Source organism: Anoplopoma fimbria, chromosome 18, assembly GCF_027596085.1.
Source record: "Anoplopoma fimbria isolate UVic2021 breed Golden Eagle Sablefish chromosome 18, Afim_UVic_2022, whole genome shotgun sequence".
Lineage (NCBI taxonomy): Eukaryota > Metazoa > Chordata > Actinopteri > Perciformes > Anoplopomatidae > Anoplopoma > Anoplopoma fimbria.
Window position 1 is genome coordinate 5,699,680 of NC_072466.1, and position 64,488 is coordinate 5,764,167.

Consider the following 64,488-nt stretch of genomic DNA (forward strand, 5'->3'; position numbering starts at 1 on the left):
TTAAACCCCTGCCCCTGATGACCATGATGGAAAATTATGTTTTTTGTTTTTTTTGTTGTTGTTGTACGTGTTTTAATATATTTAATCTAGAGGTGTAAAGAAATGACTATATGATAGGTTACTTTTACATTTGTGTTTGTTTTCGGGTCATTGATTTGGCTGAAACTCTCAGTCTTTACATAACAAACTCTACACTAAAGAACATGTGAGCCATGTGATGTTTTACAAGCAGGTTAGCAATAACAGACCTGTCCCCTCTTGTCACACAAATAACTGTTAATATATAACCGTAACCCAGAAAAGACCCCACAGCTGGAACATGACAATCCGTACCAGAAAACACAACAATACTTACAAAGCGAGCATACAAAGCTCTGCAAAGCCAGGAATAATATCTCTGTTGGTTTTGTTGCTTGACTCAAGTCTGTAGCTAAAAACATACAGTATGATCTGAAACTAGGCCAATATAAATAGATATTGGGTGTGGGGGTTGTCACCGATTTTAAGACACAGAGCACAATGCAAACTGTTCCATGTAGTTAAGTAAAATTTGGCACAGTAGGGAACCAACTGCTCTTCACGATCATCACGCTGGATTCTAATCGCGTTAAAAACCTTCTTTGGGTAACTTAAACTAATTGGGGCAAGTAAGGTAAATACACTGTCAAGTTTAATATAAAACAGTCAGCAACTGTAAGCCTGATCAAGGCATTAGAAATAGCTAATGACAATCCTGCCCTCCTACCTGTTCCCTGCTATAAATACGTAATGCTGCCAGGATTAGCACCTTAAATACAGAAGGACAGTGATCAAAAGGTCTCATCTGTTACCATCATTCTCTGAATAAAGAGGCTACGTTTCCTCCTAAATGAAAGGGGACTGACCTACTGACACCAGGTGGCCTGGATGAATATTTTAGGAGGATATTTTGGGGCCTCACATGTGTTCGTTGTCCTCGCAGGTCCCAGTTTTGATGGAAAGAATCTCAGAGTGGCCTTCAGGCGGGAGTGATAGTCACTTCTAAGAATGGTTGCAACTTTCCATTCTCTCTTGTGCAAGGCTATCTTCACCTGATTACAAACTCCAAATATAGTCGGCCAGACAGAAAGCTGACTGTAAAAACGTAGAAGTGGCCGTAGATGGCCTCTCTAATCTTCATATTGAGAAGGTGACGATCCAGTGTGTTTGTCAGCGAGGACAATAGAGCAGGGTGTGACGGATGATTCATGCTTTAAGAAACGGTCAACGAAGACATCTGGAAGATAGCTAGTTAACCCTTTGCTGTGTAAAATCAAACCGGTGTGATTCAAACCTCACATTGGAAGGCACAAACAATGAAACAATTTTAATGGGATAAAAAAAAAAAGCTAGATGCTATACTGCTTCTGCTACACGTCAAATTTGGTAAAATATGGGCTGACAGAAAGCGAAGAAATATATAAATAAGTAAATAGCATTAACCATTCTCAAGGTCTCACCTCATTAAAACTCACCATTTATCAAATTTATTCACAAAAAACGTCAAAATGATCTGACCTTTGGCGCTTCCAATTTTCGGTTTTGACAAGATGGTCGAAATTCAAAAAGAATATTTAAAATAATCTCTCATTATAATCTCCTCAAACAGAACGTATGACTAGTTACCAGTAACCTAGCTGGGGTACAATTACACTAACATAAAGATGTCATGTTTTAGTTATCACATCAAGTTTTCTTTTTTAATTGTAAGGTGGACTGTAAATATTGTGTATCAAGTACATATTTTTCATTCAATGATTTAAATGTACTCAAACCAAAAATCAACCTGTTTAAGTGCATGATTAAATCAAAAACACTTGATTAAAACATATCTATTTCTTTCCGTACTGCAGAGTTCACCTTTTATGCATCTAATGATTGAATCATTGTTGAGAACACCAAAACATGGAAAAGCTTAACATTCAGTCCAATGTCTCGTGCCATGGACTTAGAATGATTGCTTCTTGCAAGTTCCTCCAGCTAATCAAACAAAAAGCAACATAATATTTGATGGTTTATGATCAGGGTGTGTTTTTATTCTTTTCCTGACTTTTGGACATTTGCCAATCATTTGCCTGCCTGTCTGACTCATCATTCATTTCCAGATCTTAGTGAACAAAAAAGCTCGTAAACCTGAAAGGAGTTCACGTAAATGAATCTGTGCTAGTGTCTAGTGTCTATCGTAGGCACGCAATAGTGACTGTGAAAAAACACTACAGCCCACTTTAATTAGCACTGTCTGATGACACATACGCATGTCAGACATAATGAAGTTAACGATGTAAAAATCAGATGGGTGCATTTCAGAGGATGTGGCAATACCTAATTCATTCGAGGGGAATCTTTTTTTCTCAAGGGCGTAGTGAAAGCAGTTTGCCTCTTTAGTGCCCTGGATTTCCCTTTTGAAATGCTGCCAACCTGTGTGTGCCATGATATGCGACATGACCTGGAATTTATCTGTTTGTGCGTGTGTGTGTGTGTGTGTGTGTGTGTGTGTGTGTGTGTGTGTGCTTTTCTAACACAAACAGCTGCTGCAAGTGTTTTTATTCATCCCTGTGCGTAAGTGACCATCATTTCCTGATTCTCCTGATTATTTCACTTTCAAGATCATTCAGTGTGTGTGTGTGTGTGTGTGTGTGTGTGTGTGTGTGTGTGTGTGTGTGTGTGTGCGTGTGTGTGTTTCTGTGCATGTTTGTGCCTGTGCTCTGTTGTCCCCAGCTGAACTTCTACCCTATCAACAACCCTCGGCGAGTACACTGTGTGTTTGTCGACGTGCCTTACGCAACCTTTATCAACCAGTAATCCAAAGCAATCTGAAGTAGCTCCCGTCACTATCTGCGTAGCGTGTCAGCTGAGTGTCCCAGAGGTTGATTGGAAATGCTGTCTGATAGGGAGAGCAGAACTTCTTTCAAGTCTCTCCGCAAACATCAGAGTCATTAGTGCAACATTATGAGAGCAGATGAAAAGTGTGAGGAGTCTGATGTAACATGTTTTCAGGCTTTTTTAACAATTTTTGTACAGCTTCTTTTTTGATTTTTTTTGTAATTTTGACCTGCTACATGTTTGTCTTTCATATCATCCATGTTTAGTATTTCTCTATTTTTTTTATTGTTACTCACCTCTCGTTTCAGAACACCTCACTTCCTGTCTTTGTGGGTTTCCCCTCCTGTTCTGATGGTCTGCCCCGCCCTGATTAGTTTCCCTGCACTCACCAGAGCTCCTGCTCACCTGTCCCCACTTCCCCTCAATCAATCATTCACTACGTGTTCAAACCTGGTTCCTTTGTTCTTTGTCAGTGTGCCGTCGTAAAACATGTGCTAAGTAATCCCTGTGTCTCCTTAACTCTCTTCATTGGGATCCGGTCCCTGCTTGTGTATTCCCTGCACTGTAACAATTTTTCCTCGATCCTCACCTGACCTTAAAAAGCACCTGCTATGACTCATATAAACATTACATACAGTATGTTAATTTGAGTTCAGTAGAAAGAGGTGTCAGTTGACTAATGTCAACAGTAGCCTGGAGGGAATTGGCAGAGGCAGTAAACATATTAAAGAAACAAAAACTGTTCTTAACTGCCAATTTGTACTATTGCCGCTAGCTACTGTAATTTGCATATTAGCAACAACTGTTTCAGTAACAACAGAGAACACCTCTTGTTTACCTTGAACCGTGTCACCTCTGCCAGCAGAATAGCTTCACATTCATCATATTTGTTCTCTCTGCTTGCAGCATAGAGTACACAATGTCTTTCACACCCTTGCCTTTCACCTCAACACAAAAAAATTAGATGAAAGGCAAGGGTGATGATCTTTGTTAGATTAAGGACGCGTCTGATCATATAACTGATCACTATGACCCCCTTATCTCTTGAGTTTTACACTTGTTCTTGTGCAAGTCCTTGTTTCTGGACGTAAACAGGCAAACATTTACATTTCCAGTCAAGTCTGCCATGTCGGCAGCCCTGTGGTGCAGGGATCGTTTGTGAAGATCACATGCTACTTTAGGAAAACATGTATAGATTGTCTCCCGTTGCTTTTCAAGGGCTTTAAAGTAAGCCATTCATTGAAGGGGTGCTTTGACAAGGAAATACTCTTATATAAATATGTGAGGATGACCGGTAACATACGCAGTGTGGCCGAGCACACACTGTTGACATGTTAAGATACATAATTAGAACAACCAGGACATCAAACTTTGATGCTGAACACTGTTTGACGTCTCTCTGGCACACTGCTAATGTGAGTAACAGCTGGCCTCCTGGGCTTTTATGTACCTAAGTGTTTGCCTCAAAATTATGGGTTAAATAAACATCATGTAAGCTGCGTTTCTTGATAACAGAAGAGGTAAGAGGACAATGGCCAGACAGAAATTGATGGGTCACTTGTATGTACTGTAAATAACTCTCAGTATTTCTTTGAGAATATACAGCTCATATCTACGTTACTATATCTTTAGTTAGGATGCGTCTTAGTTGATTAAATCAATGTCACTGAGGTCAATGTGTAACCTGCACTATCTCTGTTCTTTCCTGGATCCGTGCCAATTTGTCTGAAAATGCTGCAAGAATGACTTCTTTTCACCCGTAAAACAATCAGATATCAAACTTTTCCTGCCAGTAGTGCACAAAAAAAAGAGGTGTTATGAGAATAAGGCTGCGGATGAGTCACGGCGTGCAGCAGACACACATTACGACACCCTCCGCCCTCGTTCTGTTGTGATGTTTATGAGAGCAGACTGTCCTGGTTTTGAGGATGTGGGACATGTGCTTATTCAGTTTCTCCGCTTGACCTCAGCTGACTTTTCGCTTAAATTAAATCTGTCTCCTCGTTTGAACTCTACGGAGTTCGGGGCTCTCGCTGAACGAATCCTCCTCCTCCTCCCCCAACCCAACTTCAGCTGTTAACCCCCACTGCGCTATGAATCTTCCACACTGGCTGGAATGAGGCAGAATCCAAATGTTCTCATTCTCGAGAACATCAGAGAAAAAAAAAAGACAGATAGCTCCATGGGGAGCAGAACTCTCAATGAATTGCTGTTAAGTTACTGTAACTAAACAATTAACAACACATTTCAGATGCATGGATAATTCTATGATGTTATGCAATGGCCCTTTGAAGGGGGGGGATGTTATGCCAGGTGGTCTGCAAATGCAGCGGAAAATTACTCAGCTGCAACAACTGCAAATCTACGAAGACCCCATGATCATTTACAAAGAGAACATGCTGTAGCTTTTTCTGTCCTCCTCTCAACCCTCCTCCTCCTCCTCCTCCTCCTCCTCCTCCTCCTTTTGTTCAGTCCGGCAGTCCCATCCTTGCTCACTTTCTTTTCCTGTCCTTGCGTCAGCCACCCTACCCCCCCTTTTTTCTCTTGGTTCAGCTCCACAAAAAATATTATTAAGTGTGCTGCAATAAAATGTCATATGGTAATTTTTACGTCATGGTTTACATTTCACAGCTATTGACAGACAATTCCCAAGAGTCCTTGAAATATGCGATGGTCTGTGTATGAAATGAGGACGTGCTCTGAAAAACATGTTTGCTCTTGTAACCCATCATCTGTGGTCTCCCATTACTCCCTCTCAGCTGGTCTTTCCCCACTTACTGGCCACAGTTTTTTTGGACCCAAAAATGGACAATAGTGAGGACGTGACCCCCTTGGTTAACTCCTTTGTTGATGATGATGTCCTTTATCGATGTGGCTTTCAACAAGTGACATCACAGAGGACAAACAACTGACCTGAACTGACCCTGGAAAGCACACAAACAACTGCAATGGTAAAACACTGAGGGCCGCTGACGTGTAGCTGTTTAGAGGAAAAACATCAGTAAAAATGATGCATGAACACAATGCATTTCGAGATGATTTGTAGTGAAGACAATATGCTTTAAACTTTTATTCCCTCTACTGGCCAACAGGGCGCGACTTCAGATGTCTGATTGTATAGAAGTCTATGAGAGAATTACCGTATTTCTCACTTAATTTAATACCTCACTACACATTGAAAACATCAGTTTATGGTCTCAATCGCTAGTTTCAGTCTTGTTCAATACAACATGATGTTCAATTAGCAAATGATGCTACAATTTAGAGTAAAATTGCTTATAAAGCAGGGAATGTTTCGGCGGTAGCTACCTTGCCATTGACAGGTTATTGCCACTACCAGAGCCTTATACGGCACCTGAACGTCACTCCTCCTCAGTCCAAACATCGTCACTTACGTTAAAAAAAACCAAATGGCGACAACCAAAATACAAGATGGTTGTATGCTTGAAAACCGCAGTCTGTTTTTTTGTCTTACAACGTTAACCCTTTCAGAGTGTGTGTTAAGTTCATGACAGCTAATTTTAACAGGTTTGGTTGCATAAAGATGTCTTATTCAGCGCTAAAATGGACTTAGCTCCACTTTCTTGTGTCACTTATGGTTGCAAAAAAAATAACAAGATGGCGACAGTCAAAAACTACCAAACTTGAGACCTCAAAACAGCAGTACACAAACCGACAATGACTATGTCCACTTCTTATATACTGCCATTGGAATTTACATATTGAAACACTCCCATGATACTCTAGAGGGCATGTTTTGATTTAATTGCCAACCATTTCATTGATGATTCAGACATCGATGTAAAGAACAACTGCTCTGCCGAAGTTAAAGAAGAGTGTAAATGATAGCGTCTCTATGCGCTTCACAATAGTGAAATACTGTGACACCTTGGCTGTATCCCAAAATCACTCCCTCACTGAACTGGATTACAAGCTTGGCCCCTGGAGCTTACTGCCATTAAAATGTTGAATGAAAATACCACACACAGAAATAGAGTAAAATAATATTCTAATTTGCACGGGGACTGGTGGTGGTGCAAATTCTCCTTAATCCGGCAATATCATTCCCTCATTTATCACTTTCTCCCTATAAATATGCACTCAGTGGTTCTTTAATGAACAGTTAATTGAGATTTCAGACACGATATGAATGAGCAGAAAGTATTGTACATGTCATCTAATACTATATGTGATATTCAGGGCTAATCATCTATAAATATTAAATGAACTATTCAGGAGTCGGTTGGTTTGCTGACCTTGACTCTAGCCTACCTGATCTTTTTACCTTTGTCACCAGAAAAGCTTTTTTTATTGTCTGTTTCTGTATAAATGCCAAATTTTCTGCTTATTTTCTGTCCCTATGCTATACTAAAATGTTTTACCATAACTGTTAAAGATTCCATTGCAATAGCACTCCCAATGGTAATGTAAATGGGGAATGGACTTTAGTTATGTATAATATTAACACAACTGCATTTGCTATAACTTATACTGGATACAAATGAGACTTTTCATTTTATCTTCACCCCACATAAATTTAACCCCTCTGGAAATTCCCATAACACAAAGGTTATAGTGTAAAGCTAGAACAGCTCTCATGACGTGATGTAAAGTTTCATAAGATTCTACCATGTGTTACGACTGCCAGTAAAGAATTCATGTAAAAGTTCTTTCCCATATGTGTTTCACTACTTATATGTGGAAACATAAATTCAGAGGTTTTATGGGAATGTACAGAGTACATTCAGTTGGCAACCGAGACCTTTTGTGGGTTTTTGAGTGTAAAACAGAAGTTGTGAAATGATACAGAATCTGTCTCTATTATTTGTGTCTCCGGCTACCGTCACAGTTCTCAATTCATAATCAATTGTTGACGCATTTCGTAGTGGCTGTGTGGTTTGGCGAAAAGCCGACTTTGCTTTTGCTGTCCTTTGTGACCTCCCTCTTCCTCCCTCTGACTCTCTCACACACACACACACATACAAACACACAAACACACAAACACACAAACACAAAGAGACTAGACCTAGAAAAACATATCTAATATAGTACTTTTATGATAAAATATAATATTTACACATGAGTGACACAAGAATTAAATTGTGTTTGTCAAATATGAAATCATTTGCAGTTGATCGAGATGAAGAAAAAGCAATGAGCTGCAGCCACCCATTCATAGTGGTGGCCTTCGGTCTGGTCTAAGAGTGCAGCCAAGGGGTAGCAGCTGGGAATTAATCAGCTTTGTCTGACCCGATTATTGTAATATTCAAAGAATTTAAACTGACACAGCATTATTCTTTTGTAAACCTAGCAGGCCAAACCAAACACACAGATTTCCATTCACAATTCATAACAAATAGATCTGCAATCACCCCTAAAAAGTCTGTCTGTCTTCAGTTTCTGAAATTTGCGTTGTTACATTTTGATATTTTTCTCACATCTTCAAGCATGGGCACACTTAAAATCTCAAATCGATAGGCTGGGAAACATATCCATCATAATAAATGCCCAGTCTCACGGCAGTTCATGAAATAGTCACCATATTTGCTCAATTGATTTGTGTACATGAACATGAATTTTCCTTTTTTTTTTTTTTTGCTCAGCACAACTTTCAAATTAACGTTAGGTTAAACCAACAAAACCACTTAAGGAAAAACATCATGGTTGGGCTTCAAATATGTGTGTAAACTTGGGTTTAATTAACAAAACAAACGTTAGGTTTAGGCATTTAAACTCACTATTTAATTTAATTTAATTAACTAGCTTTGTCTATGCATGGTCACACTGATGCCTTTAATCTCTGTGTCCACCACGAAAAATTATCTTAACTGATTTTCCATTTGTATTGTTTTCACACTGCCGCCATGTTTTTTGCCCCATTCCGTTCCTACCACTACGTAATGCCCTCATAGCAGATCTCGACCATTTCTTATATTTCAGTGAGACCGGGCTGGTTTAAAAGCATGTTTGGGGGAGAAGAAATATGTTCTTTTTTAACTGATTGCAGCAATAAATTGTCAAGATTTGATCAGATTTTGATTTGTCACATCTGACCTGCAGACCATGAGTTTGACAGACACTTTGAAATATCCGTCCAATATCAATAGGTACTTGTTTACCTATTTAATGTGAAATTTGCTCAATGAAACTCATGCTTATCTGATAAAAAATGGTAATCTAAAAGAGATTTACAAAGGATTTACAGTATGGTATCAGATTGCAGTAGCTGTGACATGTAAATCCATGTGGCGGAAATGAGAAAGTCCATAATTCCAAAGCAGAGTATTTTTCCAGCAAAGCAGATTTCTCAGAGTAGAACCTACGTTTTACACTTTTGATGTTGTACTAATGCTTTCCACAAACATTTCACGGCACTCCTCAGATATTGCAGCGTGTCATGCTGTTGTCATGAGTACTTCAAAAGCCTTTCAGTCTGCTTCCTCCCTCAGATGCTTACATGAGCACTAGTACCTTTTATCTTCAGACATTTTCTTTGATGTCAAATCTTCCGTTCAGAACCAGAAAACAAAAAAATATGAGAGGTTTCGTTTTGCAAACTAGAGTCTTAATGTAATCTCTTATCCTGGTTTGAACTTAGTATCAGTGACTGTTTTATGATATGAAATATGTCCTTCCATACTGACGACAAAAGACAGTGGCACCATTGGCATCATTAGAATGTGTAGGCTATGTAAAATAAAATGTTATTAACGTTCTCCAATACAATGAACACAGGCTAGCCCTTTTGAAAAGTCACGGTCTCTAAAAATACTGAGTGTGAGGACTGAGACGATAACTGTTTTTACAGAGACAGCTCCTATAGGTTTGATTGATTACTGCTTCATCAATATTGGCCAAGCCTAGACATGCAATTTTCCAGTGTAGCTTTCCACATAAAGGAATAGCTGGAGTTATGGAGCTATAGAAAAACTAGTATTACAATATGTAAGAATAATTTAGCAATCCGTAAAAAATGTCAATAAAACTTGGTGGAATCTGGATTTATATTTAAGAAAAGCTGAACTGCCAAACCGAAAACGTATCACGGAAATGTCTTTTGAATGATGCTCAGACATCCCTTCTGTGTAACCACATTAAATTGTTTTCTACACGGGTGTTTGGGTGGTTTAATGGAGCTCCAATGCTCGGCATGGGTTCTGTGTGTTTCTTCCCTAATGAGGCTTGGGTTGGTGGTCTCCTAATGAAAACAAATGAGAAGGCCTGTTGCTGGCAGAGTGTTATTTGCAAAATAAGGCCCTGTATGTTCAAATACAGCAGTTAGGCAAACAGGCAAATTGAGCAACGGCGCAGAGGTTGAATCAGGTCAGCGAGACGAAGGTTCATTGAGCGAGTCTAATGCAAGAGGGACGAACCTCCCAAAACAAATTAATTTAATCAAAGTCAATCAACGTTGCTATTTGTGCCAAAACAGAAATGACGGTGACAATTAGGAATAATAAGGCCCCTCCATTTGTTCTCACGTCCCTATAAGGGGTAAAACTGAAGGCTAAAAAAACTAAACGACAGTTGGTTTCACAGACGTTAGAATTGTTAAGTGGAGCACAGAAGGTTTTTGAGCGTTTGCTGACACACAAATAGCACCAGCACCAGTACGACACAAGCCTGTTGTGTCAAGCCTTTGTATAAGTGAAATGTCTGCTTTTGTGACATCTTTACGGTCTAGTATGTTAACTCTATGGGCCTCATTATAGGCTAGCCTGGTCCCACGCATTTGTGACCTCACTTTAACCTTGTCAGACAGAAACAGAAAGAACATGGAGTACATTATTCCTGGTGTTCAACATTGATTAAAATCTAAACTTGTCTCTATGATTCAAAGTTGTTACAGTAACTAGACTTAAAAACAACAATAACAAATGCGCCATCATTTAATGAGACTCAATTAGATTCGGCCTCGGCTTCTGAAAAGTGAAGCCAATGAGTAAGTGCCTTCAACTTGCATTCTCTCTACTGGCCATCAGGGGGCAACAAAGAAGTTTATTTCTCATTTGATTTATTACCTCAGTAAACATTGTAAACATAATTGTATGGTCTCAATTGCAAGTTTCAAGTCTTCTTCAATACAGCATGATGTTCATTTAGTAAATTATGGTCTCATTTAAAGTCAAATTTACCATAAAGCCGAGTTTGCTTTAGGGCGGGGCTACCCTGTGATTGACAGGTTGCTACAGCTACCAAAACCAAATACAGAATCTTTACATCATTCCTCCGCAGTCTAGATATGGTCACTGGCCTTCATTGCTTGCAAAAAAACAAGATTCTGTTGGCCAAATCGCTGAACTCAAGGCTTCAAAACCGTAGTCCACAAACCAATGGGTGACACAATGACTACGTCAACTTCATATAAACAGTCTATGATTTGGCCACTAATCCTTGTGCTTTGAAATGATGCATGTATGTGGTCTGCTGATCCAAATGTGCTAATTCAACCCTATTTGGCTACATGTTTAAAATAGCATGCATCCACCCTGGTCCACCTTCCTTCCCCAAGGTTGGATGCTATGATGGAAATGTGCCCCAACGCTCAGCAGTGTGGATGGTACCTCTCTCGTTGAAACACCTTTTTCATCACAACTTCTCAAATTATTTCTTCTTTGATCTTCTTCTCACAGCCAACCCCCATCTTAGTCAGCTCCTCCCTGAACTCAGCTTCCAGAGCATCACATTTTCTTTGCCACTTGTTTTAGTTCAGTCCGTCTGTTTGTAGCTGAGCTCAGGCATGTCTCCTCGTGCTCGTCTGTTTCACGCTTTACTTCCTTCCTCGCTGTGCCGGCCGAAATGTCAGTGTTTTCTTTGAGCTGCTCTTTCAGTTTGCTCACCAGCTCTCCTGACATGTCTCTCGCTGCTCCTCCAGCTGTCACAGCGCCTTTACCTCCTTTAAATTTCTCTCAAACGCAGAGGTAATCAAGTCTTTGTACTCCTGCCAGACACCTGCCATCCTTTCATTCCTAGATCAATTAAGTGTTAGCTTGCTTCAGTAGCAACCTAAAAATGTAATCAAGTGGTGTAGAGTTTGGGTACTTTTTCTTTGCATTTTTTCCAACTTTACCCTTCTTATCCACATATTTTGTTTTACTCCACTACAAATCATATAATAACCACAAAATGTAATGCACTTCTTTAGATTAAACCAACAGCTACATTAAAAAGCTCCTTAGAGATACATGATCAATAATTCAGCAGTCAGAACAGATCATTGTTGAAGGAAGTGAACATTAGAAAGACATCTGAAATATAATGCAGTCCAGTATGCTGTCTTCTACAACGGTGTGAAAAAATATATATTTATTGGACATCATAGGCAGCATGAAAAATAGACTTCATGGCAGAGCCGTTGAGTTGGACTGCATTAGATTTAACAAATCATAAAGTTTCTATTGACTGCAAATCTGAATGCAAAAAAGGTAAAATGACACACCTAATTAATTAACTTATTAATTTATCATTCTCTTTAAAATCAGATCCCCTTGGCGGTCCGAAATAAGAATTTGGGTGAAAACAGAAAATCAGTTTCAGATTCTTCTCCAGATTGTGCGTCCCAGTGCGTGTTGGCCTCCGCCAGGGCTGCCCATTGTCACCAATCCTGTTTGTGATTTTCATGGACAGGATTTCAAGGCGCAGCCGGGGGGAGGAGAGTTTCCGGTTTGGGGACCTCAGAATCACATCCCTGCTTTTTGCAGATGATGTGGTTCTGTTGGCTTCTTCAGAACGTGACCTTCAGCACGCACTGGGGCGGTTCACAGCCGAGTGTGAAGCGGTCGGGATGAGAGTCAGTACCTCCAAGTCTGAGGCCATGGTTCTCTTCCGGAAAACGGTGGATTGCACCCTCTGTGTTGGGAGTGAGTCACTGCCCCAAGTGAGGGATTTCAAGTATCTCGGGATCTTGTTCACGAGTGAGGGTAAAATGGAGCGGGAGATGGACAGGCGGTTCGGTGCAGCGTCAGCAGTGATGCGGGCGTTGTACCGGACCGTTTTGGTGAAGAAGGAGCTGAGCCGAAAGGCAAAGCTCTCGATTTACCAGTCCATCTACGTTCCAACCCTCACCTATGGTCATGAGCTTTGGGTAGTGACCGAAAGAATGAGATCGCAAATACAAGTGGCCGAAATGAGCTTCCTTCGTAGGGTGGCTGGGCTCAGCCTTAGAGATAGGGTGAGGAGCTCAGACATCCGGAGGGAGCTCGGAGTAGAGCCGCTGCTCCTTCGCGTCGAAAGGGGCCAGCTGAGGTGGCTCGGGCATCTGATCAGGATGCCTCCTGGACGCCTCCCTTTAGAGGTTTTCCAGGCACGTCCAACTGGTAAGAGGCCCCGGGGTAGACCCAGAACACGCTGGAGAGATTATATATCTCGTCTGGCCTGGGAACGCCTCGGGGTTCCCCAGGAGGAGCTGGAAAGTGTTGCTGGGGAGAAGGACGTCTGGAGGACCCTCCTTAGCTTGCTGCCCCGGATAAGCGGAAGGAGATGGATGGATGGAGATTCTTCCCCTCCAACAGTTTGTTCTGTTAAACTGAAGTTAGGCCAAATACTTCTAGGATGTGAATGCCAATTAAGCCCTTCACATTAGAGGTAATGAGACAGGCACTCACAAACACAGGAAAGCACATGTTCCTGGTATGTTTGTGTACACAATCTAAACATTTTTACATAACTCAACCCCAATGATCACAGAAATAGCTGACCCGGTGTTGAAATAATTTCATTACATGTTAAATGACTCAACAGGGACAAAGGGACAAAGAGTTCAGTCTGTGTTTCAGCGCTGTTGTTCTGATTCCAGTTTCTATTTGACAGTCAGAAGAAAAGAGTCTTTCTCCACTATCTGTTTCTGTAACAGGACTGGATCGTGTCAGGATGTGGAAAACAAGATCAAAGCATTTATGCGTGCATGAATGCACTTAAGGCAAAAATACATAGTTAAGTTAAATGCAAATTAATGCAATTCCTTTTGTCTTTTTCCTTTCAGACACTCAACTGAAGGAGGTGTGCAACAATTTATGCTTCATCTGCATGGTCTGTTTTCTGCCAGGCTTTATGTAACTGTGAAAAATTATGCTTTTATGTTCTGGGAGATTCAGTCCAATAACCAAGCTAATTAAAAAAAATTGACTTATGTTGTTGGTTGAGAAAGACAGAGGCGCACTGCAGTATCTTGTACCTGATATTACTCACATCAAATCCTACATTGCATCATTATGATGCATGACCTCCATCACAACAAGCTTGTTATTATCTGATACTAAAACATTAATGTATTTTCCGTAGTCTAAACCACAGCGATCACTGTAATACAGATGCTCTCTATCACAGCTGTAGTTAAAAAACTCCTCAGAAAAATGAAGGGTACAGGCTTTTTTCTTGGAGTGATGGGTTAGCATGCAATTCTCATGTTTGATGTTGCTGATCCACTGACGAAGGCTTCATGAAACCAAAGTCTGTAAAAAATATTTGTGTCAGGTTAAATGATAAGCTAGAGCAGCGTGCCCCATTATGTAGACATGCAATTCCATCTAAATACAACAGTTTTTGGCTTTGTTTTGAAATATTATTCAATCAGAGCTTTATACATGTTCCCATTCAAAGAAAATCATAACCCATTGGTCTATTTGACCAGCTCATGCCTGCATTGAAGAATAACTCCTTTAGGATGAGTGCAGTACAACAATTCAGCCACCAGATGGAGACATATATGTGTTTTCACATGGGAGGCTGGGACACGTTCTCAGTTCCGTGGCGTCATTTAACGCAACTTGGTCAGTGCTCCTTGCTGTTTGACACCGTCGCACATTTAGCATGTTTATGTAACGCACCAAACCGCTGCCTAACAGGCAGAGAAACTGACGTAGTTTAGAGAGCGAGATGGTCCAGATAATGCGGGCAGGAGGGGGAGGTTGATGGGTCAATCAAAACAGGTATTTTGTTCAGGAGAGCGCTGTTCATTTCTCCATGCAAAATTTAAAGTAAACACTGATATTTCATCACGTGAATCATTACTGCCAAGGTAACGTCCTTTTCTAAACATAAGTGGATCTGTTGCCTAAACCTAACTTCCTGTGAAGACGGAAGATTATTTTGAAAATAAACTATTCATGTATCGAGCGTCTATATTTACACGCCATGACTAATATGTGCAAAACTGCTGCTAGAGGGGTAGGTAGAGTGTCATAGTTTGAAGCTTAATGCCAGTGACCAAGCTGTGTTATTTGAAGCATTGGTGTGAGAATGTGCTGTCTGAGGATAGGCTGTTAGATGCTGGTGGAAGGTAGACTTGAAATGTGTCTTGCATCGAAACAAAAAATAATCCAGAGACATTGAAGTTGCCATCAGATCACAAAACAGCATAGGTTAGACAGAATTCTTGGTTATGACAGTTAAATTATATATGTTCTTCAACTGCAGATTCAGGGAGTATTGGTGGTAGAGTGATAAGAGTCATACCATTTTATTCTGTGGAGTCTCAGCCTCTGTAATGACAGCATGAAATTGCAAAATCGCCTGCACCATTTTGTGTGTGCGTGCATCGTTAACATTTTTTTCCTGCCGTTCATTTAAGTGCTTGTTGTTGGATTTGTGTCTTTTCAGATAAAAATTGTTATCATGAGCTTTCTAACTGAGCTCCTTCCTGTTATGTTGGTATGCATGGAGAATGTTGTCACATGTTTAACATGTCCTTAACTGGTGTTTGTAGTGATGAGCACCTCTGCCCACAGTACAGGGTTCAAGAGTTAACTTTAAAATTGGTGTAATATAACACATGTTTGTGAAAGGTTCTCTCCACTCCAAAATGAGTTGTGCTTGTTGTTTCTTCGCTTGCACGTGTTGAGCTTCACTGAGCGGATTGATGTATGTGCAGGGTTTGACCCCAGAAGACTGTTTACTAATTAATCTGCTGAGAGAGGAAAGTTTCTCTGTGTTCACCTTGAATCTTACTTACAAGTCGTGCATGTGCAAGCAGGATTTGCAACATGTTGAGCGAATCAAGTGTGATTCGCTTGAAATGTTGGAGTGAAGCAGAAGACATGATTTGCATATTTATAGGTGCTGGGAAAAAAATACTTATTTTCATTTCTCTTTAATTTTTTCATGAGAATTATCTTCAAGAACACCTTTTTCATCAGCCTGAAATTAAACTGCCCATTAAAAACACACTAATATATAAGTTACTATATGTGCAAACGTACAGGCTGTATAGAAAATAAAGCACTGGCAAATGTTATTATCTTGCAAACAAGCTCGCTATGTAACTTAGAAACAAGATAAAGCAAGAAAATCTCAGGGTGAGGGCTGGTCAGGGCCAGATATACTAACAATGTGTTGTGCAAGAATAAGTCATGTCTTTAGCACAGACTAGAAATACTCAATTACGAGGAAAAGCCATGCATTCAAATGTATAAGGATTCAAATATACAAAATTTAGTATAATGGCCTCTATCAAAATTGCATTAATATGCACTTTATCGTTGAAGCTGGTAAATGTGGGGCTTATTTTACACTGCCGGGTAACAGTCAAGTCTTATTGTTGATTATTATTTTATATCTTTTTTTATCAAAATGTATTTATTAATATTTTTTTGTATTAGTCTGAATCGGTAGTAGAAGAAAGTAGCAGTAGAAATGCTCAAGTAGAAGAAGTCTACCTCACTTGAGTAAATGTTATCAGGCTTGTTTCCACCACTGTAACACACACACACACACACACACACACACACACACACACACACACACACACACACACACACACACACACACACACACACACACACACACACACACACACACACACAGAGACAGAGACAGAGTTGTGTTTTCATGTGTTTTCATGACAATTCAAAGCAATTACAACATCTGAGGTTCTCTAGAATTCAATCTAGAAATTTTAATTTTTAAAAGTTATAAAAAATGAATCCCATTGTCCGAATGAAATACATGGCATAGATATAATATTCATTTAAATCCTGATCACGCTCAGCTCTACTTCATTTGGCTCTCTTTTCTTCTTCCCTCTGCTTTACTCTGTGAGTCGGTCAGCTGTACCACCAAACACAAAAGAGAGCAAAGGTCAGATTTATAATCAGGCCTCCATTATCTGATAATAAAAGCCATCACCAGAGGAATGTCACCCATGAACCGTTCCAATTTACGTCCACCATACATCCAATTCAGTGCTTCATGAGCCATGACTTGAGAACATTGGGTGTTTTGGGTAGAAAACAAATTTGGCTTAATTTCAATCATTTGTTAAATTTCAACCCTGGTGGACAGTTTAGATATAAATCCACTCTGGTGGACAATAAGATATCTTTTTTTCAAGTCTATTTTCTGAGACTTGAAAAGGTTGTCTTGTTTAAATTTTTCTTCAGTTTACCAAACACAAGAAACAACAACGTGAAAAGCTGACAATCAGATGGACAAAGTTATATTACATATTACAACAGTTCATATCAATGTCTGCGTCTTGAAATTTCTCAGTAATGGACGAAAAGGAAATCAGAACTTGTTTACTTTTAGTCAAAAAGAAACCAGCTACTACTAAAGCGTTTGAGTCCAGGAAAAGGTTAATTATAAAACAGCTCAATCTTTCAAGAAGACTATTCACCATTATAAGGTGGCTCAGAAACAAAAAAGGCATGTGAGTGCACATCCGCATAATGACCTGACAAGGACCTAAACTAAAGCTGCCGGTGCCAACAATCTATAATTGAGCATCACATTGAAATGGAAGCATTTGGAGAAGATGTGATATATTCTGTAATTAATTGGGCTCAGGACTGTTTATTTTGATGTTGGGTGGAGGTCTGCGTCAAGCAGCAGTTTGAAGCTCGGCCGAAAGAAACAAAAGGTTGTGGCCTCATGCGGTCTTCCAAAAGGATACAAGGCTTCTTTGTCGAGAAGCCCAATGTCCTCCTGAGCTCTGCTGGAACTACGTGGGTTCATGAGAGTGCAGCAAAACCGCCCCTTTCCCCACACACCTCCTTTACTATATGTCTGAACAATGTGTTCTGGCATAAATTACTCTATATTAAACTTGGCTGACCTGTAGGATATTGTGTGCACAGTGCCATGGTGCTTGTTGGCTCACTGACTGACTGATTACTAGAGCAGAACCATCATAAATGGTATGTATTCTGCATTTCCTGCTATGATGAAAAAAGGCATATGTTTTTACTACAATTTAACTGTATAAGAACTAAAATGATTAGACCATCAGTTGAAAAGTCAATCAAAATTAAATGGTTCTACCTTTGTAATTGTAATTACTTTCAGGTTTTTCTGAGTCTTCTTTGAGAGAAAACTGAATGTTTTTTTTTTAAGATAAATCAAGTCATTTGAGGACATCAAACCTATTATTCCAGAAAATAAACAACAGGTTCAACAATGATAAACTGTTATTTGAAGCCCTGAGCTGTAATGATTTACCGTATACATAAGGACTGGTCAGAGCAGTCCATAGTTACATAGATCTGGCTCTGTCTTTGACACCTGATCATAAAAATGTGCCAGACATTCATATTTTCCTGCCTTGTCCTTACAACCAACCCACAATCTTTTTTGTTCAACCCAAATCCTTATTTAAAGCATTTTTGTTACGATTTTGTTCGTTTGAACATTTACCCCAGCCCGAGGACTGATTAGCCTCCATCCTAATAAGGGATTATTTGTTCAGTCTGTAGCTTACTTCATACTCAACTTTCAATTTTGTAATTATTGCCCAGGACACTTGTCTTAATACTTGTCAACAAGTTCGCAACGTACAACAACGTTCGCTATGTACAATTTCTGTGCACTTTGAGCGGCCTCGCTTTATGAGTCAGACATTAGAGTAAAGGAACCAGTACAGACCTGACGGTTCAACCCAGAAAATCCTTTATAGGGTTTGTTCAACGCATTCTAACCATTTGACAGATATTCTTTACCACAAAAATAATATTCCTTCTCTCTTCTTTCCGTTCTTCTTATATCAGGACTATATGTTCAAACAATATCCAGGTGTTTATGCACCTTGACGTCTCTGTGTTTCAGTGCAAAAGCAGAAGAATCAAAGCTCCAAGAGAAGAAGACAAAAGAAAAAGACATCCCTTCACAACCCAGTCTATGATAGGTGTCACGTTACAAACAATATCACCAAAGAATCTGCTCACATGCTCAGTTTCCTTTTAATGATCTTGCAAGTGTGAGTATGCCTGAGGTCTCACATCCTTGAATCCTCCTGAGCTCTGTTGGAACCCCCCCCATCCCCACACACATCCTTTTATCACCGTGAGTTTAACACTGTGCAATGTGTACTTTTAGTTTTCAGGAATCTGGAAACAAACTGCGGTCTCACTCCCAACCTGTCAAATACCGACAGTTGGTCAGTCCCGCTCGGTGACTGATACCGATGCACTGACTCCATTGTAAACACACCCATGTCATTATTATGCGCCCAGAGCAACTGACGTAGTTTAAAGACATAAGGCAGGTGGAAGGGGTGCGATGGGTCAAACAAACACAGGACTTTCGTGTCCTGTGGGCTTGTCACTCGCTAGTCACGTGGGTTCCCAGTCACTCAGTAATGTCGCAAGTTGTTAGTCAGTCGAGTTACCGTCAACCCCCGATATTTCCTAAACCAAAGTGGTTTCGTTGCATAAACCAAACTTCGTGTGAAGACGGAAGTTCATTTTGAAAAGACACGATGCATACGAGTGGAAACTGATTCGCCATTCTGACACGTCCAAAAACTGAAGCTAAAGGAGAACGTAGAAAGTCTTAGTTTGAAGTTTAGATCCACTGAGTAAGCATTGATTTAAAGAGTTGGGAGTGATAAAGTGTTGGTCAGACGCATTTCATGTTTTCTTCCAACATGTCAATGAGCAACATTTCTCTGACAGAGTTGCCTCTCATATTGTAGTTCCCCAGTCACACCCGTATCCAAGTAATTTCCTCTCTGATCTGCACATTGCGACAAAATCCAATAAAGCTTTCAGCTAATGATGTTTGTGTCAGCTAGAAATGAGGAAAAAAAAACACTTCATTCTTATTTCAATGTTGCCAATTATGCATAAGGTTTTTTTTGTTATTCTGTAACTTTATCAAAGTCGGTTTAAGATATAAATCTACAATCTGATGTCGCTGAGTTTTCGCTGCAGAGAAGATGTAATCATTTCATCATCTAATAAAGACTGAGCACATTTTAAAACATTTTGTTGCAAAGAGTGTCTTTACTTACAGTGGAAATGTGTAATTTATCTATAACTTATCTGGCTAAACACATGGTTTTAATATTTCAGGTTTGATTCTTGCTCTCCTCTGCCAAAGAGTCACCAGAGTCAAGAATCTCCTGTGTGTGTGTGTGTGTGTGTGTGTGTGTGTGTGTGTGTGTGTGTGTGTGTGTGTGTGTGTGTGTGTGTGTGTGTGTGTGTGTGTGTGTGTGTGTGTGTGTGTGTGTGTGTGTGCACCCTCCACCATTGCACCAGGCTGTCAGAGTGAGTAGGCGATGAGAGATGCCAACATCAAGACTCGCTCCCAGCACGGCTCCCTACATTCACCTCTCTCTTATTCATATATCTCCTCTTTCTGTTTCTTCTTCTTCTTCTTCTTCTTCTTCTTCTCCTTCTTTCCTTCCTCTCTCGTTATGCTTGCCTCTGTTTCTTCTTTTTGTGCTTCCTCTTTTTCTTTTCATGCCTGCTCATTATCTTGTCTTGGAAAATATCTCTTTCTTCACTCTTAATTTCTCCACGCTTCTTTGTGCACTCTGCCGACCCTTGCACAGTTCAATTCAATTCACCCTCTCAAGCACTTCCTGTGGCCTGTTATTGCTCCTTTGAGCTAAGACTGGGTAGTTAAAGATGCTGTAGCAATCAGTATTACTGATCAGAGTTTGACCCGAGGTGTAATGTAGATTCCCTTGCTCTGTGCATGCTGTTATGGGTTGTGGAAGTTGATGTGTTCTCAATCCGGGTAGTTTAGGGTAGGCCAATTAAAGTGGCTTTAATGCTAGACTTTCACTCTTCACTTCCATCTAGACATCCCCTGAACTGATTAAGCACATGGGAGAATTTAGTCTTCATAAATCTCCTTAGGTTTAGGCAACAAAACTACTAGGTTATATTAAGGATCATGGTTTGGGTATAAATAGACTGGCAGAAAGCCCTCAACTTCTCCCATGTGCCCTAATAACACTTCATTATTTTAGTTTAACGCACAGTAATGATAGAGCTCTGCTCCTAATACAGATTCTATTTGGCACTTTTTTGTGTGCAATCCTTATCAAATGTTACCCTATTTCATATCTCTCTCTCTCTCTGTTAACTAAAGCCTGATCATTCTGGGACCTGTTTGGGAGAATTCTTATTCTGAACAGCCAATGGCCTGCTTCCCTGCCTGCCTCCAGCCTGTGTGCCATCTGTTAGCTTGTATACCAGATCAAATGACATTAGGCTGAAACAATCAACAAAACCTAAAAGAGGATTACATGTCGCCACCGTCTTGTACCCATCCCTTTTTTCCAGAGACATGAGTCAGTATCACACTAACATACCTTGGTTGTGCCTCTTCTGGATAACTGTATGCCAGAGATTGACTCAACCTTTTGCAAAGCTGGAGCCAAACAAACATGCAACCAATAAGGCTGCTGCCAAGTGACAGTTGGGGTGAATTAGCTCCAATCACATTGCCATGCCTACAGTTTTCTGCATTGTAAAGCTGTCCTAGGGTTTAGATTATTTATACAACTAATTTGATTTGCCACAAACCAATTTACTTTTCTCCAGAAAATCTATGTTTAGAAAAATTGATGCACATCGATTGATGTGGTCGGAGTATGCTTTGAACTGTTTGATATAACATGTTGTGTGACCACATCTGAAAGCAAAACATTTTAAACTGTTCCTGATGGCCACAATCTTAGATGGGGCAAAATGAAATTACACATGAGGAGATAAGGCTTGCAAAATCAGTCATCTCTTTTAAATCACTTCTTAAAACACATTTTTACAGATTGGCTTTTATGTGATGTCGTCGCTTTAATGTTTCTTTTTATTATTGGTTTTATTATCTTATTTTATTTTAATATACTATTTTATCTTTATCTATTTCATTTGTTTTTATTTATTTTATTCATTTTATTGATTCTCACTTGTTATTTCATTTTATTTCTCAGTTTAGTTTTATCCTCTCGATTGTTTTTATCTTTATCAGGGTGTAAGTCTTACCTTAGTTTGTTAAAGCTTTCTTTTCTTTAATTGCCTTGCTTTTGCCGCCTTGTCTCTCGAAGCACTTTGTAAACTCTGTATTTAAAGGTGCTGTATAAATAAAGTTATTATTATTATATACATATTGATAAAATTGCTATGTAATAAATTTATTGGGCACATATTTGCGGCCAGTTTCTTCTATAGAGCCTACATGGCATTACACATGGAAGAGTGATCCAAGCGCTTCATTTGAATAATACGTACTGGTTAGGTGGAGCTTGTGGTTTAAGGTAAGCATGTCCTCTCGCGCTTTCAGTCGTTGTTGACTCTTTCACTTTCCCACAACCTCACCCATGTACTCAGAGTGCCTAAACATAACCGTCTTCATAGAAAAAAAAGTGCATCATGCTGCAATTGCTATGTCGCTATGCAATGAACGCATTCTGTAACATTTTCTGAATTTGCAGATATCTTCACCAAGCGTTAATCAACATCAGCATTATGTTGATGAAAACACAAATCACATTTTAGTATATTCCTCTCCAATTGTAAGAGAAAAAAATTAAGTATAAATAAAGTTGACAGGAAATGTATAAAAAAAAAAATGTTAAGTAAAATATATCTGTATTCAAAATGAAGAGCTGTACAGTTTTGTGCATGGCTGTGCAACACATTATCCAAGGAATGTGCAAGTTCACAGTTGTAAGGATAGACCTTAACATAAACTTTATGTCAATCCCATATTTGAATTCTTACATATGTTATGACAGGGGACTGCACAGGTTGTCCCAACAGAAACCTGGCTCAGTGCCAGTCTCTCAAATAAAGACGTAACTAGAGCAGTGATTAGATATTACAGCAAAGAGAAAGTAGGTGTTGCATTGACTTATGCAAACTTCACTGTAAGTCTACTTAACTCCTTTTCAGTGCTGAGAAATTTGAGTGGGGTCATGGGGTTATTTGTGCTGGAGGGAATACGTGCATCCCTATTATAGATGTTTACTGCCCCAGCTCTGTAATTAGTGGATACTTGGGAATTCATGGTCAACTTATAGATCCTCTGAGTTGCCTATTATGGTTTTCCAGCATCTTTTTTTTTTCAAGGCAACCTGAAATACCGGTTTGAATTAAATCTATTTCAGTTGAGGCAAACCAAACCATGCAGGGAAACAAACAACTTACTACAAAACCACAACTTAGCACTCTTTGTTGTAAAGCTTGTTGATAGTTTGCTATGACATTCTATCTGGCAGAATCATCTTCATATGTAAATTGGCCCAGGTGGTTTCATTGCGTAAAGGATGGGTGTGTGCTGTTTGTCTAAATTCCTAGAAACACTGTTCAACCCCATAACTTGATTTGTTTTTGGATGTCCTCTGGGAAGGATTAAGACATGGGCACACTGTTTTCATAGCTGCAAGATTAAATCTACATCGCTCTCTTGCAGTGTGTAGCGAACAAACTCCTAAATTGCTGAGAAAGGTGTCCCACAAGGATTCATATTGGGTCTACTGCCATTTACTCTACAGACTAATCTTCCGGCTTCTTGAACTCCCTTTTGCTGATATTGTTATTTCTGTGACTAAGTCAAATTGATTACAGTATTCACTGACATGGATGGTTAGATTTAAGGTGGTCTGCAAAAAGGTCATCCGACCGGTGATCACAAATGATTTGCACTCCTTTCACACTTGTGTGAAATGGGTTTGGGATAAATTATACCATTAATGTTTTTTTGACCTTTTTTGACCAGTTACTCACCCTGCATTGGTTCTCAAAATTCATTTTACACCTGTTATTGTGTCACTCCTTGTTCAGTTGTTATGCTTTTGAGTGTATTTCTGTTAAATGTCGTTGTGTTCTAGGTCAAACTCACTGACTGTTGATTGAGGTCACCTGTTTGTGGCTGTGGGATGTGTCAATATAGGTGGCTCATTACTCTGCTCACACTCTCTCTAAACTCACTGACACAAGATGCAGATTTTTGTTATCTTTTTTGTCTTGTTCTAAATCAATATTGTATTATTTTGCAGATAAATTAGTGTTGTGTCTGTCTCTATGTTGCAGCTTTTGCGTCAGGACACACCATAAGTAGACAGATTTAATTTCACAGATAATAACTATGGCAGAAGATCACAGCAAACTGAACTAGTTTCCATTTGTATGCAGCTGGATACTTTAATGAGTTGCTATGGATTTAAATTATTGTTGTCAAAATAAATCTATCTACAATTGTTTTAATTACTACTTTGTCTCTGCCCAAACAAATACATTCTAACAACTTTGATTTGTTTCTTTTTTAAAGAGGAATAACTTTGGATAACTAGTAATGGATAGTGGTGAATTGTGTTCTTTTTTGTTTTGCAATTGAATACTGAAAACCTTTCCATTTAATAGCACTTTTACTTGTCATTAAGCAGTCCTCTATGCAAGAAACAAAACAAATGTATTACAAACACATTACCAAGCGCAGTATTTCAGGCAGAATTTGCACTGAGCATCAAAAAGATTTATTCACTACCTCTTTACCTCGTTCCACAGTTAGTTAGTATGAGGTACAATAGCGCCCCCACTCATCCAAATCCATCATTACCTCTCACACTTCGATACACTTGTTAGTCATCAGTAAGAATAACAGTTTCATTTTTCCTCATAAATGCTTCCTTTGTCTCTCTTATCTGATGCAAACAGATTTGCCTGTTCAGATTAGTGTAGACATATCTATTTCTATTGATTTAGTTTGTTATTTTGGTCCGTTTCTGGGTTTTTTCCCATTTTGAACATTGTGTACTTTTATTCAAACCCCACTCGTGTCCTCATGTGATCTCGCAATACATTGGCTTTGCAACGTTTTCTGTCCAGTTCCTTCGTTTCTGTTCCTCTCCTTCTAGCATCCTTGCTGTCATCTTTTTTCTCTCATCCCTCCCACCCTGCCATGTTCTCCCAATTGATGCCATCTGAGGTTGCAGGCCCAGGCCGCCGGAGCTGCAAATTTACCCAGCAGCACACGTCACTAACAGGGGAGCGCAGAGCTCCCAAAATAGCCCAAACAGCAATTGGTGAATGGGGGCCCAAGTGCTAGTTACCGAGGACCGATTCTGACAACAATATGAAGCTTTCCAACATTATGTGAACATCATTTTATAAGTCGCCCTGCTGCTTTATTTTTTTGTGCACTTCTTTGGAAAGACGGTTGAAATTCCTAACGTTATGAAGCAACTCATTTGGAATGAATTAGATTCATAATTAGGGCCTATTGATGAGGACTTCTATGTGATGCCAGAATACATACAACATAGGCCAACACAGAAACATGTACTGTGATACAGTTAGATACATGAATACTGATGTGAGTCATGTGTTAGAACTCATCCCACTGATTTGCTTATCAAAATGCCTCAAACACAATATTCAAGACTGGGATAATAATCAGCTGCATGATCTGCTTTATGCAACAGAAGTGTTACTATATTGTTGCCAAACCTTATTAAGACTATCCCGAAATGTAATAATCCAGGTCACAGATCTTTTTCCATCACTGACAAATACTACAAACAGGTCACGTCTCTTGTGTAGCTCTTACTTCTTGGAGCATGTTTTCTGGGCAAATACAGTAACTTTGAAGCTTGGCAAATATGTTGAAAGTTAACTGGAAATATCTGTGAAAAGGTGTCCCTCCATTGCAGTCATTACTCGACCAACCAGCCTGTAAATGTATTCAATGAGATCTTCAGTTGCTTGCATAATTGCAGGCTGGTGTTGCATAAGGGGGAGAGAGAGACATGCAGTGTTTAATTAAAAGCAGCTTACAAAGGCAACATTCAGGGGTTTTCTTGTTACACAGTACAGTCCACCATTCCTAGAATTTCAGCAAGTATCCAATTGTGGAAACGCCTGGCTCATGAAGCTTGGCTGACTGAAATAAAAAGAATTCAGATTCAGCAAACTCTGTGCAGTGTTATGTACTGCCAAACCGCCAACCCTTGTCGATCAAAGGCTGTGAACTACACGGCAATTCTCACGTATTGTTCTGTTAGGTCACTACTTATTAAGACCAACTAATCCGTGCAAGTTATAAAACACGCTCCAGACTGATTTTGCAGTCAGTCGCACCGTAAACAACAAATATGCCGTGACGCTGCCACAGAATGACTGAGAACCGATCTCTTGGGGTCTCACCCGATGTGACCCCCATTCATCCATAGAGCAAGTCTGTTACTCGTGAAGCAATTAAATCATTTCAGTTGAGTTCAAGGCTTTATTGCAATCACGGCGGGATAAACATGAGCAAATTAAACACGGAAAACATCATTTATCACATATCACATGTGGAGTTTGTAACTGTTAGTTCACAAAACAAGTTCCCTGAAGACAGTGAGTACAAAAGAGATGGAGTTAATGCAGCGATAATGTCTGCGGGCCGGTCGGAGCGTTGGCGCTTCACTCTCTCAATAAGCTATTGAAATGTTTCCTGGATTAAATTTGACGTTGCTTGTGGAATAATCTGATTCGGTTAATTATTTAATTAAACAATAGGGTTGTTTTTTCCCTCTTGCTACGTATTTGATGGGGAATATAAGAAGTGGCTGCTGTATTCAAGAAGCTTTTCAGAGGGATGTTTGCCAAGGACATTTTTGGAAATTTATGGAAAATGTTGATTTTTGCCTTTCCTTTCATCTTTCCTTTCTCCGCACACCACATCCAATTTAATCTCAGGGACACCTTTATATCTACATTAATTTAGTACATTGAGTTTTCAAATTGCCCTCATTTGTGCGGAGGCTATATTTAGAGCAAAAATAAGTATTTCCTTATCAGGAAACGACAAAAATGTTGCACAATCTACCTCAAGTCAGATAAAACAGTCGCAATGTTTCTGAGTTTGATTTGTTGTTGCATAAACTTCCTTTTCGAGTTGTCTTCGATTATACCGTGAAACTTGTTCTCATCTCTTACATAATGGCTTACATAAGATGTACATTTTCACACTGGTCACTAAATAGATTTCTTGCTTCCAAAAAGCAAATGCAATTACATCACTTACACATAACTCTGCATACTTTCCATTACAGTTCATTATGTTGGGTAGATTAAGAGCACCGTTTGGACACATTCTAAATAATGGAGCAAAGTATGTGCGTTTAGGTTACGTCGGTTTGCAGACATTGATGTGAATGAATATGTTGGGTAAGTGGCGACAGTGCTGTAATAAAACAAAGATCAATACAGTGTTTAATTATTTTTGTTTAAATATATTTATTATGGAAGGCACAATATGCATTTTCATGATAATCATTCAAATAAATAAGTGCCTTTCACAGCAACCATTTCGAAATGTCAATGCAGTGTGAACACAGGTTTAATTAATGACATTAATTATGGCCCTGTTCCATTTAGGTGGGCCAGGGCCCTGTCGTGCATGTTGGCCCACTGGAATGGCTGTGACACATTGAATAAAGTTGGACCATAACTCATTTTACAACTGTGTTCACCCTGCTATGACATGTAAAAATGGCCGCTGTGAAAAGGGGCCAATCACACAAAATATCATTTGCATTTTTCCCCTGGTAGAGGAACACAGATTTCATTATGTCCCTCACTCTGAGACCAAACATTTATCATTGAAATGTCTGCACGTCACTCAGTATCAGTACTTACAATGTCTTTTACATCTTGCGTAAAAGCAATTCTATAAATGTTTGAGATGAAGATGGAATAAAACAAATGAATTTATAGATGTGCTCCGTCTGTTGATTACAGACAATTTGCTCTGAGGATCTCAAAGTTGGTCATAACATTTTAGTGTGTAACAGTGATAAGCAAACATTAGCTGATCATCCAGACTGCACTGTTTCTTGTCATAGTTCTATTAATAGAATAACAATTTGATATGTCCAGTTCATCAGTGCTTAAAATATCAAGATATTTTGTTTTATTTCGATTGTCCAGCTTTTCCAGCTTTGCTACGGAGCTGGAAAAGAGTCATGGATGATATAATATGTATACATGCAGCGAGGGACTGGATGGGCATCAAAGCTTATGTTTGGGCAGTCTAAAAAAAACACTTGAGGTTTCTCGGTGTGCTGCTCTTCTGCTCTTCTTCTTCATTCATGTAGAATGTTCTCATGTCAAAGAGCGAAGGAGAAAAAACTGTAACAAGCAGGCCAGGGAGGCCATCTAGTGGTGAAAGGTTGGCTGGTCCAATCTATAACCCCCTGAGCATATTAGAATACATTACTCTACCAAATGAAATATTAATCACCGCTGTAAAAAGAATCGTTTCATAAATATATTGCAATTCACTAGACCTTTACATATATATATATATATATATATATATATATATGTGTAAAAACTCAGGCATTGAGAATGGAGTCAGTGCATGCTATTCCAACACTAAACGAGGAGGGTCGGTACTGTCAGGTCCGTCTCGGAGAAAGCTGGTGAGACTCTCGTATGTAACAAACACCACCATGTTGACGGGGAACGCGCGCAAACAGTTGATGCCTAAGCTCTTGAAGAACACCCTGGTACCCTCCACCCTCACCGTCTCAGTGAAGCAGTGAAAGAAACCCCTGTACCGCCTCGTCTCCTGCGCTCCGTCCATCTGCAGACGGGCTTTGATCACGTCCATGGGGGTCGCTATGGACCAGCCGACCGTTCCCGCTATTCCACCGGCCAGCATCACCACACTGAGACCTGGAGAAGATAAGACAAGACGCCGAAGTTAGAGAGACACACTGACATTTCAAATTTTTAATTGTCTTTTTAAACCTGAAGCTGATTTTAACATCAAGGGGAAAGAGTTTTTGCATTTGCCATTAAGCGGGCCCATGACGTTCTTATTGGCCTTGGTAGTGCTCCTCCTCAAGGATATGAGCTACATTAAAGCTTGTGCAACATTGTCAATTTAGGTCAGATATTTTTTAATTATAAATTGTGACTCGAAATGAAAATATGAAAACATGCAGAAAGAAAGTTTGACAACGCTGACACAGATCGGCATACAAGAAGAGTAAATGCCACACAAAAACAACAACACACAGAAGTCTTTTTCTTGAAAGAAAACGCGGTGTTGACTTCACTCACTTGGTCTTTTCTGGCCGCTGTCCGTCAGCAATTCACAGAGGGTGGTGTAAGTCAGAAAGTACGTGGCGTACGACGGCCCATCTCTCAGCATAAGCGGAAGCGCTCCTCTGTAGAGGCCCCTGAACCCCTCCTCTTTGATAATGGTGAGCAGACAGTGAACTGGACCTCGGTACTTGGGTTTGCGCATGCTGGTTCCTCCTCGCATGGACTCCGTCTGACACTGCAGGCGCACTTTCACTATGTCACCTGGAGACATCATTGATGTCTGGTGGAGGCAGATAAGGAGAGATGCAAAGGCAGAAATCTCAGAAGCAGATATCTCAAAACCATGGGCAAATAAAACTGCAAAGCTACACACATCTGGAGATATGATGGAAACTGTACTTCATGTGTGCTTTAGCTGGCAAATAAGCCACATATACACATGGATGTAAACTATGCATTTCCCTTTTGCAGCCGCAATTGCAGATGCAATGGAACACACTAATGATGCAAGTACTGCAAGAACTTTCATAGGGTTAGTAAAAGTATCTGATACCTGAGTCATCCCCGCCATCCCACCCGACAGGAAGACTTCTAGTTTTGTGCTCGGACCAGCTCCACGCGCCTGAGTCATGCATTGTAGGCAATTCCTGTATGTGCCGAACACCACCGAGGAAGTCAAAGCGATCGTGGTGACGGGCAAGGTCATGCCTTTGAAGAAGCCATGCACCTGATGACACAAGTGAGAGAAACCAAATGATAAACCATAAAAACGTAGCAAACACAGCACCTCACTCCCCATTTATCGCTTCACTTTACTTTTCAATTCAATTGTCTTTACATTCCCACATGGGCTAACTTGCATCCAAGTCCAAAGCTACTGTGATGACCTGCAGACACCCTGACTAATGTTCGTCACAAGAAGGTTGTTGAAAATGTGTAGTTCACATGTTGTTTCGCTTTTGACACAGTGACACAATATTATTCTATCTCAGCAGGATGCTCTTGACCCCCGGGACTTTTTGACATTAAAGTAAATGCAAAAATGATTCCCATTTTGTGTTGATTTAGGCCTGTTTTACATTTTGTGTTGAGTTAGGCCTGTTTTACATTTTGTGTTGATTTAGGACTGTTTAAGAGCACCTTTAAAAAAAAAAAAACAGCTTATTTTACAATACAGCCTGGGCCTCCAGCAGCGTGGCGGCTTACATGATGCTCTACACACACACACGATATTGTTTTTGCTTCTCAACAACTTACCGGGGACAACATTTGGTAGCAGGAACACTTGAACACCTTTTCCACTTACCCCTTCTTTTGAAAATGTTGTCACCACACACTGCCATATCCCAGTGAACTGTTTCTGGGTTTGGATCCGGACCTAGTAAAAATAAGAATATGACTTTTAAAAAAAATGACCATCCATTTATGACATAGCCACTATTTTTGACGTCATGTTTAAGGACACATTCCAAACAGTATACCTTTACAGTGTCCAGAGGGTAGCCCACTGCAACTCCACATGCTCCTGTGAGAGCATCAAGGACATGGTAGAAACACAGTGATGCACAAGGTTATGGGCTTTAACAAACAAACATTTAAACTTTAACATTTTCATTTAAAAAAAATAAAAATAAAAATAAAAATAAAAAAAAGAATGGCTTGAATAGACAAAATACACAATACTAAGAAATAGTGTGCATATAACAGGGATATGTCAATTACTACTTCTACTATGACTGAAATCCAGGTTAAATACATGCAGGGTAAAGTGACACATACACACCAGTGTAAGACATGCAGAACTCGTTGTACAACACATTACGTCACAAATGAACGTCAGGGTATGACACATGCTGCCATATGGTTATCGCTCCATTAATACAGTAGGTTATCTATTTACCTGCAACCGATCCAGACACAAAGTCAGCGATATGCATCCTGTCATATGGTGAGTGCGCCGCGGATGTGTTTCAGAAGTGAGCCCATTCTGCCTCCGGTGTGGAGCCCTAACCTTCAGCGTGTTTTTCTGTTACATGACGTGGGGAAGAGGCCAATGTTACAGGACGAACAGGGGGCTCGGCAAAAACCGTAGGACCCGCCTTCTCTCCGAAGATAGCCGAATGAATGGTTGGCATAGGCAAGTTGGGTATATACAGTCTGCAAAAATGTATTTATTAATGGTTAACTAAAGACACTTTTTCTGCCATTGTAATTATTTCATAAAAATATATATTATATTATATATTATATATTATATATATATATAAAATGCAAATAATTTTTAGTGGAACTGTTATTGCTAGATATCCTATTATACTAATATACTATTATACTATTATATGTATATATATATATATATATATATATATATATATATATATATATATACTATTATATTATATTATTCTATAATTATATTATTTATAATTATATTAATATATTATTATATTAATATATTATTATATTATTAAATTATTATATTATTATATTATTATATTATTATATTATTATATTATTATATTAATATATTATTATATTATATATTATATATATTTACAGTATCAGTCAAAGGTTTGGACACACCTTCTCATTCAATGTTTTTTCTTTATTTTTATTTTTTCTACATTGTAGATTAATATAAACAAACAAATGCTCAACAAACCAGAATATGTTTTATATTTTAGATTCTTCAAAGTTGTGTCCAAACTTTTGACTGGTACTGTATATATATTATATATTATATTATATTATATTATATTATATATATATTATTATATTATATATTATATATTATATATTATATATTATATATTATACTATTATACTATTACACTATTATACTATTTCTAGAAGCTGCACAATAATGAATAGTACATAAACGCATCAAACACACACTTTGTGAATGTTGCAGCACGCCTTTATCCTCTGACCGGTGACTTCGTTGACACTCTGGGACAGTCCATTCACAAAGCCAAACATCCCAGCCACTGTGACGCATATCGACGCAGGGAGCCCCTGGCGGCAAGCAGCCAATGAATGAGCAGCATTAGCGTGCGAAGCGGGGTGTCGGCGTTATCTCTGCACTCTGATTGGACAGAGCGGCTGATAGGTCCCGCCCCCCCTCCGCTCTCTCCTCTACTCATCACTCCCTGCGACGCCAGCTTGCAGCGGAGAGAGTGTCCGCATTGACTCTGAACGCCACAAAGGGTGTGAGGTCGTTAAGGTGATAAGAAAGAGGATTAAGAACTAAACAATACATTTAAATACATAATTGTCTGCATTTGTGGCCTGTGCTAACGAACGGGGAGTGTCAGATAGGAGAGCCTGGTATTTAGTCCTTCAGCTGGGTGACTTTGAGGAGCAGCTATGGACTTCGTTGCTGGATGCATCGGAGGTAAGTGTCCAAACACCCAGCAGCAAAACGCTGTGAATACCTCTGATTGCATTTGACCTGCTGGCAGACTTTGACTTTGAGGGAGTGTAAAGTGTCTGCAGGGGGTCAGGTAGTACACTGCTCCCAGTAGACCACACATCCCCCCAAAAACCACTATATCAATATGTGCAATGCAAAAATATGTGCAATACACTGTATGATGCAACAATTATTCTGTCTGTTTATATAATATTTGAGTTATTGTGGATTTTTTTTAACTTATTTTCTTATTATAATACTTGTTTTGATCTGTTTTTTTGCACTATACTCTGCTGCTGTAATCCTGCAAATTTCCCCACTGCAGGACTAATACAGGATTATCTTATCTTATCTTATCTTATCTTATCTTATCTTATCTTATCTTATCTTATCTTATCTTATAATGTGAAGTTCACAATAGTTTAGCACTTAATCCTACATCCTTTTCACTGATGTCATTTCCCCCCACAGTTTGCGATTGCTAATAAACATACCATAGAAGGTTAGGTTGTCATGTGCATTATTTGAAATAAATTGAATCTATTAGCTAGGTAGCTGGTTTTGTCAAGTTTACAGTATATTACATGGCCTGTTAGGGATATAACTATTTATGTCCTTGATAACCAAGGGTGCTCCAACCTTCTGCATTAATGGTGTCACCCTGTTGGGAACTGAAAGCATGCAAACACAAGTGCAACCTGAGCATTCAAGCTAGAACGGCTTGGCAGGACGACATGAATCATGAATCAGTACACACCCCTTCACAGACCAATCTTATGCTTTCTTTTCTTAACAGCCTCTGGCTTTGCAGACCATGTGGTTTGTCCCACCGTCTCACAGTGTAGTAGTATTGAGGGACCCATCTACAGACAAAAGAGGAAGCTGGTTGTTGCGGTTTGGGACGGCCTAGTTTGTGCTCAGCTCTAAACAAAGTTAGCTTAGTGGCATCCTTTTTTGCATTCATGTTCAGACATTACATTACATTACATTACAGTCATTTAGCAGACGCTTTTATCCAAAGCGACTTACAGGAAGTGTATTCAACATAGGTATTCAAGAGAACTACTAGTCACCAGAAGTCATAAGTGCATCTCCTTTCTTAAACAAGCATCTTAAAGCATAAACCAGAGCAAAAGTACAGAAACAAACTAATACGAATACAATAAGTGCAACAGACTAATACGAATACAATAAGTGCTACAAACTACTACGAATAGGATAAGTGCAGTAAACGAATACGAATTCAATAAGTGCAGCGAACTGATACGAATACAGTAAGTGCAACAACTAATACGAATGCAATAAGTGCTACGAGGAAGGCTCACATTAAAAAGATGGGTGGTGACACATTGGAAAGAGCAACATGATGCAACACCGTCTTCTGGTTTCTTTATCAGTACCTGGATCACACCAGTGCATTGAGGTCAATGACCTGTAGTCATTGTGTCAAACACGCCGGCTTGTGTTCTTTTCCTGGCTCACAGTTGGGACTCATTCCTGATTGGCTCTTTTTTACAAATGGGTCAGGTGACAAAGCAGGTTCTTATGACGGATAAGCTAGCCATGTGGTGACACAGGTGGGCCAGTAAATAAACCATTTATTTACCAACTTTTTATGGGTGTTTGTCACTGATTTTTAATGTTGACTAAATTATTAAAACAAATATTCATTAGATCTGTCAGTAATGAAAATACTTGCTAGTTGCAGCACAAGATGTTATGACTATTTTGATGTTATTCGTGTCATTGGAGTGGAAGATATGAATAAAATCCTCTTCGTGGTATATGATATTTAATGTCATAATATTGATATAGTATATCCTGATATAGTAGATTTTCTGGAAAATCTGTCATAATACCATTATATTCATTTAATGTCATCATTGCTCACAATGATCTAACACACAGATATTAAATACATACCAAAGTATTTAAATAAACGGTCCTGCAGAATTTACATCGTCTCATTTACTGTAAAAATGTAATACTGTCATTTCTGCGATTGATGGTACTTTCTAAGTTTATTGGCTAACTCTTAATGTTGTTTGTGGTCTGTCCAGGAACTGTTATCGGGTTTGAACATAGACTGAGATGTGAAGCCCAAACTGGCTTCAGAACGTTGGCATGCGCTGCAAAATCCCAGGTTATGTAACGTTCAAAGGCGCCCTAAAGAAAGTTTTAGAGGGTGATGAGGCCCAGTGAGCTGGCTCAGGCTCGATAAGGTCGTGTTACCCTGGAGGAGATGGCAGCATAACAACAGTGCCAGCAGCAACAGTTTTAGTGTCCTTTTAAGATCAAATAGACTTTTAAAAAATGGTTAAAAAATGCCCGATGTGGTCCAGATTTCTGAAAAGAATCAGAAAAAATGGAATGTGTCGAAACTTTCAGGGTAAATAAGCCTCAGCAGATGTTCTCACAGTTGTTTTCTTTGTCTCCAGGAGCTGCTGGGGTTTTGGTTGGACACCCATTTGACACAGTTAAGGTGGGGAAAAAAAGTTTTTCTTTTAAGGCACCATGTATAACAGAGTTTAATAAAAACTTTATAGACCTTTTTAGGTCATTCTCTGTTAAAATGCACATTTAAAAAACTGTTAAACAGATATGTCAGTATGTTCTGAACATATGTATTGAATGCCTCATGCAAAATGTTTTTTATAAACTTGCCATGTCATCACTGTGCGTTGTAGCCAACCGAATTGAACATGACTCATTTCAGTTATCTTACTCCCTGTCCTCTGTTATGGATTGTTTGTCAGAGGTTTTTAAATGACCACTGAATAATGTATTTTTTTCCAGGTGAGGCTGCAGGTCCAGAGTGCGGATAAGCCTCTGTATCGCGGGACCTTTCATTGTTTCCAGTCCATCATACGGCAGGAGACGGTATGTGGATTCTTTGCTAACATATGCACGGTACAGTATGTTCAGTATGGCACTTGGCCAGCTCGGCTCTGACTCATGTGAAGGTTTTCCAGTCTTTCAAGATTACTGAAATAAGTTTTTTTTTTCTTTAGTCAATTTCTTGGTATGTGCCATCTACTTTTCATCGTTTCTCACGATGACATAGGTGTTTGACAGAACCTAACTTTAGCAAGGTCCAGCCACCATGTCTCTTATGGTAAGTCAGCGATATCAGAGGGACCTGATAGCAGAATTATGTCACTCTTGGTCTTATGACTGAGTAGGACACCTTAACTTGTGAGGCCAAATTCTCGGACACATGTAGTTTTGTGGAACGTGGTCGGACATGTTTGGTTTGGTTATTTACAAGCTTCGTTTTTAGTTTCCCCTGTTGACCTCATTTATTTAGTCTCTTTTTTTTTTTTTTTTTTTTTTAGCTTTTGGTGTAATATGGATTTGATTTTATTTTATTTAAAATGTTTTATGTTTTTTCCCAAGCAATTAGGACAACTATTGTCATGAGAAGTATACACATCACAGGATTTGTTATCCAAAGTAACTGGATAGCTACCAGTAGCAGATCACTGCTTTGGGCAAACTGAAGATGTACCTGTTTCCAGAATAAATATTTAAGTAGCCTCAGGGCGTTTGACATTTTTTCATTTATACTGCAGGCACCTTCATTACAGAGAAGCTAGGAAGACAAAAAAGGCTGTCCTGTAAAGAGGAAGTACATTGTGTCTTTTACTTTATGACACTTTGAAGCATATTCTGCTTTGAGGAGGAGCAAGCTTGCTATATTTCAGCAGCAGTTTGGTTACATACATGTACTGATAGTTGATAGTTGCACAGGAGTTATTTGTTGTATAACATTGTTCTTAAATACTTTTTTTTCTGGCTGTTCTGAAAAGATTGCATGCTGGGTAACCTTCTTTTTCGAATTATGAGCACAAAAGGTGATTTTTAAACCTGCGTTTTATCCATTAAATGAGTTATGTAACTTCAAGACAAAGAGACAGGTAATTTAATCTTAAATTGCTTTAAACGGTTAAAGTAAGAACCTAAATGTTTGTGTTTATACAATGAAAATATATCGATGTGTTAAAAATTTGACGTCTCTGATCTTCTCCGCAGATGTTTGGTTTGTACAAAGGCATTGGATCCCCCATGATGGGCCTTGCATTCATCAACGCTATAGTGTTTGGTGTTCAGGGGAACACCATGCGGATACTGGCCCATGACACCCCCATGAACCAGTTCCTCGCCGGTGCAGCAGCAGGTGCCATCCAGTGTGTCATCTGCTGCCCCATGGAGCTGGCCAAAACACGCATGCAATTGCAGGGTACTGGAGAGAAGAAGTCCTCTAGGAAGTTGTACAAGAATTCCCTGGACTGCTTGGTACGCATCTACAATCGGGAGGGGCTGCGGGGTATAAACCGAGGCATGGTCACCACGCTGATCCGCGAGACACCTGGCTTCGGAGTGTATTTCCTGGCCTACGATGTGATGACGCGCAGACTTGGCTGCGAGCCGGACGACCGCTACATGATCCTCAAACTGCTGTTCGCCGGGGGCATGGCTGGCATCGCCTCCTGGCTCTGCACCTACCCCGTGGACGTGATCAAATCGCGGCTGCAGGCAGACGGGGTGGGCGGAGTCAACCAGTACAGCAGCATCGCCGACTGCGTGCGTCAGAGCGTCAGGAGGGAGGGCTACATGGTGTTCACACGAGGCCTCACCTCCACGCTGCTACGAGCCTTCCCCGTGAATGCAGCTACCTTTGCCACCGTCACCCTCATCCTCATATACGCTCGGGGGGTGGAGGAGGGACCCAAAGACTGTGAGGCGGTTCAGCCGAGCCACCACGCACAGATCCAGCAGCAGGCCCAACCCTCCAGCCTGTGACCGCACAGAGGTCTCACCCTCAAGCCTGGGCACTTTACAAGCATGGAAAGACAAAATATACAAACAAACCCTTTTATTACTGTCGAACTCAGTCTCACATCAGACCAGTCATTCCCTTTTGAGTCAAAACATACCTGGTTTATATTATTTTTACTTTCATGTCAAAAAGGAGACAACATTTATTTTTAGCAAGTATTTAAGGTTAAGGTTGGCAGGCTTGTGAAGTGGATGGTTTGGATGGTTTCTTTCTTACTGATCTAAACTTGTTACTGATCCACTAAACTAAGAGTGTGGCTAGATAGAGTGTATAGAGACAAGATTGATATCTCTATTATATATCTGTTGAAATGTGCAGAGTTTAACTGCACTTGTATATATCATTGATTTGGATTATTTTTGTTTTTAATGTGTATTGGAAACATCCTGCCTTATATGAAATATATAACATGTATATAATATAATATGAAGACTTTTATTTTGTGAAAGGAAGCTGAAGCACCCGTTTGTTCCTGAACTGTATCCTCTGAGGAGCCAAACAAGAGAAGGGAGATGGAATGTAGCATTGGATGTGTGCGCAGAACGTAAACGTACGTGCGTCTGCTTTCAAACCAAAAAGTATATTGCAGCTATGATCTAATCCTCATTAAAGCACGCTTCGGTAACCATTGTCTACAGAAATCCACTGGTCTGGTCAGGGGCGGAATGTAAAGTGTGTCCGTGTGTGAATCCGGACTGTAGATGGCGTTATGTTTGGTGTCTTGTTGGTATCTTGGTTGTCTGTCTGGCATGTTGTGTTTTACCAAACAATGTGAAGTTTTATCATTGTAACTGTACTCCTTTATAAAAGGCCTGATCCAGAAGTGGAACATGGTGCTGCATGTGCCACTGCACATATTGTTTTTTGGTAAATTTAAGTTATTAAGTTATTAAGTTTTTTTTTATTGCATTTAATATAAATCAGAATTTCACGTGCTTCATGTTGGGGAAATTTGAATTAAATTGATCCAACAACAACAACATTTGTACCCGTAAAGCACTAGAAGTCTTCAACTGGAATAAACCAACTGCGTTAACTTTTAACTAACTAACTAACTTGACAAATGTGTCTGTGTGGTTACCCATGGTAGATACACCGTACCCAATCTGGATTGGGGCTTTATTGCAACTTCTCTATTTTGTGACTTACTATATTTGTTTGTGAGTGGGGATTGTCTGCTTTCTGCATGTGTGTGGTCATTATCAGATGTTATTTTTCTCTGTATTTTAAACCTGAAAGTTGACTTTCTTGCTGTAAAGCAATCAAATCTCCTCCCCCGTGCAAAAAAGGCTAATGTTTCAGTGTCCGTTAAAGCAGTCAATCCTCAGCCGGTTACTACTGAATGCTCATCAGAGCTCTCTGTCTGAAGTTGTGAAACTAGCAACAAATCAACCTGCTGCTGTCATTTTGTCAAAGAAGAATTTTCTTGACAGGCCGTTGGAGAGCAGGAAAGTGCACAGATGCACTAAACCTTCAGTATGTGGAATGTACCACACCTGTGTTCCCTCAAATTTAAATGTCACTAGTTTGAATTGTTCAATGCTGCTGAGAATCTTTGAACTCTCCAAGGCTGTATTCTGGTTTCACGGTGGCTGATGATGAGATGTGAAAGTGGGGAAAGTGCGGTGGGATATCTGTTACGTCTGTAGAAGTCGCTTATGTTTAATCAATAATTCTGTTATCTCTGACTGTACTGTAGATTTCATCAGATTGCCATTTGACAGCTAACATGAAGTCCAGCTAATGTGAAAGATGCAATATGTACAGGATGCAACTGTGTTAAATGTGAGATTGTGTTGAAGAGGTGATGTAAATATATACATTTACATATATATAACATATATATATATATAACATATATTTTTCGGTCTGAAGTAGTTGTGTGGTTCCCTGAATGTCTGAGTTAAAACAGTTTATAAAGTCTCTATTTGACCAGTTTGATTTAGCTGTTACACTGAAAAGATTTTAACTGAAAAAGTGAGACTTGATATTTTTGTAACCTAGTCGTACATAACCTATTTGTCTAGATTTGTCACTGAGGATCTGTACAAATGGCTAAATAAAAATGATTCAGCAGCTGGTTGTACCCTTGTTACACTGATAAATACAGCATTCCACATTCAAATAATCGATTGTTCTTATGGGTTATGATAATAGTCCCCATATTTATCAACTGATGATAATAATGGGCCACTCCTGCGAAAAAGATTTTGTAATTTTTCTCTTATCTCTTTTCTATGTTGAGCAGCATAACCTGATCAAACCTAATGTTATTGTCTACTGCTACTCATTGGACCGATGCACCATTACTTGAAGATTGTTACATTTTTTTGTTGCTTTCTACACACATATATATTTATAAATATATATATATATATATAGAGAGAGAGAGAGATAGAGATATGCCAGATATGAAGTTGGTATCACGAAAACATCAAAAACACAAGTTCCTGTGTTTGCTATTGTCAGAGTCAGGGCTGACACAGCATCTTGTTAGTGTTATCTGGCTGTGGGAGGCTTTACTCATAAGAAAACTCATGAGCTCATATGTTTTTTTTCTTCCTACACAGCTTTATTAATAACCTGATTAATTGAGCATTCAGCACAAGCAAGTGTCATACTTCCTGCTTTCTGTTAAAATGAATGATGTGTGCCATTCAGGGGCCTCTATTGGCACAAGAGGAATATAATATGATTTAAATATATTTTCTTTTGTATAAAATCGCCTAAAAATAAGAATGGTTGGGTTTTTGTTACCTTAAAATGGGCTGTTTATATTTAAATACAGAATGGAGCCGAATGGAGATATGTTTGCTCTTCTCGTGACTCTGCAGTAATTTGATTGACAGTTGGTTCATCCAAATGACCTGCCAAGTATTTTTAGAAAGTGCCAGCCCCCTTTTCCAAACTGTTTCCAATGATGGCTTCTCACATGGTTCTGTGTAACAAACCATCTGGCGGGTCGGGTTACTAGATGCTGCCAAATCCTTCACATTGCACCTTTAACATCCAAAGGGTGCTTCATAAAGTACAAGAGAGTGCAGAGGAAACCAGCCAGCACTGCTCTCACTGTTCTGGGTTAAGCTGTACACCTGTACGGTGAACCACAGACAGATTGAATCGTAAAGTATCTAAAAGTTTATGAGATGAGGGAACATCGAGTACTCACTGTATAACAGGATCATAGCACAAAAACAAAATGTCCCAGTGAATGATTTGTAATGTGTGTGGTGCATTAAAGAGAAAACAGTCTTTGTACATCACACTTCTTATTTCTAAGAAATGAAGATTGCATTTGCAAATACATGGCCTGCTGTAAACCTTTGGATGTATTTTTAAAAGCTCTTTAAGATACGAGGAAAAGGTTGGACGCAACGTCCAGTGTAGCCTGTAGCGTGAGAAAGACAGAATCACAGAGAACAACAAGATCACTTGCTCAGAGAAAAGGTGCTGGAAAATATTGTCCCTTCAGGAGCAATTACTGTAGTTTCAACCAGAGTGCCATCTGCTGATGAGCAGCAGTAACTGCAGCTTAAAGGGTTATATGTTGGTTCCAAAGACCATTAAGAGAAAATAAGAAGGAGACTCTGTTGTCAGTGAGGTCTGTTGCCTAGTTTTTCAATGTTGTAAATGGTGTGACCACCACAATCACAAGACAATGCACATTTATTTTAGATTTATTATATATATTGGGGTTTAAAGGTAAATAACTAATTGTACTGACACCTAAAATCTAAGATTAATAGGAACCTCAAAAGAATATTTAGAATATGTAGAGATGTTAATTCTAAATGCAAAAACCCTCAATAAAATTAAAATAACCATTTTGCACAAAATCTAGAGTTCTCCTCAATACACTTTATAAATCTTAGGAAAATTTAAAAACATTCATTTTTTTTATTACATTTTTTTTTTTAAATGTATATGTATGTAATTTTAATATATTTTTTATTCATTTTTATTTTTTATTTTTTATTTACTTATTTATTTCTTTGTTTAGTTAGACATAATCTAACAAATCCACAAGGCAAAGCATATAAGCAAATGTGTTTTGTACTGATGGTGTGTTCTAGTTCTTTGATTGTCAGATGTGTTAACCTGATTCAGCAGTGTTATGAAATGCCTATTTACAAAGAGAGAATGTAATGTCTAAAACGTTTCCCTCTTAATTGAGAGAACATTTTCACTCTTGAATGCAAAATCAATCTTTTCAATTTACAATTTAACGAAAGAATCTGGACATCACAGGTTTTTAGCAATTTCCTGTGAAAGGGGGCCTCTGTTTAAAGGATCCCCAATATAAATGGCATCAGCCATTTTTTATGCAGTGGTCTGCTGGAGCAGCAGCATTTCGACAGCTGACAAGAAGAGACTGAATAAACTTGTCAGGAAGGCCAGCAGTGTGCTGGGGTGTCCACTGGATACGGTGGAGGTGGTGGGAGACAGGAGGATGATGGCCAAGCTGTCATCCCTGATGAACAACACCTCTCACCCCATGCAGGACACACCGGCTGCTTCACCCCCGGCGTGTGAAGGAGAGGTACCGCAGGTCCTTCCTTCCTGCTGCTGTCAGGTTGCACAACCAACTCTGCTCCCAGCAGACCACATGACACATGTGCAATAAAATACACTGTGCAATTATTGCTATAATAGTTTTTCTGTCTGTACATATAATATTTCAATTATTGTGGATTTTACTGTTTTTTATTGCTTATTTATAATACTTGTTTTTCATTTCATTTTATTTTTATCTTGTCTTTCTTTTACTATGTCTCTTGTGCGCACTTTACCCTATGCTGCTGTAATCAAATGCAAATTCCCCCCGCTGTGGGACTCATCTGGTTGAGGATGTTGGCAAATGCAGGATGTGACTATTGACTAATGTTCAGTGTAACAACAGTGAATCTCTAGATGATCCTTTCACAGTGCACAGTTCTGCACACAGGATGGCTGGAATTGTTCACGTCGTGATGAGGCTGCTGCTTTTATCTTTTATCACAACAGGCAAGTGCAACATAAACCCAATCTTATCTTGTCATACTTTTATAATCTAATCTCGGACAGCTAGTAGAAAATCTGAACCCTATTTACCTTCTTTCTCCAGGTGTAAATGCAGGAGATGGTCTGATATTTACTGAACGGGCTTATGATCTTACAGTTCCGTGTGAGGACGATCTAGTCTGCTTTCATATATGGAAGCTCAGCAGGCGCTTACTAAGTGATTACGTTGCGATAGTCAGTAATGGAGCGATCCAGACAGCCACATCAGAGGACAAGGACTCAAAATGCACTCTGCAAATCAAAGATCTCACAGCGGAGGATGTCGGACGTCATCGCTGCCCGAAAAGGCCAGATGTCTCCTCTCGTAGTGAGCACTGTCAAGATTAAAGTCCTACTGCTGACAGATACAGAATTGAAAGTTGAAAATAGATAGTTAATAAACGTTTTTTGTCCTTTCTTTCAGCCTCCCCAGAGTTGAACCTCATGCCGGGCAAAACTGTGACTCTGCAGTGTATTCTCCTCAGCTTTCTACAGAATAGACATTGTTATAAAGCGCTGCAGGTCGGCCTGGCGTGGGTGGATGAAGCCGGCGCTGAGATACAGGAGGACTCACAACATCAGATAAAACAGGAGTCACCTTGCAATGTGATTCTGACTGTCGCCTTTCAAAGTCCTCCAAACAGGAAGTTTAGGTGCCGGGCGACTGTGGGTAAACAAGTCCAAACTTCAGTGGAGCTGCTGGTCCGAGTCCCAGGTCTGTATGATTGAGTCTTACCAGTAGGCTCCAAGCTTTTAAATGCAAGGAATTAATAATAACAAATGCTATTTTCTTTGTAGCTCTTAAAGGGAAGGGAAGAGGAATCGTCATAGATCTAAAACCTGGAAATCAAGGTACAATGTTATTCTCACGATAAAAGCTTTGTTGCTCATTTCTTCCACTTTTTCTTATAAAATATGCTCAATAACTAATAAATATCATTGAAGATTTAAATTGATATTCCTACAACAAAAAGGCAGACATTTTAATAATGTTCCAGCTGATTCTTTTTACATTCAGGGTTAATATATTCTAGATTATTGTGGAAGCCTTATATTTAAATATTAAAAGAATAGTTGGACATTTTGGGAAACACAATTATTTGAGTCCAATGGGAAGATTGCTACGACTTTCTACATTTTGTTGCTAAATATGAAGATAGTTAGTTTATTTTAGCATGAGGTAGCCAACCTCGGGATAATCCAGGACGTTTCTGCGCCCGGCCGAAAAATACTGCAAATAACCCCCCAAAAAACTGCGACATGTCATTTTTGCAAGTGGTTTTAAGTACTAAACAAATGAAATGTCAATTCCTTAGCTTTAGAGGTGCTAGTAAGTGATTTTATTACCGTTAAGCTAAGCTAACTAGCCTTATTTTCATTTCATTACATTACATTACATTACAGTCATTTAGCAGACACTTTTATCCAAAGCGACTTACAATAAGTGTATTCATTTCAAGTGTAAAGACATGATGTGAGTGGTAACAATCTTCATATCTAACTCTTAAACTACTCCTTTAGGGTAAGATGAGGATTTGTAGGAAGTGTTTAAGGCATACAAAAGTTTGACGTGTTAAATGATTGTTGTAATTTGCATTTCCAGGTGGCAACCGGGACACGATCGGCGCCGCTGTGGGGGTGGTGGGATGTGTGGTTTTGGCCGGGCTGGTTGCATTGTTCGTGGTGAACAGAAGAAGAAGAAGTAAGTTCTCCTAAACTTCTTGAACCTATAGAACGGGTCTGTTGAAACTGCCACCATGGAACATTGTCACATACATGTGCACTGACCTTCCTATACATACAGGCTACACAATCACTTCCACATGCACACACACCTACTTTGTGGTCTTTGAGGCAAGCTACAAATATCCTACATGTTCTGTTTCCACTTCCTTGAACATGATGGTTAATATTTTGCAATTGTAGAGCTACAGAACTAAACTTGAGAAATCTACACCAGTCTTAGTGGTTATGTTTACACAATAGCAGTAATACACGAATTTGTGTGTTCCTATCTTTATTTTAGGAAGCCAGCTGCAGGATGAGTCTTGCTACACGACCAGTACCAACAATGTAAGTCAATTCTATTTCTAGAACAAAATCTTTTGTGCTTTTTTCCCCAATTCTGAAGTTAACGGACTTGTGTGTCTTTAGGTTTTGAACGCAGACGATGTGGTCTACGCTGACATCATGCTCCCCATTGATCCTGACAGAGTTTGGGTCCATGAGTACGAGTCAACTGAATACGCCTGTGTCCAATACAAATAGTCTGCCGTCCAACGTATAAACCGCAGTGTATAATCCTTTTGTTTGCGAGCTCCAACTGTGCCATTTGTTTTAATAATGTGATTTTCTCCACACCAAATCCCTTTAATGTAGCTTTAGTTGTCAATGAACCAGTATGTTGCCCTTTGACTCAGCTATTTTGCAATTTAACGACATGTAAAATGTTACATGAATTTTAATAGTCTACCTCAATATGTTTGAGTTCTCTTTTTAGCTATGGCAATTAATTCACCAATGTATTTTCTGAATGTGAGTACATGTGAGGATGTAGTAAATGAAATAAGCCCAGTTTGTTATTCATGGTGTTTAGTTGAAAACGTGTCTTTAGGTCAAAAATAAATGAAAAGATGACAACCTTGGCAATTAAGTCTGCAGTTATTTTTTATTAAAAGCCTTACAGTTGTTTTAAAGAGAAATATTTTCCAGTAAACTAACTTTGGTGAAACATTGTGTAACATTTAAAGATAATACGTGTTACTGTTCATGTTCATGTCATGTTTGACTGTACAAATATCAAGGTCAAGATATCAAGGAACAGAGAGTCTGAACATCCCACTTTTAATAAGTTCAGACCAGCAGTAACTCTGCACAAAATCCAATTTGGGATATTGGACAAGCTGGTAAGACAACTGTTGAATCCAGCGAAGTAAGCAAACTATAGTATATTGACTGCAACGTTTCTGCTTATTATTTGCTGTCCGAACCAGGTGGAGGAACTTGGAAGAAGTTGTGGCAGACAACATGATTAAAAAAGCTCAAATAACACTGACTTTGTTGTGTAAAATCTCAACTAGTCACAGAGTAGCATATTTTTGGGTGCCATTGTTCAGTGACACGGACAACGCTTTGGTGTTTGTACATTTAATGCAAAACAAATCCAGGTTTGGCTTGTGCAAACATGCTGAATTAAATTAAGTGTGGAAATCACTTCAGTCTTCAGCTCTTTCTACTTTCCCCCCCGGCCAGTACACACCGAGTCACACTTGCACACACACACACACACACAAACACAACACACACACACACACACACACACACACACACACACACACACACACACACACACACACACACACACACACACACACACACACACACACACACACACACACACACACAACACACACACACACATACACACAGCCACAGCAGGTGAGAGACTGCCGGAGCCGGCCCCAGTGTTGCCCTATTTGCATTTTAAATGCTTGCAGCCAGCCCACTACTGTGTTCGCAGTGCAGTGCAGCACAGCTAATCTACACACCTAAGGCGTGTGATTGGCTACGGTCCGGAGTCTGAAGGGGGTTGAAGAGATGGTGAAGACACAAACATTGACAAGAAAGTGTGTGTGGGGGGGATGAGAAAAGTGGAGAGACCGCACCAGGAAGGGTTAGAGGCCCTGGTTACATATCACATGACATGGAAGATTGTTCATTTTCCTGATTGCGTCCTACAAAAACAGAGTGCAACTAATTTATAGGGACAGTGCAACCCAAAATATTTTTTTCTAGCAGTCTAGATTGTTTTGTTGTGAGTCGCCTTGTTGTGGACATATCGGCTGTAGAGATGTCGGCCTTCTCTCAATGGAGTCAAGGAACTCTGGTTGAAAGACATAGTTCCTACATGAAACTGCTCACAACAATGTCTTTGAGTTATCTTCAGTATTCTGGTCAGGATTTTTAAAAGAGACATTGCTGTTTAATTCTTTCCAAATATATTGTTGGGTCCTTTGAGCACATAGCCATATAGTCCTATTATATTAAAGACAATGCAGACATCTCTACGGCCGATATCTCCAACACTCTGTAACTCACACTTTAACAACCCTTTTAGATAAACAGCACCACAGGTAGGAGGAATGATATGTTTGATATATGATATGTCCCTTTAGGGTTTATCAAAAGAAGTGAAAGAGTGAATAGAGGATTAAGGGAGCCTTTTGATTGCCTCTCAAAAGCTCTCAACATGGTGACACCTGAGCTCACAGTAGGAGCATGCTTATATTAGTATTATCTTAGTATTATTGTAAATATTAATAATACATTATAAACTAGACTTTTAAAACTCAAAGGTGTACAGTGGTTTCAGTGTGACCTCTCTTTCACTACTTTGACGCTTTCTTTGACCTTTCCTTACAAAACATGTCATCCACCTGATTTCAAAATGTGTCAGTAAATCTAAAGTAACAATGATGTCACTGCTTGTATTGCAGCAAACTGTGACTTCCAAAACATTTGAGGTCAAAGACGGCGAGGGGAGGAAGCTCTTATCAGGGAAGAGGAGTTCTAAATTAACACACATATTACCATACCTTTTAACAAGTGGGTGTCTATACGCTGTGTCTCAGCTTGCAATGGCAGAAATACAAACCAAAGTGGTGAAATTGAGACTCTGTTCTTTTGTAAACCCCCCCCCCTCACACACTCACACATTGTCTAAATAGCTGATAAGCTTCAGATCGAAGCCTTGAACCCCAGTGAACTCAGGCACCAGCTCGTCTGCCAAGCGCTTGGAGTGGACAGATCAACGGGGGCCAAATGCTGCCGTCCCCTGGTGTGTGTGTGCGTGTGAGTGAGAGTGTGTGTGTGTGTGTTTGTATGGGTCTACAGTAGTGGGGGGTTGGGGGACAGTCACTGGGATTGTTGTGCGTGTGTGGAACAAAAGGCCTTGATTACTGAAATCCTGCAAAAGGCAGGAGAGGAGGTGTTAAAAGTGATACAGCGGAGGAACAAGCAGACCTGGAGCCCTGCTCTCCTCTCCTAGAGCTCACGTCCACACCCTGTCTGCACATGTTTAGACTCTAATCCACAAACTGTCCGTGGAGCGCAAACTGAAGAATAAATACAAAAATAAAGAAGGAGCAAGTTCACTGCTGCAAATGTTCTGATTTGCATTAAGAATTTGAAGTGTAGGTTTGCAAGCAATAAAAGTAAACTCCAAATATATCATGCAACCACATAAGAAACAAAGATCTTTTAGTTATGAGGCAAAAAAAAAAAAAAACCTTATTGTCGTGTCAAATGTTTGACAAATAACCTTGAAAGTGAACTGTTGGCTTTGACAAAAGGTAAAAAAAAAAAAAAAGTGTGTTGATGGAACATAAAAGCACCGATACCTGTTAACCTACAAGGCCTCCTCTGTGCTCTATTGGGCCCCCTGACACATTGGCTTTTGTTAACACTTCACATTGAAATTGACCCTGGCTGTAGTCTACTGGAGGAGGAGGAGGAGGAGGAGGGGGGAGGGAAGGAAGGAGGTGTCTCCAGACGCAGAGACACACACACACACACACACACACACACACACACACACACACACACACACACACACACACACACACAAAACAAAACGAATCGACGATTAACAATTTCCTGAAAGGAGGTGCTGCTTATCACTCCCAAAAAAGCTCCACTGCCCACCGGAGGACAGGACACTGTGGAGCTGCACGCATACAATGGATTAAAACTCCCAGAGAGAGAGAGAGAGAGAGATAGAGAGAGAGAGAGAGAGAGAGAGAGAGATCAACGCTATCAGCTGTGAAACCCTCCGCGATCAACAAGTGACTTTCTTTGAGTCTCTCTGGACGACCAGGTAGGACAATGGATGTTTCAAAAATATCGTTTTGCTTTGCGATTAATGAGGAGAAATGTGTGTTGTTTTTAATGCAGACGCGCAGTTATGTTGCGTTTTAATTGTAATTGATAATAAGATAAACGCCACCTGAATCACAGGGAGCCTCAAACACAACAGACAAAATGATTGAGGTCTTTTGAAAGTGATAAATATTTATATTTTTTTTATAAGTTTCAAATTCACACAGCAAGTCATATTTTGGAGCCAGTAAAATCGAATTTTACTGACTTTTGCTTGAATGCAATCTGTATGAAGCCTAAAAACACAGCCTTAGTATTACATTTGTAAAAAAAAAAAAAAACTGGTTAGACTGGGCTCAATGAGGTGAGTGACACAGCAAATGCATTCGTAGATCAGTTAAACTGTGCAGGAATTAAACTAGTGCAATGATATTCAACATGTGAGATGTATTTATTTAGTTGTGACTCTAAAATGCACCAGCAGCACTGTGATTAAGCGGCAGCTGTTGTTTGAGTGTGGATAGAGCACAGTAATCTACATAATCTATTCCACTAGTTACAACAGCATGAACACATTCCCTGGGTCTCCCCCCCCTGTTGTTTAGTATCACTGAACTTTCTCCGAATCATCTGAGCTTTCCTTAACCTTTTGTTCACCGTCCTCCCCTCTTCCCCTCCAGCTCTCACCAGATCACCAGGTATGATTCAGAGGAAGGAGGTCGTGTTGTCGGTTCTGGCGGATCTCCAGGACGCCACGGAGAGCTCCGGCCTGGACGCCCTGACCAGAGTGGCCCTGGAGGTGGACCAGGTCCTCGCTCCCTTCCAGCTCCCAGAGTCCCCCTGTCAGGATTTCCCTGAGTGGGCAGGCGTGGACGACACTGCTCATGGCCTTTACCCGCCTGATGCGCCCATGGGCCTCCTTCCTCTAAACTGCAATGGAGAGGGCAACCTCCTGTTTGATGCAGTTAGCATGCTGTTAGTGGGCAACACTGGACTGAGCTTGGAGCTACAGGTGAGCAATGGTTTATAATCTCAGGCTGTATGATCTAAATGTACACTGGTGCACTTATATAATCAATACAGTCTCTTTCTATCTCTTAATACGTGCACTTCATGATTTTAATTGCATTTTTATTGCCCAAAGGTACGGACTGTAGTGGAGATGGTGCTGTGGAAGAGATACTATCTGTCTGGGATGATCGATTCAAAGATGATGCTTCAGGCCGTTCGCTTCAGCCTCTGTGCTGAAGAGTCTGAGGACATGATAAACCTGCCTGCAACGGTCTTGGAGGCCATCTTTGACGCGGATGTCAAAGCGTCCTGCTTCCCCGGCTCCTACGCCAACATGTGGCACGTGTACGCGCTCTCATCGGTCCTACAGTTCAACATCTACTCCATCTACCCCATGTTCAACCTCAAGATCAGACCGTATTTCAACCGCATCATACGTCCAAGGACTTTGCCAAAAGACTGTGAGACCCTGGCCCTCCACATCATGTGGTCTGGCGAGCTGCAGTCCGGGTCATCGTTCAGGCCCAACCACTTTGTGGCACTTGTCCAGACAAGTGACCTCACGATTGGAAGCCCTGACAGGGAGCAGAGGGCGTCTCCGACCAAGAGCGAGGAGCTGCAGAACCAGGACTCGCAGCTTTCTTACCCGGGTCTGAAGGACAAGTACAACATCACCAAGAGGACCTTCTACCGCTGGAAGAGGCAGACGCAGGAGCACTGCAAAAAGTCAGCAGCCAGGTACGAGGCAAAGTACTTCCTGCAGGCCTGCTACCTGGAAGGCAAGCTCATCCCTCTGCACCAGTTTAAAGAGTTCTTCCCTGAGATCTCAAGGTCGTCGTACTACAACTGGAAGCACGAGCTCCTGAAAACCGGCGGTAACTTCTCCACCTCGTCGTCGGCCGGAGAGATAAGTCCCGGAGAGAGCACGGAACAGGAGGTCTGGTCCTCACCTGAAGCTAAGCAGGACGAGCCGGACCACCACGACAGCGTGGTCAGCATGTTTGGCCTCGGCAAGTTGGATCTGGAGCGGGCCCAGAATGTAGCTCACATGCAGGAAGCCAAGCGCTGTCTGCAAAATTGCATCGCCATGAACACCTCCCTCCCCTTCAGGATCTTCAAAAGAAATTTCCCAGGGATCTCCAGGTCGACCTACTACAACTGGAGGAGGGAGGCCATGCTGTTCAACGGCGGTTACAAAGGCAGTGCTGGCAGCAGCGAGGACAGCTCAGATGCTGACAAGAGCCAAAGTCCAAAAAGTCTGTCGCCAGGTTTGCCTAACGCCATCCAGCCTCTCGTGCCCAGAATGAGAATCTGCAGGCGAAAACACAAAATCTTCAGACTGGCGTACATGAGTAAAAAACAGCTCCGAGATGCTGCAAAGCTGCACGTCCAGAAGTCCAAATGGTCCCTGACGAAGTTCAAGCTCAAGTTCCCCTCCATGTCCCCTTGCTTTTACTGGCTTTGGCGTAGCAGTCAGAACCGCAAGAAGAAGATTGTCAGTCAGAACGCAGGGATCGACCTCCCGGAGAGTCTGGAGATCGCTGCTACAGAAGACGAGATGATGCAGAGGAGGACGGATAGCCAACATGTGCTCCCATTTGTTGAGAGTCCTAAATATCTAGAAACCTCCCCCTTCGACGCCCCACATTCAAAGCACACCCTTCACGGCACGGCACCCATGACGGAGCAGATGTTTGCGATGGATGTTGTGGCTCTGGCCAACTTCAAGGCCAAGGCCAAGCTGTTCCTGCAGCAACGCTTTGAGGAGAAATCCTTCCCCACGTTCAAAGAGTTCAGGTCCTACTTCCCTTTCACCCCGCGCTCGACGTACTACATGTGGAAGCGAGCTTTGCATCATGGGGTGTCACTAGTTCATGGGTAAATGTATAAAAGCTTTTATGTAGTGGAAAACATGGATGTCAGGAGCAACCTGAATGCTTTGTTGAGAACTTCTCGGCCACAAAAACCCTCATGCGTCTCTCAGACTGTGCATTTAACTGTAAACACACTACCTACACACAGCAGTCGTCATGTTTTCATCTTCTAAGAGACTGTTAAGTGCACTGGTTTAGCATCTAAATGCATTTTGTGCCTTCCTCTGCCCCACCACCTCGGCTCATTCCTCCCTCCTGGACATTTGCACATGTGTGAAAAGAAACCAAGTCGTGGGTCAGTTTAAACCCTGCATGTTGCCCTCCAGGCAAAGGGCAGTTCAAAGCTGTTGTTCAATGGCAATCAGTGAAGCCGTTTCTCCTCCGTTCTCTTTTAATCCTTGCTAAGCATTGTATTCTGCGTCCTTTTTTTCGGTTTTCATTGTTTTATTGTTAATGCTTAAATGTGTGATTTATTTTTATTTTTTTTGTCGATATTTGTGATATTGATCTGGGAGCTCCTAGAGTTTTTTTTTTTTTTTTTTTTTTTTTTGGAATTTAAAGAGCAGCCAGTATTTGATTTCAGAGATGAGTTTACTCCTTCCTCAAGCATCCTCTGTAAACAGGGTTCCTGTCCTTTTTTTCATACCTCTACTTTTGATTATTGAATGTACTCACATTTTGTGCACCGTGAAGTTTAAGTTGGTTGTCTCAAGATTTGGGCGTTTTTTTGATGACAAAAAATGCCTCCTTGACTTGTGATGAACCCTATATAAACTGTGAGATTTGTCAAGCTCACACTGTATTTGCACTGAAATGGTTCCCATGACACTGTTGAATGTATTGCCTTTACCACTATGCACCCTTTGGTGAAGTTTGAGTTTTCCAACATTTCTATTTTGGGGGGGAAAAAAGCAGTTTACATGGTTTCTTTACTTGAAAACTGAATATAAATGAAAAAAGTTTATTTTTGTGTGCGACATTCATTTCAAAACTACCTATTTTCTTGTAATATTGCGGGATATTTGCACTATTATGCAATTTTTTTCAGTAAATAAAGTAGTTACAGTTCCTCCTTTCACAAAACAAACCAATGCTTTTTGTTAGAACCCTAAAAAGCATATTTCAGTTAATGTTTGTAAGTATTTATTTTTATTAATCATTACATGTCAGTGTTGTAGTCAGTCTGTAGGTAAGGAAATATGTCCTGGCTCTATACCAGTAAACTATTCTCCAGCATCAGCCCTTTTCTTCAAGCTTGCTTGGAAAATTTTCATATCACGGGGTATTTAATGCTGCTTCATCATCTCAGCTCATTAAATGCAGAATCATGCAAATTGTTAAAGCCACCAGTTGCTTCATGCACCACAATATCTAACGCTGTATATCATCTCTGTAATTTTCCAGAATCATTTGGTCCTCCTGACAAGTCAGTGAGCCCTTGTTCTGGTTGAAGCATACCAATAAACCCTCCTCATCTCATGCTCCATCAGCTGCATGTTGATTTCATTCTCCATTTGGATAAATTGGACAGTTTAACACATCGCATATTGGTGGCAGAGTTCTTCAGCATGTTATGACCCAAAAGACATGCTGGGTCTTGCCAAGTTAATTCATGTTGACAGTGTGGTGGATAAAAAAAAAAAAAAAAAGAACAAATCCCTCCCACTGTGTAACTACATCCAAATGTGCAAACGAGGTCAATCCGAGCCAACAGCTCAAGAATAGAAATGAGCTTTGAGACTGGTTTTGTGGTTTTTGCCCACTGCCATTTCTCTGTTTAGCCAATTGTGCTTATGCTAATGAAGGTAATGGTCAAGAGTAGGTGGGATGGAGTACAGAGAGAGGGGGGAAGGGTCTAATTGTATGCGTGGGGATAGAGGTGTTTGAGATAAGGCCAAGAACATCCGAGAGTTAAGGGGGAGGGCAAGAGGTGTAGAGGGAAAGCCAGGGGTGCAAACCATTGTTTTGATCAGGTGATACCAGTGACTGCACCACTTAATGTGTTTGAGTAGAATTTTCCAGTAACTGTCTTCCTAGTTGTCATCTGTTTACTTATAAATGCCTTTAAGGAAAGACGCTTCAGGCAAAAACATCATTTTATGTTCTACTCAATATTGAGCTATTTTGGTTCCAAAACAAGTCTTGTTTCAGACTATTGGAAAGGTTTTTATTTTACAACTTTGTCTATTTGAGTCTGTAGATTTCTCCTAAAATCACCAAAGTTAAGCATTAGTTATTGCCTCATTGGCATATTGAAACATAGCATTTCATAAAACTTAATTTTCTCACAAACGTAATCAACTGGGGAGGTCTCATGGTGATATATTCTAGTTATATTTGTACCCTATTTACCTGTAGTGTCTTTAAAATGCCTTTATTTTAAAGGCCATTTACTCTAAATGATATTTTTCTCAGATTATGAGCTAGAAGTCTTCACTTCAGTAGCACTTAGATACACCTAACCTTCCAGTTTCATTACATTACATTACATTACAGTCATTTAGCAGACGCTTTTATCCAAAGCGACTTACAGGAAGTGTATTCAACATAGGTATTCAAGAGAACTACTAGTCACCAGAAGTCATAAGTGCATCTCCTTTCTTAAAGTTTCATTCCTATCTATATTCTCAAGGTTTTTACAGAGGGGTTTGTTCATATATAATTTATAGCCTGATTCATAGAACATTTTATGACTAAAAACATGGCCAAGAGGGATTTTTTTAAAGGCCTTTGCCAGTATTTTCTGATTTATGGAGTGATGAAAAGAGATATTCAAAATTCCCTCTGTAAAAACCTTTGACTCTAAAATGCCAACAAATTGAAACAAGAATTCAATACAAGAAAAGGATAAATTCCCATTTTTCCAGTTAATCTTAAAACGTCACCAATATGCCCTATCAAAGCATTATTGGTGGCTGTGATGTTTTAGCTGTACTTTGGGGGAAATCTTTTCCAGGAAGTCTAGAGTTAGAGTTAGAAATCTATGTGTATGAACGCGTATCAGATGACAAAACTGACCTCTGACTCTGACACTGGATTCTACAACTCTATAAAGTAATATAATATCATTCACTACAACCATCACAAGGAAAACACTAGAAATACAGCATTCATGTTACAAAGTAAACAACCAGGAATAGTTTTATGGCAGAGTTGAAAATAGCAAACCTATCCCTTAAGTGCTCTGGTGACATATAAAGTAATATAAAATTTGATATGAAGTACACATTATTTATCATAAAACTGGATCATTCATTTAACAATATTTAAACTTCAAACAGTTAATTTTCATGTGGTCGGTGTCTCAGAATCATCGGGGTATCTTGGCATGAGCTATTTGATGAGGTCTTTGCCTGTTTGTTTTGTTTTTTTTCCCAGTTTGCCATCTCCATCTTCTTTACTCATGATAGGAGGAAGTCTCACTGGCGCCGAGCTACTCTACCTTGTTTATCTTAAAAATAGCATGAAAATAATGAGGGTTGGCAGGTGGGAGAGCGGAAGTCTTCAAGGATTAGCATACTGCAGTTGGTTCAGAAAGACAGAGCGATAAAGCAGAGCGGCATCTCAAGGATGCCAAATTCTTCTCAGTAAACAAAACAGACTCTTGAGGCTCGCAGTTTGGTGCCAATTACCCTCTGAAAAACTCTGATATTTGACCCCAGTTTGTGTGAAGTGAAGAAGGAGAGAAATGGAAAAGCAATGCTATTTCAGACATCATTTTTTCAGAGAGCCGTGTCTGAGGTAAATATGTTTCATACATAACTATAAATGCACCAATCCTACATGTGTTTCACAATAATAGTTTCATCTCATGTATAAAAATGGCCTCAGTAAGTTTCTTTGTTCCGAACACATGTAGACAGTTTGCCCACTAGGTGGCAGTGTTTTGCTTCACATGTTTCCATCTTTATAAAAAAGGCTCACTTATGGCTCACACTTTTTGTTGTGTTACTGCATGGCTTAGGGTGTGTAGTGCAGATATCTCTGGTGATAACTCTATTTAATAAACATAATCCAACTTTGCAGCCAGTAATGCAGAAACCAGATAACGCCAGCGAAACAAATTGTATAATGAGGGATTAAAGAGTACAGGAAGAAGACAAGTAAAGAGGCGACATCTGGTAGATCTAGTTAGGGATTATTTTGTCCCAGAACACTCCAGACCTGTTCTCTGTATTTGTTATTTTAAGGTTATTAAATGCAAATAACGCAGAGCTAAAATAATAATTTGCATCAAATGCCAGGATTAAACAGTAAGATAGAGGTAAGATGGTAGAAACAAAGCTTAACAAAGCTCACCAACCCCAAGTTTTCTATACTATCCATCAATTATTTTATGCTTTATTTTGTCACAAGATGCTGTTAATAATAAACTCAATGCCTTTCCTTGTAAAGGCACACTCTTTCTGTCTAATAACAAACATATATCTACGTAGGTTATGTAAGTTCTCTCATGTAGTGACATATTCACATTTTAGTTTCTAGTTTAAAAGCAGTTTTACTTTTTGAACCTCGATGGACTACTCATAGTCTGAGAAAATTCTGAAAGAAATAATATGCATATTTTTCTCATTACCAGCCGAAATGGCTGAATGTGATTCAGCATCATGTCACATTAGCTGTCAGAAGCAGAACACTGTACATGGAGGATTTTGTTAGCAGCATAAGAAGATGCACATTATTTTAATATTTTGTGGTGAAAAGCACAGAGATTAAACCCGGGCAGTCACACAGGGACAACGTGACTCTATATTTGACTTAAAAATGAGGCTGATGTGAATTAATTTCCCTCTAGGTGAATGTCTTGAGAAATGGGGTTCTGAATTGTTCATGTCTGTCGAGGAGACATGAAGCTTTTTGTGAATTTTCCATGAGTAATGTGCAATTGTTATGCTTAATTATGCACACTGTTGTGCCTGTGAGCATGCTCAGAGCTTGAAGGCATTCTAATAATACAAACCAGAGGAGGAGAGCATTAGTTAATTCAATAAGAAACTATTATTTACTTACTGCTGCCTCATATCGCTCCGATCAATTTCCCCTTGCATTCATTGTAAAGTGATTTACTGGAGGTTTGCTGATGTTGTTGCGTCCAGCGCCTCCCATTCGATCAAACGCACTTATACATACAGCTGCTGATCAGAGACATGCACTGACAACCTTTGACGGGTTTTTTTCTTGCAACTGTTTCACTCTTTGTTTTGTGCTGAATCAATAGTTCTGTGATTCTTTTTTTTGCTGATGAATGAAGGCAGAAAGTGAGTATGTTTGTGTGTGAAAGAAAAATGAGGGATTGCATGCGTATTAACAAGAGCAGTTAAAGAAACTCTGATCCCCGTTGCTGCTAAAGCACCAGACCACATGTCGACGGATGATAATCGGGGCTAAAGGTCAGGTAAATAAGGGCCATGATGGGTAATCCATGTTTGCGGTCACATAATCCTTTGTGTGTGTCTGTTTTGTGGTCTTGTACGGTTCTGCAACCTGTTCAACTTTGATTCAACGCAAGTCAGAGGCTTGATCCCTTAATGTAATATCCAAACTGCAAGTCAGAGAGCAGAACAGCTCGACCGTGAAGTTCAATAAGGTCGGATCCAAAGATAAGAAGGCGGAAGGAAACTTCTATGTTCCATGTGTTCATCCATCCATCTCCAGTCTTAGCCTGAGAGCTCTTGAGAGAACAGAGTTTGAGGGAAATTAAGTCAAGAGGGAGATAATAAGCTGTTACAAACAATTTTGGGGTAAAAAAAAAAGTCAAATAAAATAAAATATTACACTATTATTCACTTGGTTGCATTACTTTTCAAATTGTGTTTTCACCGAAACCTCACCTGGTTACAAAAACAACAATGTACCTCTATACAGTTTGTTCAATAGTTTGCCATTTTTGGAAATTCACTCTTTTGCCTTTGTGTGGAGAGGTAGATAATTAGACTGATGCCACTTTCTCATCAGTCTGTTCAATATGAAGATACAGCTAGCAACCCGTTAGCTTAGCTTAGCATAGAGACTGGACAAAGCCATGTTAGAAAAACCCGGCTACCAGCACTCCTAAAGCTTAGTTACCAATTTACTATGTAGCTCACTTGTTCAATTCATACTAAAAGTAAGTGACTTCACCGTGAGGTTGCCGGGCAACCAGCTGAGACTCCAGGAAGTAACTGCCTCCCTGCCAAGTAATAGTCCCGCAAATGACCCCATAAAACCACACATTGTCATTTTTAAACTTAATTTTTGTATGGATTAAACAAACAAGATTTAACATGATGAATACGTTTTAGTTTTGTAACAGTCTGGCTCTGTATCCAGAGCCCTTAGTCTACTTTGCTATATATATTTTTAGCTGTCTATATTAGTTCTGGGATAAGTTGTCTTGAACATTTTGTTTCTGGAGTCTTCTGTTGTGTTCCTGGTTTCATTCATGCGTTAAGTCTTCCTGTTTTATTTTGACATACTTACCTGATGTGCCATGTCTAGTTTTTACTTCCTGCCTTTGTAATTGTCGACCACGCCCTGATTTGTTCCACCTGTGTCTAATCGCCCGGCTCTCCTTGACTATTTAGTCTGTTGTTTCCACTTTCAGTGTCAGTTTGACGTCGATCCTTGTGAGAAGTGTTTCACTTCTCCTTCCCTTGTGTTGGTTCATCTCCTACTGATTTTAGTTCATAAAGACTCTGTGTATTTTCTTACTGACTGTTTCCTGCCTACCTGTGGACGTTTAGCTTGTAAACCTCATCATCATAATCATCCTGCTGCTTCCTGATTCTCCTCTGCGTTTGAACGAAACCTTTAATTCCTGGAACGCAACAGATAGGTTGAATTTGTTACATTTGGAACTTAGTCAGCAAGTTGTTTCCCCCTTTTTCCAGTCTTTATGCTAAGCTAAGATAACCCTATCCTGGATGTAGCTCCTCATACAGACATAACAGTGTCATGATGTAGAAACTATTGCTTTAACTTTAGCTGAATTAAAACTTCTCATGAGGCTTTTCCTTTTACCTGGGCACTGTTTTTCATGTTAACATGTTGTGAGTACAAACATGCCTCATTACAACATGCCTCATTGTGGGCTCATTGTTACCGTGTCACCCTGGGTGAAGGCTGAAGGCCGGATAAGGGTGCTTGTCTACTACTAATGCTCCTTTTTTGATCCCCCGTGTTAATACGAGCCTTATTAGTACCCTCAATGAACCTCCCATAATGACCATGTGAACTCTATTGTGAGCTGAATGGGTGTAACACAGCTGTTGGTTCCCCTAATGGCTAATGTCCGCGGTTGTGATTACAGTAAAAGCACCATCACCATGAACCATGAACTCATTTCAACGAAAAGCTTCTGTCTGCAAAATGAGAAGATAAGAGCTAATTGCCAGATTTAGTTTCCGTAGAAGGAAAAAAGAGCGACGTATAAGGGAGGATAACTATAAAGTAAAGGCAGGAAATTAGAGTTGGGGTAATAACTGGCTGTCTGCATTTGTGACTCCCAGCAAACACTTTAAATGGGAGCTTTTAGCATTTGTGACAGCAGAGTTTTGTGTCTTCACAACCACATGAATTGTTACTTATAATTATCTTGTGTCTTTTTAATGGAATGTTAAATAACCCAGAACATTTCAAATTTTATATCTTTCTTATTAATAACATATTTTGTCTTCAATTGACCCGGCTCTGCCAACTCTGCTCTTTAAGCTTTCACTTTCAAATGAGCTCAGTCGTTCTTGTGTTTGGAGCAGAGTGTCCTGTGACAGACGTTTTCAGGTGATTTATAGCGATGTGCTCTGTTCTGAGATCAGCCTATTTCAATAGCAAATAAAAAGCAAATAAAAAGCTTTAGCTGTGACTGCATTTAAATTGTGGAGCAGAAGCTTTGACGAAACAAAACACTCTGTAAAGCCGACTTGAATCGTCTGAATAAAATAGTCCCTTGTGTCGCTTTACATCCTTTGCTGACTATATTAGGTTGAATAATTGCAGCTGTTGTAGTGCTCAAGCTTTCAGGGTTGTTATAATTATAGACATGTACGGAACTATGAAAATCTTAGATGTGAGCTTGGGGGAAAATACATTTCTATAGTTTGCACTCAAACATTGAGTTATGGATTATTTATGCTCATAAAAAAAAACACTATTTCATTCCTTGCAACATAATCCATAAGCAAGAAATCTCTGGTCAACTTCATTAAATAATCAATCCAAGAAGATTACAACATTAACATTAGGACTATGGCTTTTCTGTATTGCTGGTAATGAAAATAAAGGCCTAAGACTTGCAAAGTACATCGATCCCATCAAAAAGACTGGCACAAATTGCTCTCATAGCTCATTTCTTGGCATGTAATAAGCTCTTTTTAATTGAACACTCTAGTGCAATCTAAAATCTTTACTTATTAACAGGTGCATCTACTAAATCCAGAAAAATCCCCTTTGAGGTACAGGAACTTCGACTTTCTTTGTAGGATTTGCGCTCTACAACGCAGATGTTAGAATATGTAATGTATTGTGTGATATACTTTTCATTTCATGGGTCCAACACAGACTGTAAATGTCAAGCTAAAAGATTAAAACACACACCCCTCGGCTGTAGACTATTCCCGTTCTACCTACGCACTGTCTGCATCTATGGAAACATCATCTGGTGCTTTTGTTTGTCTGAAACATTAGCCATATTTCGTGCTTATTTGCATACACTGTCAACATGCCAGCAGGATGTATATTAATAGATGATGTGATTCTGCAGTACTGATAGGTTAAGCATAACAATGTACTGATGAAAATGTGAGAAAATTAGCTGTACTTTCCAAGTACCCGTGTGGTCTGTGTGAGTGTGAGTGTGTGTGTGTGTGTGTGTGTGTGTGTGTGTGTGTGTGTGTGTGTGTGTGTGTGTGTGTGTGTGTGTGTGTGTGTGTAGCAAAGGCTGGTCCCTCTCACCATGCTGAATTATAGCAGTGTCTCTTCCAATCTGGTCTGTAATATTTCACACAAAGGCTGAGCAGTCCCAAATCCTCTGTCTGAGTGCATTTGTTCATCTGCCTGCTCTAAAAGCAGAACTCTTTGATTGTATCTGAAGATTTGGACCATATTGCTTCTGAAGATCATTAATGAGAAAAAGAGACTCAAACTTTTTTTTATATGTAGAACAGGTAGATATAGATATAATAACACCCTTAGGAGAATACTTGCCAACTTTGTGACCTCAAAAATATGGCGAATTTCAAAATCTTCAAAGAAAAATGTGAGTTTCAGAGAAATTGTTTCCTGCATTCATGAGACTTTTTGAGAATGAAAATAACAAAATAAGTGCACTACAATTGCATTTGAATGCTTAATACTTTTCATTTTATTTTAATTATATTTTAGAATTCTTTATTGATTATGAAATCCCTTCCTGAACAGATTTATTTTGTAGTTCATCTTTTTAATTCATCCTATGGTTGGTTTGTTTGCTTTCACATCATAAACCAACCGCAGCAGAGTCCACTTCCTTAGTTGACCTTCCTGCTTGTGTTGGCTTCTGTACACAAACATGGCCGCCTGATATTTGAGGCTAAAAGTAAATGCAGTGAATTTCATGCAATCTGCCAATAAAGCATGTAGAAAACCAGAGCATGGACATATTTCTTTCAATTGAGAGTTTTTCTTTTGCTCTTTGCAAGGAGGAACAATACTTCAAACAATATAATATTAAACCTACTAAGTCTGCAATATTGTATTTTAGTAATATACAGCTCACCTGTATTTACAGCTTTATCCAAAAGCAATCATAACCCCCCTGAAATCTGTGGGCTGAAAATCAATTGTTTTCTATCTAAATATAGTCACTATAGCTCTAGGACACGAGGAAAGAACATTGAGGAGGAGGGCGTCGCTTTGTTTTCATTAACTGTAAATTAAATGGCATTTCCCCTGCAGGCTGGAGCTTCAATCTGTCTTGATTTATTAGCTTTGGAAACAAACTCTGGGAGCCGTGCAACAGATGACCAACCGATCCCCTGGGCCAGGTGCTTCATTTGAAGCGAGCCGCGGTAGCAGTGGTGCGCTGCTGTGTCCAATCTGTAAGGTTTTATCTGTCAAAAGAATATTGACTGCATTACTCATTATCAGCCAAGAGTGTCTCTGCGAGTAAACTCACCCTCAATGAAGTCAGCTATCAAAAGTAATACTCAAGGGGGATGTCTGGACATGAGGGGATGATCCCAGTGCAATCATAGGCTACATCTCTCTCTGTCTCTCTTGTCTTAAATAATCTCTCTCTGTCCGTCTCTCCCTCTGTAGCTTTATAGCTTTTTAATCAAGTCTTCCTGCTCACTGCTCACTGCTCTTCTAGAGGCGAGAGAAAACAAGATGAGGACATCAACTGCAGAGCATTCAGAAATGTTGTTATCACTGCATTCCAATGAAGAAGATTCTTAGGAAGAAAAATAATAAACACTTGAAGCAGGTCTTTACATGTAATATACTTTAACAGCAAGAAATGGTTTTGTATTGACTGGTCAGACTGGGTTGAACTGTGTTTTGAGACGAGACAAGCTTTAGGAATAGTTTGACATTTTGGGAAATACACTAATTTGCTTTGTTGTTGACAGTTGGATGATGTATGTACTTATTGTAAGTCGCTTTGGATAAAAGCGTCTGCTAAATGACTGTAATGTAATGTAATGTAATGTAATGTATAACTGTTAAGCTAAAGCCAGCAGCCGTGGTTAAGCTTAGTTTATCATAAAGACTGGAAACTTTGCGAGCCTGATTCTGTCTAAAGGTTACAAAAGAAAAGTTGCCAACCAGCACCCAAGACTGCCAACTTTTCAATTTAGTTTGGAGTGAGATGTTAAATGTCTTCAGGCAGTCATAGTCAGGGTCATCCTGTACTGGAGGGCAATGAAATATTTAGCAAACCTCCGAAATGAAAAAAAAAAAAAGTACAATTGTGAGAATTTAAAAATTAAGACATCTTCAAATTGTTACAAAATCATTTGAGCTGACTTTCCCTGCTGGAATGAAAAGTGAAACTGCATGGTCATAGTCAGGAACATTTTGAACAAAAATCTATTGTGCTTTTCAGCAAACCTGATATGGAGGCTGGTTTATAAAATAAGGACGGATGGTTTTATGTGATTTATAAATTGTGTGAAAATATTTCTGAAATGCGAGTTTTTCTTTGTCCATTTTCATCCCGATAGCCTGTTTCTCGCTATTTCCAAAATAGCCAAGCGAAGCTAAGCTAAGCAGCAGCTGGCTGTGGCTTTATGATAAAATACAGACATGAGAGCGGGGTCAACCTTCTCATTTAACCCTCAGCATGAACGGAATGTCCCTAAATGTCAAACTTTGTTTTATTGTATGCGGTAGTGTTAGTAGTTAGCAAAAACTTTATTTCTACCCTCACTGGTATCGAAGTCAAACGACAACAGTATTGTTAACTTTTCTTTTTGCAAATCCCTTTGTTCAGCTTTTAATAATAACTCAACAATTTAGAATCTGATCCTTAATGAGATGTAATACATCTGTTGCCTGCATTTATAACCTGATTTCCCCACAGAAATCATTGGGCATTTATCTCATCTAGTCTTTTACCTGTTGAACTACATAAACAAAGTCTGGGAAGTGTGCCATGAAGCGCTCTCAGGAATTTCAAACATAAAAACAGGGTAAAGTTTTCTTTCATCCAGTTTGTTTGCTGTCTCATGACTATGCCTATCTAGTGCCTTTGTTTACTCTGAGAATGTATGATTTATTTGTGCTGCATATCCACCACGGCATTGTCATCTTCCAAACAACCCAGAGGAAGAACAAAGAAATGTCTTAAGATAAACACAAATAAAAAAAGAGATTACTTAGTCTGTCAATGAGTCTTAAAATATATATTTTTTATTGTTCCGAAGTCTGAACTTCAAAGAACTCACAGAATCCAGTGTCTCTGTAAAACAAGATGCAAAGTCTCCATGAATAGCATCCTCCCATTGTCACATAGGATGGTGAGCAGAGACATACGTTCAAAGCTGCCAAGAGCATTAAAAGAGAAGAGGCGCACTTGATTGATTGTTACTATCTAAGCTCCAATACAGACCTTCACAATGCTTCCTCATGAGTAATCTAAACAACCAAAAGGAAGAGAGTTTGAACATGTTCCCGTCTTCCTCCACTTCCACTGATGCTTTCTGCTATTCCCCAACGAAATCTTGGCCTGAAATCATAGCAGGGTCATATATACTTGACACAATACGATGTTGTACAATACAATACGTTATGCTATGTTAAATTATGATATAAAAAACAATATATTACTTAACAATATGATAAATTATGAAACATTATGAAGCAATATATTTTGATACATTGTGATTCATTATAATGTAATACATTATGGTATGACACAAAGTATTGTGATACATTTTGAGACAAGATACAAAAGGTTATGATAGATTCCCATATATTCCGACACAATACCATATATTATGTAATATAGAAATATATACCATAATTTAAAAAAAAGCTGCTTATATCTAATTTAAGGAAGTTAAACAGGTCTTAATTCCCTTTCTAATGTCTGTTTTCTGTTGCTGGGAAAATATCTCCTCACAACTGTATAATGTTTTTTCTCACCAGAAATTCTATTTTGGTGATGACATAATTATAATCAGTTTTTGTACATAAGTGTATTTGACCTATTGTAAATATGTAAAGTTCAAAAACCACTCAATCCAATATAATACTATTCTAAATAAAAAAACACTTTTCTGTCATTGAAGAAATATATTTTCTCATGCTGCATTTTGGTGGATTCTGCAGCCATGACTCAAGCTTATACATACGCTTATTGTCCTTTCCCAATAACCTTAAAGGTGCAGCAATCAGTTAAGTTTAGAATGCACAGAGGACTGCAATTACCATCATGCATGATTGTTGCGCATTGTGAAATTGAGGCTGTAAAGTGCAAACAACCACTCCAACGTGCTTGTAAATCCTTGAGCATTTAGAGAGTAATCCAAGGAGTGATTTCTTCCCAAATTGACTCCTGTTGATTCATCCATCGATGCAGATACACAATGTAGAAGCATACAGTCCACAATGGGTAAATGAGCATCAAATGCTCACATTGTTTAACTAATTGCTGGCGATGTTGTTCTACCTGAAAACTAAGCAATGGCTCTTGAAAAACCCACTCTTCTGGTGGAAATCGAGAAAACATAGTTCATCAACCTCTTAGACAAGAGACAGGCTCCAAATCCAAGACACACTTGAATATTCAACCCTCTTCAACTCGTCAAGTCAGTAGAAATTGTTTCACATTAGCTAGCTACAGCACCTTTTCCCTAATTCGTTTGAACTCCATCA

The 64,488-nt window shown here is 39.5% G+C and overlaps 4 protein-coding genes across 4 annotated transcripts; 3 read left to right on the forward strand and 1 right to left on the reverse strand.

The window, feature by feature from the left end:
- Window positions 1-28,393: 28,393 nt before the first annotated feature.
- slc25a47a (solute carrier family 25 member 47a) lies at window positions 28,394-31,125 on the reverse strand. The gene is made up of 6 exons (XM_054618897.1): window positions 31,003-31,125; window positions 30,584-30,627; window positions 30,409-30,480; window positions 29,656-29,829; window positions 29,118-29,382; window positions 28,394-28,727 (listed from the first exon to the last, which is right to left on the reverse strand). The coding sequence occupies exons 1-6, from the start codon at window positions 31,037-31,039 to the stop codon at window positions 28,414-28,416; spliced, it is 906 nt and encodes a 301-aa protein (XP_054474872.1). The 5' UTR covers window positions 31,040-31,125; the 3' UTR covers window positions 28,394-28,413.
- A 1,343-nt stretch (window positions 31,126-32,468) lies between these two features.
- slc25a29 (solute carrier family 25 member 29) lies at window positions 32,469-37,317 on the forward strand. Its single transcript, XM_054618971.1, has 4 exons — window positions 32,469-32,496; window positions 34,953-34,996; window positions 35,311-35,394; window positions 36,547-37,317. Exons 1-4 carry the CDS (start codon window positions 32,469-32,471, stop codon window positions 37,315-37,317), a joined length of 927 nt encoding a protein of 308 aa, XP_054474946.1.
- Window positions 37,318-42,279: 4,962 nt separating this feature from the next.
- On the forward strand, window positions 42,280-45,041 carry LOC129107328 (uncharacterized). Its single transcript, XM_054618788.1, has 7 exons — window positions 42,280-42,358; window positions 42,459-42,722; window positions 42,819-43,109; window positions 43,193-43,246; window positions 43,998-44,096; window positions 44,421-44,467; window positions 44,549-45,041. The coding sequence occupies exons 1-7, from the start codon at window positions 42,301-42,303 to the stop codon at window positions 44,660-44,662; spliced, it is 927 nt and encodes a 308-aa protein (XP_054474763.1). The 5' UTR covers window positions 42,280-42,300; the 3' UTR covers window positions 44,663-45,041.
- A 2,984-nt stretch (window positions 45,042-48,025) lies between these two features.
- vrtn (vertebrae development associated) lies at window positions 48,026-51,663 on the forward strand. The gene is made up of 3 exons (XM_054618745.1): window positions 48,026-48,269; window positions 48,952-49,283; window positions 49,416-51,663. Exons 2-3 carry the CDS (start codon window positions 48,972-48,974, stop codon window positions 51,162-51,164), a joined length of 2,061 nt encoding a protein of 686 aa, XP_054474720.1. The 5' UTR covers window positions 48,026-48,269; window positions 48,952-48,971; the 3' UTR covers window positions 51,165-51,663.
- Window positions 51,664-64,488: the final 12,825 nt, after the last annotated feature.

Bases quoted from the DNA above. Each gene is read 5' to 3' on its own strand.
- vrtn (XM_054618745.1), top strand. From the start codon at position 48,972: ATGATTCAGAGGAAGGAGGTCGTGTTGTCGGTTCTGGCGGATCTCCAG. The intron at 49,284-49,415 runs GTGAGCAATGGT...TATTGCCCAAAG, and splicing joins GACTGAGCTTGGAGCTACAG to GTACGGACTGTAGTGGAGAT.
- LOC129107328 (XM_054618788.1), top strand. From the start codon at position 42,301: ATGGCTGGAATTGTTCACGTCGTGATGAGGCTGCTGCTTTTATCTTTT. The intron at 42,359-42,458 runs GCAAGTGCAACA...TTCTTTCTCCAG, and splicing joins TTTATCTTTTATCACAACAG to GTGTAAATGCAGGAGATGGT. The intron at 44,097-44,420 runs GTAAGTTCTCCT...TCTTTATTTTAG, and splicing joins GGTGAACAGAAGAAGAAGAA to GAAGCCAGCTGCAGGATGAG.
- slc25a29 (XM_054618971.1), top strand. From the start codon at position 32,469: ATGGACTTCGTTGCTGGATGCATCGGAG. The intron at 32,497-34,952 runs GTAAGTGTCCAA...CTTTGTCTCCAG, and splicing joins CGTTGCTGGATGCATCGGAG to GAGCTGCTGGGGTTTTGGTT. The intron at 34,997-35,310 runs GTGGGGAAAAAA...ATTTTTTTCCAG, and splicing joins ACCCATTTGACACAGTTAAG to GTGAGGCTGCAGGTCCAGAG.
- slc25a47a (XM_054618897.1), bottom strand. From the start codon at position 31,039: ATGCATATCGCTGACTTTGTGTCTGGATCGGTTGCAG. The intron at 30,628-31,002 runs GTAAATAGATAA...ATGCTCTCACAG, and splicing joins TGTGTCTGGATCGGTTGCAG to GAGCATGTGGAGTTGCAGTG. The intron at 29,830-30,408 runs GTAAGTGGAAAA...TTGTGTCATCAG, and splicing joins CAACATTTTCAAAAGAAGGG to GTGCATGGCTTCTTCAAAGG.